General features: G+C 44.6%; 1 protein-coding gene across 1 annotated transcript; it reads left to right on the top strand.

Annotated features, from left to right (window-relative positions):
* The first annotated feature begins 29,376 nt into the window (after positions 1–29,376).
* SMIM34 (small integral membrane protein 34) lies at positions 29,377–55,820 on the top strand. The gene is made up of 2 exons (XM_069202498.1): positions 29,377–29,568; positions 52,118–55,820. Exon 2 carries the CDS (start codon positions 52,137–52,139, stop codon positions 52,671–52,673), a length of 537 nt encoding a protein of 178 aa, XP_069058599.1. The 5' UTR covers positions 29,377–29,568; positions 52,118–52,136; the 3' UTR covers positions 52,674–55,820.
* Positions 55,821–72,089: the final 16,269 nt, after the last annotated feature.

Below are 72,089 nucleotides of genomic sequence, written 5' to 3'. Positions count from 1 at the left end.
AAGAAGACACTCCAGAAATGTAATATGGTTACAAAGAGTGTCGTCTCATTAGCTCTTTGTGAAATTATGTCAAGAACTCGTCACTGAAGAACTGCAGTGTACGTGAGCAGGAGAAAATGCCCTGCAGTACAGCGGCAGGGCCCTGCACCCCATAAATGAAAAAGAGAGGTTTCAGAGGTACCGAAAAGACTTCAGCTCAGGTAAACAAGATCTCCTCAGTAGGAACTGCACTGCCACACTCACGAGCCACAAGGAAACAAAGCTCCGAAATTCCTTTACAGCTTCAAATATACGATGAATGAATAAAAACGAACTGTGATAAATTCCTCACTATAGGAGAATGTGGGTGCCAAACTACTGTTTTTCAAACAAACGACTGTCAGAACTTTAACGTCCTAAACACTCTATACACAATAAGGTATACCTTGTGACCACCACCACAGTTATGGCACTAATTGATCTCTACCTAGCTGCAACAGGTTCATGTTCTTGATACAAGCTAGCTCTAGCTTGTATTACTGATTTTGTGAGAGCTGCATGCACCAGAAGGGCACTGTAGATCAGCAGTTGAGCATATAGTAAGACTGTAGGAAGATCGGTGCTTTGACCAGCTTGCAAACTTTTGTGGCAGAGAACCCCACGTGGATTGCATGGGAGTGGGGCAAGAGTTCTTTAGTGAGGAAGCCAGTACTCTAAAGTCCTTTCACCAGCTCTTCTGAAAGAATATTCAGACAGTTAAAGAGCAGAAAGTACAAGGGTGAAGATAAACCACAAAAAGCATTGGCTTTGTCAATGTCTTTTAGCCATAGTGTACAGCAACATGGCTGCTGTGCAGCATGACTGAAAGTTAGAAAAAAATGCAGCATGGTGATTATTTTCTTGGTGGGAGGGGAGGTGCAAGCAACACAATGTGGGAGGATGCGGTAGGTGAGACAGATGAGAGCAAGCGAAAATAGGATGCAGGAAGGTTGGGAGGGACGGGGCAAGAAAAATAACTGAATGCAGGAGAGAGTAAGAGGGATGGGACAAGCAACCACAAAATGCAGAAGGGTTGAGAGGGACGAGGCAGGCAACAACAGAATGCAGGGAGTAGAAGGGATGGGGAAAGCATAACAGCTGAATGCAGAAGGGTGTGGGAGGCATGGGGCGAGCAACAGCAGAATACAAGACAGAGTGGAACCTCCGGGGCAAGCCAAATAACATAAAGCAAGAGCGGGTAGGAGGGGAGGATGAGCAGAATATGAGAGGGGTGGAAGGGGGATGCAGGCAACACTGCAGATGGAGGTGGGGGAGAAACAGCCTGCAAACACATGCACTCTTATGGAGTGCTGTCGCTAAAAGCAAAATATAGAACCTCCAAAAGCACGCAAATAGTGCAAGTATACTGGGCACCTCAAGGAAATAGTACTTGGGCCATGCTCCATGGGAAGGACAAACACACTTAGACCCTCATTATGACCCTGGCGGTCTTCTGACTGCCAGGGCCACCGTGGCGGTTTCACCATCAACAGGCTGGTGGTGAAGACCGCCACATTATGAGTGTGGCGGGTTGACCTCTGCCAACCTGCTACATCCCCACTCATGCCGCCAGGGTGGTTGAACCCGCCGGGCCGGAGATGAACATCTCCAACCCGGCAGTCCTATGACAACCGCTGGTGGTATTTTGAGCCGGCTTTGCACCAGGGTTTCCACGGCGGTAGCACGCCACAAAAAACCTGGTGGAAAGGCTACTGGTGACAGGGAATATCTTCCCTGTCACCGGCAGGCGACTTCCCCGTCCCCGCCAGCAAGCACAATACCCCCCCACCCCCCTAGCCTCACACCCCCTTCTGGTAAAGTGCCCCCCTCCCCCATCCCCGCTTCAGGTACAGCGTCCTCCTCCCCCCACCCCACCTTCAGGTACAGCACCCCACTCCCCCTACCCGCATACATGTACACGCACACAGACACCCACACGCACCCCGCATACATTCATTCACCAAGACTAACATACATGCATTCACTCACATGCATCCATACACACATCCACTGCAACACTCATACACGCATTCACTCACATGCATCCATGCATGCATTCACTGCAACACTCATACACGCATTCACTCACATGCATCCACACATGCATTCACTTCAACATTCATACATGCACTCACTTCAACACTCATACATGCATTTACTTTAATATACATACTGGCATACACACACGCAGACACACACGCAGACACACGCAGGCAAACACTCCCTCACACACGCACACACAATACCCCCACCCTCCCCTGTCGGACGCCCGATTTACCTTATCCGGCAAGGAGGTCGTCAGGCAGGGAACGGTCGCTTCCACTGCCGGCAGCGCCCCGCCATCAGGACACCTCCAGGCCGTATTACCGCTCGTAATACGGCAGGTGGAGTACTTTTGTGGAACTGCCCATGTGCCTCCGCCTGCCAGCACGATTACTGCTGGATTTCCGCCCAAAATGTGGTGGAAATCTTGCAGTACCCGTAATATGGTGGGTGGAAGACCGCCAGCACTGGTGGCCTTCTGGCACCCGCTGTTTTGGCGGTCTTTGAAAAAGACCTCCAAATTCAAAATAAGGGCCTTAGTGCAGTTTCTATATTAATTATTTTGCTGTCTCCCCCCTCGTTTCCTTTCTCTCTCACACACTCCTCCTGGCCACGCTCTGCACACCCGTCTCCATTTTAAAGAAAACCGAGCCCTTCAAGAGCTCCAGGAAGGCCACCCTCTCCCTCCTAACCGCTGCCCCCTCTCACCCACCCACATCAATGCACATTCTCCATGATCTGGCTGGACAGACTCACTCTACCAACCTCAGGAGGATAAAAAGCTCAATACCATAAACTGAGAAAAAGTAATTTCACTTACACAGCTCCTAGAAAAGGCACAAGTGTGGTATGAAGCGCTATATAAAGAAGTTGCCATTATAGTCCTTGTTTTATCCTCTATTTTCGTCCGTTATCCATGGGTCCTTCTTGGTAGTTTCTCTCTCATTATTTTAAGTATCCTGATTTTAAGGTTTGACAGCAGTCACACTCTGACTTTATTTTCCCTTTAGCAGCCGGCAGATGTTTTCCACATACCTTTTTCTCACACTCGCCTCCATCCCTAAGCTGAGTCAGAAAACACCGACTTAATGTCCCTACTTAAAATCCATAATTTTCCTCTTGTATGTGGGCAAAACGTGGAAGCTTTATAAGACTGACCAATTTAATGACCTCTTGTAACTAGAATGGCTACGACCTTCATTAGACCCCTGGATCCTGACCTCCCAGCATGCCACACATGTGGGCACTTATGTGCTCTATGTATCTCCTGACTTGCGTTAGGCGGTGTCCCCTCCCAAGACAGACTGATTCTGCCCGGCGTGTTTGGCCCGCATCCCTGTGCCCCTCTGGGTGCTTGGTCCCATCACGCGCCAGGTCATATGACTCTGTCCTCACCAAGAACACAAGTTGGTGCATCTTTGAGCGGATGAGAATTAGCAGATGGCCTTCAAAAGTCACAAAAATGTAAAGTTCGGTTGAGCAAGCTGGTTTGCAAATGTCACTTCTCGTGTGCTAAGGTGTAACCAGCCTTAACCTCAGAAATAGACACTTCCTGTAGGCAGCATTAGCGTGAGCAAAAAACATGCACCCTTTAGTAAATCGAGCAAATGTATTTTACATTTCACAGTCCATCCCCTTTGCTGCGTTTTATTGTACAACAGACATCATTTTAAAAACAATTTCAGTATTCATCAAATGAAACACTTGCCCTTCGCATTGTCCTTGACTTCTACTATACCATCATAATCATCCCGGTTGTCAACACCCATCCCTCAAAACTCCTCCCATCCTACACTTCCACCCCAGAAGTATCTTCTTTTCCCCATTGACATTATTTGCTACCGAGGACACAGCTGAACCCAGTCCCAAGTACAAAGTTCCACCCCACAACAATCGTGTCTTCCATACAACTTCACGTCCTGTATATGTAACCTCTCAAGCTCCTCAACATGAGTGAATGGATAAACGAAATATAACTTTTAGACGCACAATCTGACTGATCTACCCTGATCCTAAAACGTAAGAATATAAAAGGCTTGCAATACTAGCAGCCCTCCTCGAACAGCTAGGTTTTCACGGCTTTGCAAAATGCAATATGTGAGGATAAACACCTCGGACGGTTGAGCAATCTGTCCCACCTCTTTTACGTAGTGACGGAGAAGGACTGGCTGTCCAGTGTGAGTCTCCAAATTTGCTCAACTGCATGCAAATTGACTAAGCCGGATTTGAGAGTGAGGTGGAATGTAGCAATGAGAGCCTGAAATATGGGATCCAACGTTGTGTACTTCCCTACAGCACTGGGGGAGAGCGCCTAAACAAAATGTATTTAGGGACAATGCAAAGACCTAAGAAGTGTGTTTTGTCTGTAGAAGCCCAGTACATGCCAAGCTGGGCTCTGCAAACAAAGGTAGATCATTGTGAGGAAGACATGGGTGCACAGGCAGCAACATGTGCCATTGAAGAATGTGGTCTCATCTCCATAATCTCCATTCCCCCTCTGCAAACTCCCTTGGCCCATCACTGGCTCGCTTGTTGGATGGTGGCAGCGGATCCTTGCCGGAGTTGTTGCTGAATGTTCCAGTCTATGCTATTGCTATGTCGTTACTATTTTGTCACTATGTCGTCACGATGGGGTTGAATCCAGGGACTACTTTGAGGCCAGCGGCCAGGTACGGCTCCTCTGCTAAGGCGGAGGAGCGTCGCCCTCTCCACCAGCAGCAGCAGCTGCAAAACTTTTACAAGAAAACGATAATAAACTATGTTTATTATCGTTTTCTTGTAAAAGAGGGGAGGCACAGGCAATGACAGCGACTGAGGGGGAGTGCACAGCACTCAGTGCACATGTATGTTTGGCCGGCTGTCTTGGGCCGCCAAACACGTATGCGCACTAGGCTCTCTTCAACACGGCACTGTGTTGCTGGGTCGGCGACAGCAAGCAGAAGCTCCCACTCTGCCTTGGAATGCCCTGGCTTGGCACTCCAACCAATCCGAACGCTGCTGTCATGCTGCCAGCAGCATGACAGAAGCGTACAAGATTGGCCGCAGGGCAGGTTGGCTGCCTGGGCCTGCAGTGAAGGCAAGAGGAGTGGCTCAGTGGTGGCGGCGGCAATGATTCAGGTAAGTGTTTCTTGTTTTTTATTAAATTAATTTTTCTCCCCCCTCCAACCGCCTCACTTCGCCCGCCCCCTAAATGCGCCGCAAGGCACTCCTCCCACCGGGGTTGGGCACAGTGCCGGGTCACAGGCAAGGTCCTGCTGTCCTGTACACAGTAACAGTTATTGGATATGATTTAAAAAAACTGAAATTCACTGAACAAACCAAAGATTAAAGTGGCATTACAGTTGCTATGTTAACAAGATCTTAACTTATGTTAAAACAAACTGAAATTCACTGAAAAATACAAATAACAAATGTTAAAATGACATTATAGTTGGGTGTTGAATTGAGATAAAAACTAATGTTTAAAAGACAAAAGCTGAAATTCATGTTAGTTCACTGAGCTAAATATAACTTTATATTAAGTTTCTTTCTGAAATGCAATAATTTTGCTTCTGAAATTTCTGCTTTCCCTAATGATTTTCGGGTCTGTGTTCCATATCTGGGGATTAATAATTGTGCAATGTTTTGTAGAAAATACATGCTATTTACTAGATGCTGTCAGTTTCCATTAGGAAGCCATTTCATAAAGGCAATAACTAGGGGGCACATTTAAGAGCCCCTATTGCCATTTTAATGCCACATTAGCGTTGTTTTCTGCCGCTAATGTAGCATGAGAAGGTCAAAAACGCTGTGCCACATTTACAAAGTGATGCAGTACATGCATTGCGCCACTTTTTAACCCTTTGCGCTAGATTATGCCTGTGTGAAGCATAATGTATGCAAAGGGGCGTTTCCCTGTTAGCGAGCTGAAAAAATGGCACAAGGAAATCTAACAGTCTGATATCTATCATTTTTCGGCATTTTTAATGCCTGCTCAGCGCCGGCATTGAAAGGGGGCATGCCATTGAATACAATGGGCCCATAGGTACTCTGCAGGAGTTGCAGCCACATTTTGGATTTACTCCTTCAAAGTACATCAATAGCGTAAAAAATAATTGCGCTATTGCCCCCTACTCTGTGCCATGGCGCACCGTATTTTAAATACGGTGTACACATGGTGGCGGTAGGGGGGTGCCAAAGGGCGAAAGAAAAGTGGTGCTGCACTGTCTCAGCCAAGACCTAACAAGGCCTTATATTTTATAAGTTATTTATTTCAGATTAGCACTGATCTATTGTGGTCATGATGTAAGGAGTCTCACAGCTGAGGTTTGACCTAAATGCAGTCCTCCTGTGATAGACATTTCAGGAGGACTAAATAGACTGAATTTTAATGGGACACAGAAATGTATACAAACTGTGGTCCTACTTTGTTGGAAAGGAGATGATTTTAGGAGGTGCCGCAACGACTGGAGCTGGCAAAGCCAATAGGGCTGGTCTTGGCAGGCTGGGTGATGGTTAATTTCTTAAACATTTTTATTTCAAGCATATCCTACAAAAATAAAAAGAGAATATATGCTACAACATGGCCACTATATACGCGCCATAAAAATGTTAAATTAAAAAAAAGTGATGTAGCTGTTTTATTGTTAGGGATGAGTTCAAATACCAAGTCTTCTAGAGGCTTAATGCATTTTTTAGTATTATACTTTGTGACAGAGACAAATGTAAATCACAACCTAACCAAATACTCAAATCACAAGCAGCTACAATGGTACAATGTCACTTAAAAATAGATGGAAAAAAATCCCCGACTAACTGGGCACCCAATGTTCAGGTAAAATAACTAACCAACATTTTACGTTAAAAGAAATTTTTTAAAAATCATGCTTTGAACTAGCTTTGTCACTAAAGAGAAAGGGACTATTTTTGGTTGGATGTGCACCTGCTTTGTGCAGACAGTTGAAGTGAAGGGATTCGGGGAAAATATGATGACCAGTTGCCCCATGATGTTTAAAAGGCCTGTCCTTTGCTTGCAGTGGTGGTGTGGATGACATTTTAACCAATCAATGGATGCTGACCAAAATCCCCTCTATCTGTATGTATATTATGTATCATATATCTGTATGTATACTAGGTATTGTATTTTTGGAGAAACAGTAGTCTGGAGGGATAGTAAAAGCTGTCACCAGACCTAAAAAGCAGCATTTAGACGTTTGTTCAATGCGAGATTCAGAGTCAGTTTGTGTCTAACCTGTCATAGAAAATGCTCAACAGTGCTTGATGTTGCTGTCAGACTCCACAGTATGACGTTGGCTCACCAGGTGCTCATGAAGGATGAGTCCGACATGGGAGTGATGTCAAAGATGAATGAAATGCTTGGTGATTGATTTAGCGATGGAATGAAAAGATTCCTCACCCTGGAGAATACACCTATATAGCCGAAGTCAGATCAGGGATCAGGGGTCAGATCTGCTGATCAAACAGGAAGTAGCAATCAGAGTCGTCTCAACAAGGAGGTCATGAATTGAAGGGATCAGCTTAGTTGACAGGGATGGTCAGCAGTGGGAGCAAAAGATAAAAAAGCCAAACTTTATAGGTACATAGACCAATGGAAAAACAGCTACCAAGGAAGAGAGTGTGCGAGGATCAGGCAATTCGCTAACGACAGTGGATCTCTACAGAGGATTTTGATTTGTTTCCTCTCACCTCATGGTGCAGTTGCAGCATTGCTGGACTAAAAGAAGTAGAGAATGGAAATATCAGTATTGGGTTGATGCTTCTTGGGTTGGGCTAGACGGTAGTGGCAGTAGTTATCTGATTATGGTCAGGGTTCTTACCCAGGCACCAGCTGGCTGGGTTTTAGTAGTTCCTATGATAAGGTAAGGTCACAATATTCAAGGCAATTCAACTCTTTCTGCTCTGGTCCTAAAAACATTGAGCTTCTTTTTATTTCCTGGAATCTATTCAAGACTCCTAAGTGATTGCAACCAAAGATATCTGCCCCCGATCCAGTAAATTTCTAGTGCACAAAGGTATGCTTGTCATAAAAGGTGAGCACTGTTCTTGACTCACAGGACCTGCTTGAATTCTATAGCAGTTGCAGTGGGATAAACTGGCTACTTAGGGTAGTTGCAGCACGTTAGCAATCAAGTCCATGTGCATCATCCTTAGTGCACAGTCTTGACCCATGGTAGCCAGCATCCATAATGCTAACATTCACCCTGTTGTAATGATACAAATCCCTCAATGTGGTTAATAATTATCTCTTCCAGATGGTTCTCTTGCCAATGAAGTGCTGCTATCTGAGTCCAAATATCTTACTAGAGTTGAAGATTTGGGGCCCCAATCACAAAGGTAAAGTTAGTCCAAAATACTAGCTTAAACCAAAAGTCTAACTTTACTACTATTTTTCGGTATTCACAAAGGTAAAGTTAGACCAAAAGTCTAACTTTACTACTTTTTGGTATTCACAAAGGCAAAGTTAGGCCAAAAGTCTAACTTAGACCAAAAGTCTAACATTGCTACCTTTTGGTATTCACAAAGGTGAAGTTAGACCAAAAGTCTAACTATACTAGTAGTAAAGTTACTAGTAGTAATTTACCGTTGTCAATACCAAAAGTAGTAAAGTTAGACTTTTGGTCTAGGTTAGACTTTTGCTTTAACTTTACCTTTGTGAATAGTGAAAAGTAGTAAAGTTAGGCTTTTGGTCACAAATATAATAGCTTAGTCACAAATGGTGAAATTATGTACAGGGAGCCACAGGATAATGGACTAAACACTTTCAAATGTACACCATAGATTGAAAAAACATCAGTGTGTAAATATCTTGATTACTAAACATTTTGAAGAAACTGAGGATAGAGAATCGTTTTCTCTCTCTTGTGCCTTCCTTAGTAATAGAACATCGGGATGAAAGGCCTTTTCGATTGCCTGCTACCTGTGTTATTTTTAGAAATTACTATTTTTCATTTTTCATTCCTGACAAAAGACAGTTTTAGCTGTGTGTTGTCAAAGGCCTATTGCATTAAATATAATACATATAGGCCCTGATTCTGACCTGCGCCAAGGTACCGCCGCCAAATGACCGCACCGCGGTCAGAAGACCGTGGCGGCCATTCAAACATTTCCTCTGGGCCGGCGGGCGCTCTCCAAAAGAGCGCCCGCCGGCCCAGAGGAAATGCCCCTGCAACGAGGACGCCGGCTCAGAATTGAGCCGGCGTAGTTGCAGCGGTGCGACGGGTGCAGTTGCACCCGTCGCGTATTTCAGTGTCTGCAAAGCAGACACTGAAATACTTTGCGGGGCCCTCTTACGGGGGCCCCTGCAGTGCCCATGCCATTGGCATGGGCACTGCAGGGGCCACCAGGGGCCCCGCGGCACCCCCTACCGCCATCCTGTTCATGGCGGGTTTCCCGCCATGAACAGGATGGCGGTAGGGGGTTTCAGAATCCCCATGGCGGCGGAGCGCGCTCCGCCGCCATGGAGGATTCCCCCGAGCAGCGGAAAGTCGGCGGGGGACCGCCGACTTTCCGCTTCTGACCGCGGCTGAACCGCCACGGTCAGAATGCTCGTGGAAGCACCGCCAGCCTGTTGGCGGTGCTCCCGTGGTCGGTGGCCCTGGCGGCCACCGGCAGCCAGGGTCAGAATGACCCCCATAGTAGGCTTTGGGTCAGCTCCTTGCTCATGAGTGCATGGATTTCAAGTCTATCTTGAGTCTCTGTTCGCTGTTTAATGGCTTTCCTTTTCTTGTGCTTGTCCCACACTTGGGGCATTTTTGATTTACATTGCTTCTTATCCGATGAGCTTCTACTCCTTAGGAGGATTATTTTTTCTTTTTAATTCCACACTCCATGGGGGTGCATGTTTCCATTTCTAACTCTTCACACCCACCTCTTCTCCTTCTAACCACCACTTTGCCACTCTCTCTACTTATGGTTCACCTCTCATCTACTGCTCCTATATTTTCCTTCCTGGTTTTTAAATGTATTTCTTTAACATCCTCTTCCTGCCTCCTATGCTTTCTCTGATGTTTGTCCATTGATATCCCCTGATCTACCATCCTGCTTTCTCATCCACTCCTTTTTTCTTTTTTTTCCAAGAGTCCAATAGCTACAAATCACAACCAGGGTGAGCTCTTAAAAAAAGAAAATAAATAAATATTTAAAAAAATTAAAAATACACTAAACTATACAATATTTCACAAATTTAGCTTACGATAGTGTATTTTCAATTTTTTACATATTTAATTCTTTACAAAAAAACCTATGGGTTACCGTGGTAATACCTACAAATGACTGCGCTACATAAAATGTGTTTGAAAATCTTCTATTTGTTAAAAGCTTAAAAATACACTCTACTACAATACACCCTACTACAAATTATTTCACTAATATACTGCATTGCAGTGTATTTTAGATTTTTTGGCGTTTTTTTTTTATTCTGTAACTACGCCTGAACTTTCTATGTACTAGCACAGTACTCCATAAACTTTTTGATAAATATATAAAAACATAAATACATTTTTCTACCTATCACCACTTCAACAAAGTGGTAATAGGTAGGGAACCCTAACATAACCTACTACTTACCTGTATCTAAGGCCCTTAACACTACTTAACCATTTAAGAACCACTAAAAATAACTATCCTTTCCTCTCAACATTCTACATTCCTGCCAAATTGTATCTACATCCAGTCAACCATTTTCACACAACATCTGTTTAAACTAGATTCTTTGACATGACACGCCACTCCGCACCAATGTACCATATGACACACCACTCTATGACCTATCAATCCACTCTACGAAATGCCACTCCACTCAACGACAGTCCATTCCACTTTATGATACTCTACACCATTCGACTCAATGACATGCCACTCCACTCTACAACACACCACTCCACTCTAACACACACCACTCTACTCTATAACACTCCATGCCACTCTACCACATGCCACAACACTCTACGAGATGACACTCCTCTGTACGCCACTCCACTCTGACATCCCAGTTCACTCTACGCCACTCCACTTTACAACAATCCATTCTAAGACACTGTATTACATGCAACTCTATGACATGCCACTCTACTCTACTGTATGACACACCACTCAACTCTATGTCACTCTACCGTACAACATGCCACTCAACTCTGACAGTCCACCCCACTGTACACCACTCCACTCACTGCACACTATTCCAATCTAAACCACTCAACTCTACCCCACACCAGTCTACACCACTCCACTGTACGCTATTCCACACTATGCTATTCCACTGTGTGCCACTTCATTCTACACTATGCACCTCCACTTTATGCCATTCCACTATACAGCACTCCAATCTGTGCCTTTCTACTGTATACCACTCCAGTCTACACCACTCCATTCTACTCTACTCCTCTGTGCACTATTGCACTCTATGGCACTCCATAGCATCTAATGACAAACCACTGTATGCCGCTCCACTCTACGCTATTCCACTGTACACAACTTCACTCTATGCCACTCTCTTCTATGCCAGTGCACTCTCCGCCAGTCCACTTTATGCTATTCCACTGTATGCCACTCCACTCTACACCACTTCACTGTATGCTATTCCACTGTAAGTCACTCCACTCTTCGCCACTCCACTCTACAACACTCCACTCAATGCTCTTCCACTTTGCACCACTCCAATCTACGCAACTCCACTGTACAGATTTCAAATCCTACAGCACTCCACATGCACCTCAACTCCACGGCACTCCAGTCTATGCCACTCCATTATACTGTACAACATGCTTATCCACTCTATACCAATCCAATCCACTCTACACCACTCCACTCTATGCTGTTTCACAGTATGGTACTCCATTCTACACCACCCCAGTGTATGCCACTCCACTGTACACTATTGCACTCCATGCTAATACACTTTATGCCACTACACTGTACTTCCCTCCACTCTTTGTATTTCAGCTGTACACCACTCCACTGTACACCACTCCATTATATTCCACTCCACTGTGCACTATTCCACTCTACACTACTCTACTCTACCCTGCTCCACGTTATGCTATTCCACTGTATAGAACTCCACTCTACGCCACTTCACTCTATGCTATTCCAATCTGTGCCCGGGCATTCTCTGCCAATCCATTGTACACCACTCCACTGTATGCTATTCCACTGTATGCCTCAATCTCAACAGTGCAGCACTCCAGGCTATACCACTTCACTGTTCTCTATGATATGCTACTCCATTCTACACCAATCCACTCTACGTACTCCACTGTACAGTATTCCACTCTATGGTGCTGCACTCTAGGCCAATCCACTCCACCGTACTCCGTTCTATGGCACGCCACTGCACGCCATTCCACTGTATGCTATTCCAGTCTTTGCCACTGCAATCTACTCCACTCCAGTCTATGTCACTTCACTCTATGCTATTCACTGTTTGTCACTCCACTCTATGCCACTCAAGTGTATGCCACTCCACTTTACACTATTCTACTGTATGGCACTCCACTCTATGACACTCCACTCTATGTCACTTCACTCTATGCTATTCCACTGAATGCCATTCCACTCTATGCCACTCTACTCTATGCTATCCCACTCTATGGCAGTCCACTCTACTGTACAACACACTATTCAACTCTGCGCCACTCCAGTTTACCCTACTCAAGTGTATGTCACATCACTCTACTGCACAACATGCTAACCCACTCTATGCCACTCTCCAGTACTGAATGACATGCAACTGCACTGTATCCCACTTCAGTGTACGCCTCTCCACTATATGCTATTCAACTGTATGCCACTCCACTCTATACCACTCTAGTGTACGCCACTCCACTTTCTGGTATACACCATATGCCACTCATCTACAACACTCCATTGTACACCACTGCCCTCTATGTTATTCCACTGTGCTCAGCTCCGCTCTACGCCACTCCACTCTATGCTATTCAACTCTATTCCACTCCACTCTCCACCACTCCACAGTGCGCCACTCCACTGTATGCTATTCCACTCTATGTCACTCCACTCTACACCACGCCACTCTATACTACTCCACTCTACAACACTCCTCTGTACACAATTCCACACCACACTGCTCCACTCTTCACCTTCAATCCACTCTATGCTAGTTCACTGTATATCACTCTACTCTACGCACTCCTTTGTATGGTATTCCACTCCACTCCAATCCACTATATGCTATTCCATTGTATTCCACCCATCCCTACACAATTCCAGTCTACACTACTCCTCTGTACGCCACTCCACTCTACGCTATTCCATTGTACGCCACTCCACTCTACAGGAATCCACTGTAAGCTATTCAACTAATGCCACTCTACTCTATGCTACTTCACTGTATGCCACTCCACTATACAATATTGCAATGCATGTCACTCCACTCAATGGGCCCCACTCTAATCCACTCCAACCTACTCTATTCCACTGTTTGCCGCTCGCTGCATACCACTTCACTCTGCACTATCCCATCCCACTGTACACTATTCCACTACACCACTCCACTCCATGCCACTCCACTCTATGCCACTTCACTCTATGCCACTCCATTCTAAGCTATTCCACAATAGACCACTCCACTCTACACATTCAACTGCATGGTTTTCTACTCTAGGGCACTCTGCTCTATGCCAGTCCACTCCATGCCACTCCACTCACTATACTCCACTCCTGTGTACACCACTCCACTCTACACTATTCCACTCATTGCCACTCCACTGTAAGCCACTCTGGTCTAAGCCACTCCACTCTATGTGATTCCATTATACACACTCCGCTCTATGGCACTCCAGTCTATGCCACTCTACTGCATGCTATTCTACTGTAAACCACTCCACTCTACGCTATTCCAAAGCATAGCAATCCACTCTGCTCCTTGACATGTTACTCAACTCTACGCCACTCCAATCTATGCCACTCCACTGAACATAATTCCACTATACTCTATGACCCTCCACTCTGTGCCATGCCACTCTAATCTAGGGCACGCTACTCCATAGATACCACTCCACTCTACTCTATGCTACTCCACTCTACGGTATTCCACTGTAATCACCGAAACTCCAATGTTCGCAACTCGAATGCACACCACTCCATTTTCCAGTATTCTACTGTACGCCACTCGACTGTACGCCACTCCACGCCATGCTATTCCACTCTATACCACTCCACTCTACGCCACTCCACTGTACACCACTGCACTCTACACTATTCCACTGTGCACAACTCCACTTTATGCCACTCTACTCTATGCTATTCTACTCTTTTCCACACCTTTCTCTGCCACTCCACTGTATTCTATTTCATTGTATGCCACTCCACTCTATGCCATTCTACTCAATGCCACTCTGCTCTATAACACTCCATTGTACGCTATTCCACTCGACGCTACTCCACTCTGTGCTCTGCACTCAATTCTATTCCACTGTACGCCACTCCACTCTACACGCTCCACGGTATGGTATTCCACTCTACGACACTCCATTCTAACCAATCTACTCCATGCCACTCCACTATGTGGTATTCCACGCTATGCCACTGCATTCTACGCCACGCCAGTCTATGGCACTCCGATGTATGCCACTCCACTCTATGCTATTCCATTGCATGCCACTCCACTCTATGCCATTTCACTCTATACTATTCAACAGTATGTCACTCCACTCTACGCCAGTCCACTGTACGCAAGTCCATTGTATGCCACTCCACTCTATGGCACACCACTCAATGCCACACCACTCCATGCTATTCCAATGTATGCCAGTCCACTGTACGCCTCTCAACTCTATGCTATTCCACTCTACGGCACTCCACTCTGTGCCACTCTAGTCTATACCACTCTACTGTATGCCACTCCACTCTACTCTATGACATGTCACTCTACTCTACCACACTCCAATGTACGTCATTCGACTATATGCTATTCCACTTGATGCCACTCCACTATATGCCACTACAGTCTATGCCACTCCACTCTATGCTATTCCACTCTATGCCATTCCAATGTATGGTATTCCACTGTACGCAACCCCACTCTACGCTATTCCACTCTACGCCACTCCACTCTACACTAATGTGGTCTATGTCACTCCGCTGTACTCCAGTCCACTCTATGCTACTACACTCTATGCCATTCCACTCTACACCACTCCATTGTACCCTATTCCACTCTATGCCATGCCACTCTATGCCACTCCACTCTTTGCCACTCTGCTCTATGTTATTCCACTGTATGGCACTCCACTCTATGCCACTCCACTGTGTGATATTCCACTCTATGGTACTCCACTCTACTATACGACATGCTACTCGACTCTATGCCTCTTCAGTCTACTCTACAACAGACTACTCCAAATTATGAGACTTTACTTGACTCTACGCTAAACCACTCCACTCAACTGCACACTCCACGCTCCTCTGCTCTATGACATGCCACTCCACTCTATGCCATTTTTCCACTCTACACTACCCTACTCCACTCTACTCCGTTCCACTCAACTGTTCGACACTTCACCCCACTCTGCAACTGGATGACACTCCTATCCACAACACACCACTCCATTCTATGACATGCCACTCCATTATACAACAGACCACTCCACTCTGACACTTTGGGGGTTATTCTAACTTTGGAGGAGGTGTTAATCCGTCCCAAAAGTGACGGAAAAGTGACGGATTTACCACCAGCCGTATTACGAGTCCATTATATCCTATGGAACTCGTAATACGGCTGGTGGTATATCCGTCACTTTACCGTCACTTTTGGGACGGATTAACACTCCTCCAAAGTTAGAATAACCCCCTTTATTGTTCACTACGCCACTCCACTCTCATCCACTCCAATCCACTCTACAACACTACACTCTGTGACACTTCAATGTAAAACACTCTCCTCCACTATACTGTATGACTTTCTACCTAATGACAATATACTCAAAGGCACTGGACTCTATGGTTTAGATACATTTTTTTTTTTTTATTAAATCAAATGAAAAAATCAAAGGTTAAAGTTGTAGTTGGGAAATCTTTATTTAATCTTTCTATACAAACCAAACTTAAACTGCACAAACATTAGACATTCTAAAGTTGTAGTTATACCTTAAATTTATAATTTATGCACCACCTTTAGATTGCCATACCTTTATTTATTCTTTCTCAAGAAACCACACTTTAATGATACAAACATTAGAAATTCTAAAATTATAGTTATATATTACATTTCTAATTTACAAACTACCTTCAAATTATTATAACTTGCGCACCTCGATTAACAGTGTAGTGAACTTGGTGGCCATACTAAATTAACTATAACTTCCACCTTCTCCATGCACTGCTTATACCCTTTCATATAACATCAGTTATACCATCTGAAATAATAGCATTCATAACAACATTTATGACATCGTAAATCACACAATTTGTAGTGGGTAATAGTTCATGTATTGTGGCTACTGAGTTTACTACACTGTGTATTGAGGTGTGCGAGTTAATATAATTTGAAGATGGTGCGCAAATTATAAATTTAAGGTATAACTATAACTTTAGATTTTCTAATGTTTGTGTAGTTAAAGTTAAGATGGATATCTTATTCTGCGTTTGTGTCAATCTTGAAGAACGATCCAGTAGAACGTTAGAAGCATATGGGAAGCTAAATTGGCGGTACAATTTAAAGGCATTAGTCATACTGAGCTCAAACGTTGTATAGTTTTGTCTCTTGCTTATGTCACTGTGCCGATCTTCAAAGAGCCTTTGGTATTTGACATCGTAGATTTCATGGTAGTTAGATGTCAGACACATTCCCAGGTATCATATGGCTTTAAGAGACATCCTGAAAGGGCAATAACCTGATACTTTCTGCCCCTCTTTTCTGGTAAGTTCTGATGGTGTAGTACCAGAATATCACTGTTAGAATATCATCTGACAAATATTCCTAAATATCAGCTAAAAAATATTTCCCCACTTGTGTTAATAATGGAAAATCTTTACCCAACCAGATGATATTTTGGTATACAAGATTTAAGACACAATAGCTATTTCATGCTTTATTTATGTCTAAGACATTTTGATATATCATATTGATGGCTTCTCCATATAAACATTATCTTGAATTGTTCTACTGGTTGTTGGTCTGTAGTTCCTCAATCAAGGACCTGAAGGATCTAACAAGATTCTTCAGAGTAATCAGTACATCAGTGAGCAAGAATACTTGTATAAATTCTCTCCTGGCTTATATTTCCCTACCCCTATTAGGTTTGGTGCCAAAGAATTAAAAGAGGGAACGTGCGGAAAGACATGGGAAATTGCTGAATAGTGTTGTGTGGCTGATGGATCTTCCCTGATGTTCCCCTATCCATAAGCCCTCATGAAGATGGAATTGTGTGCATCTCCATCACACAGTTTCTGAAGGTGTCCTCAAATCTATTATTTCCCATATTTTTCCACAACTGAGCTTTTTCAATGATCAGCAGCATTGCTACTCCGTCCCTATTCTGTCTGAATGAGTTGAATATCAAAGCAAGAAGGACAGAGGTATTGTCATGCAAAAACATCATGGCCTTCCTATAGAGAAATAAAATATCAGGAAGGTAAGTCTAGATTTACCATTGTTAACTTCACATAGAGCCACCTTGAAGATATACATATATTAGCAATGTACATATATGTGGAGTTAAGTGTGAACTCCACTGTATAGAATAGAATAGAAAATCAATTGAATAAGGAACAGTGGGTCGAGATAGACAGGAAAGCTACCCTATCATGAACAAGGACCCAAAGACTACTTTATGTATTATATTGCATACAATAGGTCTTTGACAACACACAGCTAAAACTGTAGGCAAGAAGTTAAAATAGCAAAATGTAATTTCTGAAAAGAATGACAGGCAGTGAACAGCCGATAAGGTCTTCCTTTCCGATGCTCAATTAATGAAGAAGGCACTAGCAAGAGAAAACAATTTTCCATCATAAGTTTCTTCAAAAAGATGGGTAATCAAGTTCATGATATTTTTGGGCAACAATATTTTGTCTGCAATATTCAGGTAGTCTTCCTTCTGAGTATGGTCTGTTTGGTTGGCAGTCTTTTGGCTAGCCCTCTGGTATTGCCATTCTCCAGTGAAAATTGATTGGTCATTGGTCACAGTAGCTCACATGTGCAATAGGCACATCAATGTCGGTGACCAGAATCTTGGTAGAAAAGTGTACATTATGGTAATCAATGGTTCACATGATGCGAGCTACACAATGTAGGGACTTTACCTGTCTTAGGAATGATGGGAAGCATTGTTTAGAGCACAGTTGGCATGACTAAAACTGCAGACTTGAAGTGGTTAAACAGATCATACAAAAAGCCATTGTTTTGTAAAGGGTGACAGTGAACCTGTCTGAGTCCGGGCTCTTATTATTCAAGTCTTTTAATCTCCAACACCATTTTGTTAATGAGATGTTTAACTAACAGTTTGTTGCTTGCTTAATGCAGTTAATTCCAATCTTTTAAGGGAGTCACTCTTTTGTGTGGTTGATGATCCCAATCTTACAACTGTTAGTAGTTTTATCGGAAGACCCATGTGATTGAAACCTCAATGAGCTCCTGATCCTCTCAATGTATTAGAATATTTACCTGCACCATTGGTTGCTTAGCCCAACATTTTCCTTTGTTGTGCCCGACCATGAGAAGTGATTATTTCTCATTGTTCCTCAATACTGAGTTGACCTCTGACCCTAAGGATTTTTATTCCTACCTTTTGTATGACTTTATTCTATTTTCACAAATTTGCCTTTAAATAAATATTTTCGGAGTGTCTAACTTGTATTTTCAGATCTGGCTTGACAGTGCAACTGTCAACAAGAGGTATGGTTGCTAGTTTTTTTAAATATATACAATAGAGGGCTCTGGCTCCATCTGGGGGAGTACTGCTCCATCTCAAAGAGTACTATTCTCTCACCCTGTGCTATTGGCTAATTAGTGTATCATTCCGCCTCCCAAAGAGTACCTGCATGGCAACGCCTGTTCAACTATTTTACATTGGAACAATACACTTAATCATCAGACATTCAATTCAGTATCTCATGCATACACTATGAACAGAGAGAACCTTTTTTTGTATTATTTTTACTGGAGGCATTTTTTACAGTTTTTCTCACAACTCAAATATGAACCAATACAGTAACCACCTTCTCGGCACCACCAGTCCCACCATCATCATTACCAACACCACCATTACCATCAACACTTATATTACCATCATTACCACCACCATTACTAAACACCACTGTCACCATCACCACTACAATGACACCACCATTATCACCACCAAAGCTTTTGTGCATGTGTGAGTTTACATGCCTTACCACATAAAAGTCCGACCTGTTGGATGTGTGAATGCTTATTTGAATTGGCCTCACACTGAGTCAACACTAGTGATAAAGAAGTATGGTAAGACACAGTAACTGAGGCGTAAGGCGACTTCACTGACCTTTCTGGCCAGTGTCCATCGCTCCCTCTTGCATGGCCACTGCTGCTGCTGCAACTGCTGCTGTCTCTCTGTTTGAGCCCGCCTCCACCCGTAGGCACCCACCTGTGCCTCATCCGCGGTGGCCCAGTGGCCAGCTGTGCCAGGTCTGTTTGCCTTTTTGTCTTTACATCCTTGTTTTCTGTACTTTGACTGTTTTCTCTCTTTTTCTCTCCTTTCACTCTGATAGACACCAGTCGCCCGGATATCACCTTCTTCACCAAGACATGGACAAACACGTCATCCGGACTGGACATCGCCATCGCCATCCCCAGCGACTAAAAGTGGCTCTGAAAAGACTGTCCATCCAGACCAGGATGCGGCATAGCCATCGCCCACAAGACCACCCTCCATTTGACGATCAACACACAGGATGTCACCCCCTCATGGAGCACCTCCACTTCCAAGTGCACACCATTTTTAAGACCACCAACTGTGGCACCCTCCTCTCCAGATGACCCAGACCATGCCCAGCATTCAGCGACCCCATCGTCGACATCATAGACCCCCACACACTCACCTCCAGCAACTACATTTTCCTTGGTGACCTCAACTTCCATTTCAACAATCTCAGCGACCCCAAACCACATCACTACTCGAGAACCTGGACACAATTGGCATCAAGCAACTGGTCACCTCACCAACGCACACCGTCGGACACACTCTCGACCCCATTTTCTCCTCCAGCAGCAACGTCATCATCGTTGACTCACCCCGCTACACTGGACCAACCACCACTGCATCCACTTTTCCATCTCCATGTCTACAGCGCACACTCAAACGATGCACCCCTTCTACAGGAAATGGAACCAGAACTTAGAGGAGCAACTCATCAACACCCTCAGCAAATCACCACCCCAACACAACAGATGCCAACACCTCAGCAAGCAACCTCCACAAATGATTCACCGACTGCACCGACACCCTAGCTCAACAAACAACAAATCCCTGGAAGACCTTGCAACCTTCAAATCCACCACAAGATCCCACCATGGCCTCATCAGGTCCACCAGGAAATCCGCCCAACAGGACCACATTTACTCCACAACACACAACAATAAAGAACTCTTCAGCGCCATAAAAGAATTTGCCAAATCACAAGCCGAGACCATTAACATCCCTCCATCTCAGAAACTCTGTGACAGACTGGCCACCTTCTTCCATGGGAGGATCAAAGACATATAGGACAGCTTTGGACCCCAAGAATTTCTGAACACACCAACAACACCCCTGCCAGGATCCTCTGAACCCTCACGACTCCTGAATGACTGGACCCCCTCACGATGGATGAGACCCACTCCATAATGAGCAGCATCTACTCTGGAGCCCCTACTAACCCCTGCCCCCACTACATCTGCAACAAGGCCAGCGCCTCCATCGCGCCTTAACTCTGCAAGTCCATCAACTGCTCCCTAGAGTCAACAACCTACCCCGAAGATTGGAATCATGCTGAGATCCCCCAACTTCTGAACAAAGCCACAGCCGACCCAACGGTTCTCAAGAACTACTATCTTGTCTCGCTGCTGCCTTTACAAACTAAGGTTTCCCAGAAAGCAACCAACACTGCTACGCCAACACATCGAGGACAACAATATCCTGAACATCTCCCAATCAGGATTCAGAACTAACCACAGCACCGAAACGGCCCTGCTCGCCACCACAGATGACATCCGCTCCCTCCTCGACTGCAGACAAACAGCAGCACTCATCCTGCTTGATCTTTCAACCAACTTCAATACAGTATCTCACCGCACCCTCTGCGCCAGACTCCACACAGTAGGTATATGCGGCAAGGCCCTTCGATGGATACACTCCATCCTGACAGGCAGAACATATAAAGTCAGGCTTCAACCACACCTGTCATAACCTACAGCTGTGGAGTACCCAGGGATCATCGCTGACCCCCACGCTGTTCAACATCTACATGATCCCACTCGCCCCTATCATCAGGAACTACGGTATGAACATTGTCTCCTATGCTGATGACACCCAGCTGATCATCTCCCCGACGAGAACCTCTCAACAGCCAGGAAGAACTTCAGGGACGGAAAGGAAGCAGTCGCCACCTGGATGAGGGAGAGCTGCCTTAAGCTGAACTCCAACAAAACCGAGATCCTCATCCTGGAATCTTCCTACTCAGCCTGGGATGACTCATGATGGCCCTCAACACTCAGCAGGCACCTCCCCCCACATACCATGCACAAAACCTCGGCTTCATCCTTGACTCAGCGCTCACCCTGACCAGCAAGGTCAACTCCGTCGCTTCAACCTGCTTCCACACCCTCTGACTCCTATGGAAGAGCTTTAGATGGATACCAACAAACTGCCGAAAAACTGTGACACACACCCTAATCACGAGCAGATTTGACTACAGCAATGCCCTCTATGCCGGAACCTCCAAGAAGAACCTGAGCAAGCTGCAACTGTTTCAGAATGCCGCTGCCAGACTCGTCTTAAATATCGACCGTCGAGAACACATCTCAGAACACCTGAAAAACTTCTACTGGCTCACCGTCGAGAAAGGGATCAACTTCAAACTCCTCAAACACACCTACAGAGCGCTCCACAACAGCTAACTCAACCACTAAATCACCTGGTACACCCCTTCCAGACATCTCTGCTCATCCCAGCAGTCACTTGCCGACGTACCCTGCATAAAGAAGTCCTCAGCTGGAGGAATATCTTTCACATACCTGGCAGCAAAAGCTTAGAACATCTTACCTCCCCACCTCAGACAGTCGCCATCACTGTCTCAGTTCAGGAAGGACCTTAAGACCTGGCTCTTCAACTGATCTCTGAGGACACACCCCTCAGTGCCTTGAGACCCTATGGGTGAGCAGTATACTCGAAAAATATATGATGGATATGTTTGATTGGCATTTCTCATTGAGACATATATAATATAGCCATTTAACCAGCTATAATGGTTGCTAAAGCCCCTGAACCCGAGTTATATGCCCAAGCTGTGGCAGGTATAAACTGAGACAAAAGGGCTCTACGTTTATTAGAGCATTCCATCTGAGGGTAGGAAGGCAATGATTGGAATGTTAGAACAGAAGGTTTTTACCAGGCATTATAAGCCCTAAGCCACTTCATTGTTTTAATGGAGGACCCAACGTTCCAATATTGGGTTGAAGTTTCTGCCTTACATGTATATGATCTTTGCATAACATGTGAGTGACAATGAATACTCTCAAGCAGTATTTCTACTAAACCAGTCTAGCCTGCATGTTCTCCGCATAGCTTTAGTTCTGCCCTCACTTGTAAATATCCAGCATTGCATCCAGATCACAGTCTATGATTGGATTAAAATTACCACTATGATTTATTTCTCCCGCTCAAAACCCAGAGATCACATTTAGAACTTTGTCAGATAAACTCTCCTGTTCCACATTTGTTCAGTCGGTCACAGCTTTTACCATCATGCAGCTCCTTCTGTACCTATTTTTGCCTCAGATTGGGCAAAGGGAAATTTGCCACTTACTGGGTAACCTATATTCAACTGAAGGCAATCGTTTGTTGCAGAAATGCTTTATGTCTTCTTCACATCTGATCTCTCTTAACCATGTGCATCTCAGGTCACAGTTCAGAGGTGTAAGCCTACGAGATAAGTGCCACAATCCTTTTATTCTGGATGTTACCACTGCAGTTGTGGCCATGCCTCCTCGATCCAATTTTCCTGAAAAACAGCAAGGCAGGTCAACAGCTTTCAAGGCAAGTCTTTTATTTTCACTTCTATTCACATGCCAGATTATTGTTAAACTGTCCAGTACTGTCAACGGACAGAAGTGCCATCCTCAGGATCTTTCGGGGCAGTGGGCAGAAAATATTTTGTGACCACCTGTCAGGCACAGCTTTGAATATTGTACTCATTTTCAGCTAATTCAAGCCATCGTGGTGTCAAACAATGTTGAATTATATGTCAATCTTTTCTAAACATGGGATGTACATGATCAACCAAAAAGCATATACTGTTAGGGTCTGAAAGCCAAATATGAAAAAAAAAGCATGAACAACCCCCGGTGAATACATTTCTCTTTATGTTTGCATATAATCTTGCTAAACAACATTTTATATATTGAATTCAGTGCCTAACCATTCTGCTGCAATAATTGCATCAAAGGCACAAGAAGGGCGAATGTTTGTGTTAATTGCCTCAGTCCCCCTTTGCAACTGGCATCGTTGCCTCAACAGTAAAAATCAATATGCTGCTCTGAAGATTGTTTTTTTACTGTTCATGGGGAAAAATCTCACAAGTTTCTCCTTAATTCTCTTCCCATACCTTGACTGTCCTCTCTTCTTTCCACTTCTCTGGATACACAAGGAACTCCTACTATACTGAGTACAAGGAATGGGAGGGGTGGAAGACAGTTAAAGTGAACTGTAAAGTGTGAGGCACAGTAGAGGGAGAAGGAAAGTGTAGATGGAGATCAGGTAGGGGCACTGGTGAGGAAGGAAGATGCATAAAGTAAAATGAAATAGGTAAGGTAGCCAGGAAGAAAGATGCAAAGAGGTAGAATGAGGAAGAGGTAGGTAGATAAAACAAAAACAGAGAGATAGGTCAAATCTTAAAGTAAGGTAGAGATAGTTAGAGATAGGAGGAGGGAATGTATAGGGAAGGAAAGTGATGAGGTATTCTGAAGTGTGCGGGTAGAGAGAGAAATAAAGTAGAACATGAAGTGAGTAGGAGAGAAGTAAAGACAGAAGAATGTAAGGAGAGATGCTAGGTAGAGAGAGAGTGGTGACAGAGAGAGGGACAAAATGTGAAGAGATATAGAAAGACAAGCTACATAGAATAGAGGCAGAGAAAATTAGAGAGATAGAGAGATAAAGATTAAAAAGAGATTGAGGGCATATTTAAGAGCCCCTAGCTCCATTCCAACACCAAAAACGCTGCGTCATATTTACAAAGTGGCGCAATGTATACATTGCACCACTTTGTAACCATTTGAGCTGCATTATGCCGGCACCAGGCATAATGTATGCAAAAGGAGTGTTACCCCATTGAGGGGGGCAAAAAACGGGCGCAAAGAAATCTAAGAGATTTCCTGGCGCCATTTTTTTGGGCACTTTTAATGCCTGCTCAGGTGGTGCGAGCGGTGCGACGGCACCGGGCACTGACCTCTTGGGTGCGCTGTGTTTAGCAATAACTTCCAAAACTTGTGATTTAAAAGCACCTGCTGAAAAGTTCCTTCTGCGTTTAGCCTTCAAGAAACAATTAAAATGTCAAGATACCTCTTGTGATTGATGTTACTGCTAGAGAGAAGAGATGGGAGTTTTTCCTAGTGGCTGCTTTGACTCAACATAAAGTAGCATAGAGGGTTAATATGCCTGCTGCAAAAAACTGAACTTTGGGCCATATTTAAGAAAAGTGGCGCTGCACACAGTGCAGTGCCACTTTTCTTGCACCCCTTAGTGTCCCTCCTAGTGCCCCCCTAATGCCACCATTTGTGCATCATATTTAAAATACGGTGCACCATGGCAGTAGTTAGGGGACTAGCGTCAGAATTTTTTACACTAGTCCAGCGCTTTGCAGGATTAGCGTCAAACATTTTGACGCTGATCTTGCAAAGCACCCAGAGGCCCATTGTAACCAATGGAAGCCTCCTTTTAATGTGTGCTCTGAGCAGGCATTAAAAGTGCAGGAAAAAAATTACGCAAATAAATCTGTCAGATTTCTTTGCACCATTTTTTTGGCACCTCTAACGGGGATGCCCCCTTTGCATACATTATGCCTGGCGCAGGCGTAATGTAGCGCAAAGGGTTACAAAGTGGCGCAATGCATGCATTACGCCACTTTATAAATATGGTGCAGCATTTTTGGCCTTCTAACGCCACATTAACTCAAAAGAAATTACACTAATGTGGCGGTAGAATGGCACTAGGGGATCTTAAATATATATTTGAAAAAAGTGGTGCTGCACACAGTGCTGTACCACTTTTCTTGCGCCCCTTAGCGATTCCCTAGCACCACCATGTGTGCGCTGTATTTAAAATACGGCGCAACATGGCGGTAGTTAGATGACTAGTGTCCAAATTTTTTACGCTAGTCTGGCGCTTTGCAGGATTAGCGTAAAAACTGTTGATGCTAATCCTGCAAAGCACCCAGAGACCCATTGTAACCAACAGATGTCTCCTTTTAACGCCTGCTCTGAGCAGGCGTTAAAAGTGCCAGAAATAAATGACGCAAAGAAATCTGTCCGATTTCTTTGCGCCATTTTTTTGGCCCCACCTAACGGGGGAATGCCACCTTTGCATACATTATACCTGGTGCAGGCATAATGTAGCGCAAAGGGATACAAAGTGGCGCAATACATGCATTGTGCCACTTTGTAAATATGGCACTGCGTTTTTGGCCTTCTAATGCCACATTAGCGTAAAAAATAAATTACGCTAATGTGACATTAGAATGACGCTAGGGGCTCTTAAATATGCCCCTATATTTTAAGTGGCTAGCTGAGTGGATTAGTAAAGCCAGCCTTTAGAAGTGCTTTATAACATATGTATGTATGTGAAAGGGGAGTGATGGAGAGATGAGGGGCACATTTGCCGGGTGGTAGTGAGTAAAACCGAGGAGGAGGTCATGGTGTGGGGGCACCACAGTAAACTGTTGCACAGGGCGCCACAAGTTCTGAAGCCGGCCCTGTGTCCATGTTCTGTTGCTACTGGTCAGCTGGGCAGTTCTAGGAAAATGTCTTTTGCACCTTGTTGTGTCCATGTAGCCATACAGGAGGTGATGAGAAATGTTTCATATTGGGTTGTACAGTTACAGTCAGTATAGTACAGTTGCTGAGGAACATTTGGAAATTTTCTCTTAATTAAAAAAATGGGTTAGTGTTAAGAACCTTTCAGATTTATGAAATTGTTTTTGGTTTGACAACACAACCATAACCATTACTGTATCATGCTTCATTTGCAACAAGAAAACTGTTTTTCGGATGTGCGAAGCCCAAATTGCAGACTGTCTGCACTTGCGCTGTGCAGCCCATACTGGGCTGTAGCGTGCACTGGGTGAGCTCCGCTCCGCTGGCGGAGCTAGCAGAGTTTTTGGACTTACTCTGCGCTCCAGGTGGAGCGTGGAGTTCCAAAGACTCACTCCCTGCACGGGCCTAGTAGGGATGTAGAGCTAGGCACAGAGAATGGTGGAGAGGTGTGTATTGAGAGACTTGAGGGAGATAGAGATGAGGTAGAGGGAATTGAGCTACATGCACATAAATTACATATGTATAGATAGGTAGAGCAATGGTAGAGGTAAAAAAAGAGAGGAGGTGAGGTAGAAGAGGTGAGGTGAAGTAAAATCGTAGACTTAAGTAGGAAAGAATCATTTTTTTAAAACAAAGGGCCAGATGTACCAAAGGATTTTACCCATTCTGTGCCTATGGGAAAAAGCTTTCATACATATGGCCTAAAGTTACTACCGCCATCAACTGCCTGAAAGCCCAATCATTAAGGTTGGTTAATGCATGCTAAAGGCTGTGTGAAGTGTGCATGTCTCAATGTCCAATTTGAAAAATGAATATATTTTATACACACCATTTTTATCGTGGGTCTGACGTTATCACCTCACAAGGGGGTCTCTTGAGAGATGGGGCCCTGGTCAATTGGTTATTTTGCCCATGCTGTAAAATGACTAAGGGCAGACAAAAAATATCTCTTGCCAACAAATCCATTTGATTTATTTCTTGGACCTACCCTCTTACCCTTTAAAATGTTTGACACCTTGGTGAACCATCACCAGACTCCAGATACCCATTCAAACAGGAGTGACATATGATTTGCAAAATGTTTCGTGCATATTGGTTCAAGTTGGCCAAAATTAAACGCCACCAGGAATGTGCATTTTTAACATAACTACATATTGAGCTTGGCTAGTGAGATGTTAATGCTCACTCTTTAAACCTGCCGGAATGTAACAGGAGAAAAGTGTACTGATATTTACCTTACCAGGGCCGGCTTCAGGGCAGTGCGACTGGTGCAGCTGCACCTGGGGCTGACTGGGGGTGGAGGGCTGTGTTTAAAAATAATACTTAGGTTTAAAAGCACTTGAACTTTCTTGTTCCTCAAGCAGTTTTCAGGCAGCAATAAATATGTCAAGGTAACTCTGGTGATTGACGTTCCTACTGGTGAGAGATCCAGTTTTTCTAGTACCAGTTTTGACTCATCATAAAGTAGAGCTGAAGAGTTAATGTGCTGTTGCAAAGAAAGTGTGCCATGCAGATCACAAAACTGGGAGGCAGATTTTAGAAAAGTGGCGCTGCACCCAGTGCAGCGCCACGTTTCTTGCGCCCCCTTAGCGCCCCCCTACCGCAATCAAGTGTGCTCCGTATTTAAAATACGCCACACCATGGCGCAGGGTAGGGCGGCAATGACCTTAACATTTTTTAGCAAAAGATTTGCAGCTGCTGGTGGGGGGGGGACGATCCTCCACCCTAGCGGAGGAGCCACGCCTGGACTGAGTGTAAGTGAACTAAGAGTAGCGCTATAAAAAATTGAAATGGATGTCAGAGAGGAGCTATGGAAAGATGAGGGGCACACTTGGACAGTGGTAGTGAGGGAATGCATGTAGATGGAAGTGGGGGGGTGGGCCTCCCAAAAAGACTGTCACACGTGGCGCCACCAGCGCTGTGTATCATACCATGCAGATTTTGGTGTGGTAAATTCCAAAATCTGCATCTTCTCCCCAAAACCCCGTGAAAGGAGTTATTTATGCATCCGATAAATAACCAAGGGCCATATGTACCAACGCATTTTCCCATAGACACAGAATGGGTAAAACCCTTTGATACATCTGGCCCTAACTCTGCAGTATCGTTGTTTATGTAGTGCATGCAATAAGGGGAATCTCCATTCCTACGAACTCAGAATCAGGGCCTTAGTGATCTAGGAGCACTCGGAATAGTAGTACGGGTAACACTAGTGTTTATTGGTTTTGTAGTACTGTCACGATGAGAGGTTTGTCACCGCTTTGTGACGAAAACGTTTCCTTAGCCACTGAAGAGAACTACTGGCGAGAGAATCTAGGAGCAGGAGTTTTAAAATTGTCATATATATTTTTCCGAACACTTTTCTTTTTTTCCGCACAATTAAACACTCGTTCAGCATTCAAGCCCAGTGTCTTGAAAGTCCGGGTTAGTTCCTTACCTGCGTTTTACCCACGCGCGCTCCTTCTTTGTACTTTTCTGTACAAACTGGTGTTATCGTGTCCCCAGCACTAATTAGCTGATGCTGAAATTTATGCGCCGTTTTCTTATGAGTTCACTTTTTAACTGTTTTCGGAACAACTATAAAACTGGGTAGATATCGGTCTTCTTTTTTTATAAAAAAATAATGCAAATAAAAAGGGACACGAAAAGTACCCCGGGTTCAGCGAACAATTGATGGATTCATTGTAGCACGCATGAGAACTGCGGAAAGTGCACTTGATACAAACTTTCCACAGCCCTTCTTCAAATGCACCTGCGGCTCTCGATTCCAACCCAAACCGCAGCAGTGCTGCGTGAAGTGTGTCACACCAGCACTGCTTATTTCAGTCAACGACCCATGAACAGACTCCACCTGTCCGCTCCTGCTCTTTCCTAAACACCTGTTTCTTGACATTCTGTACAACATAATCTTCTGGTGGCATCATGTTACCACCGTGCCTTGAGGTCTATGACAGCGGAGACGTGCCCCGTGGCTGGAAGCCAGATAGACATCTCCGCCACCTCACTGTCTCACAGAGGCTCAGTGCACTGCCTGCCTGGCGTCCTCTGCCCCGAGATGTGCTGCAGTCAACGGGACTTTGTCTTTTGAAATAGTTTGTGGTCAACAGACTCTGCAAGCAGCTACTGTCCACAGTCAAGTGTTGGGAATGTTTTATATTTTGGTGCTGTCCAAGTGGCCTGCGAGGTCCATCTTCTAACAAATTCCTAGCTGTTCCAGTAGTAACGCTGCCTGAGACATTGCATCGGCGCCATAGTTACAGAAGAAGCTCAGTGTTGCCAACCAGGAATTGGTAAGTCTATTTTTTTTGTACATGTCATTGTTTAGAAAGTGAACTAGCCTCTTAAGGGCGTCCAAGTGCTGTGCAGAGTCACAATGAGAGAGACATTCTAACACAGCACTGGAAAGGAAGTACCACTATATGAAACATTCCTATTTACAAATGACTCAGTTGGCTAGCAGATGAAATAATCTTTCTACCAAGTTACGCAGAATTTTAAATTAAAGTAAAAAACTACAAGCAACTTTGTGATAACGTGGCCCACTATGTAGGTACAGAGCAGGCTGCTGTCCCAGGCGAATGAATAATTAGGGGAAGTTTCACTTGCAATTTGCATTGGCTTTGCATCACAAAAGTGATGTACACCAGAGCAAACTGCTGATTTAGAGTTTACTTTTCAAAATGTATTTGCACTTGAAAGTAGCCCTAAAATAATACAAATTAGTGAAAAGTGCTGCTTCACAAAAGTGATGTACACCAGAGCAAACTGCTGATTTAGGGTTTACTTTCCAAACTTTATTTGCGCTGGAAAGTAGCCCTAAAATAATGCAAATTAGTGAAAAGAGCTGCTTTGCATCAAGGGGGCGTTCTATGGGGGCACATTGGCGTTCGATGCAACCACTCAAAGGGTTTGATGCAAAGACATGTCTACAAAAAATTGTAGCTAGGGCTTTGCACCAAAAATATTGCCTCTGTGGACAGCCGTTACAAAGGAGAAATGTTTTAATTTCTCTGAACTTTTCCAACATTGCATGAGAGCTGTACTGTACAGCAGGCCCCCATGTCCAAGCATAGCATTTGGTAATGGAAGCGTACCCTTCAGTACAAAACCTACACTAGACATTATGGGGCATATTTATTTTGCACCGCCTTTGCTCCATACAGTGGGATGCAAGGTTGACGCTCCTCTTTCTATGTGTGCTGAGGTCTGCAGCACACATAAAAAGAGGAAAATGGCTGTGGGGATCGTTTTTGTGCAGGAAGGTATGTCTTCCTGCACAAAAACAATCCTGTCTGCAGCTCAGGCACCCTTGCTCCACGGTGCAAGGGTGCCTGCCTTGGTGCTAGGCAGCCATAACTGTGGCAGGGCAAGGAAAGGACTGGAATGCGCCATATAATGTTAAATGTGGTGCATTTCAGGCCTTTCATGCAGCACAGTAAGGTTGCTTGCTGCGCTGCTCAAAAGTTTGGTAAATCTGCCCCTATGCACACACCCTTGCTCCATGGTGCAAGGCGTTGTGTGTGACACAAGGCAGTTTCAAAGAGTTCTGGCACAGGGGGACAGAAGAACAGGGCTGTTCTGCTATCAACTTTCACGTATCACAGCGCAGCAACTTTAGTAAATCTACCCCTTGGCAAATATGTATGTGTCCATTACAATTTCTGAAGCGCTGATCAGCAGCAATCGACAGAGTAGAACAATAAAAAAGACCATCTAAGAGGTAGATCTTCAAATGTTCCGAAAGGTGGGACATAGAGGATGGAGTCTGGGAGAGTTCAACATCCTGGAATAATAGAATGCTTAGCACAAGGTGGTTTATGACTTGATGAAGGTCACAGGCACAAGAGGCACACAGGATTCCGCACAGTAAGGAACAGTAGACAGTGTAGTATACAGACCCTGCTCAAAAGTCAAATTGGATATGAATGAATTCTGGGAGAAAGTTCAACACTCTGGGAGGACATCACGATTATTCTTGGTTTATGCTTTTCCTGGATACAAGAACGTGCAGAACCATGCCTGATTTGTTTTAGGCCAAGTGGGAAAGCTCTTGCAATAGAGATTTCATTTAGGATTTACAAGGTTGCTGCATGACTGGAATCGTAGAGGGCCCTGAATACAATAAGTTACATGTTCTTGTAAGGTTATATTGAGGCACTCGAGCTATGTGGATATTCCCTCATCAATGTGTGAAATCACACGGGAACCATAGTGGTTTGCAGCACTGACCTAGTCTTCCAGTGAGATGAGTGGGCTTATCTTTTATAGAGCAACAATTTAGTAATTGGTTTGTTTCATTTGGTTAGTGATGTAGTAACTGAGTCCAAGAAACATTTCAGAGACCTTGCCAACGGCACAACAAAGGTGGGTAATAGTCTAAGATCGTAGAGTTCCAACAGCCTGGCTTGAACTTGTAGGAGACATTCGCCTCAACAGAAAAAGAAGGGTTCTGTTAGGGAGGGGATGATTTTCACAGAAGATTTGGCCACCCAGTTCTCACGGAACTCCAGGATAGACAGCAGATTTGAGCTGTCAGCAACAGAAAAATCTAACTGAAGCTGTATTTTCATTTCCATACTGATTCTGTTGCTCATTATTTAATTTACATATTGATCAGTACCAATTTTCTAGGACTCTAAAACACAATATAATGGATCCAAGTGGATGTTAAGCAGTCCCATTTATATTGTGTATCTGGGTTTCAATTCAGATTGGCTCTGTAACTGTGTGTAGTAACTGTTAACTAATAATTCCCTAAGGATATTTATTTATGGAATGTGATAAATATTAGCTAATGTAATTTCTTAAAATGGGGCACAAAATTAAAATGTTGGTGCATACCACCAAAATTTGTATTTCCTGGTATATAATGGGCTACTTTCATCTGGTAAATTTCTTCAGGTTCGAGAAAAATTGATGAGGTGAAAAATCTGGCTGACAAAAATCAAAAATTCTTATAATACAGACACTTGTGGAAACAGTGGTTTGCATGAATGATAGAATTGTATTAGCTGCTCGTAATACAGGCCGTAGGGGCTCATTATGACATTGGCGGTCCCACCACAGGACTCCCAATGCCGCGGGGAGGATGCCACCGCCATTCCGGCAGCATCCGCCCCAGCTGTATTACATGGGACATTGTATTATCACGTTTACGCTGGTCAGCCCGGTGGAAACAGTGCTATGGTATTGGTCTTGGCCAATACCGCAGCACTACAGCACCCTGGGAATGAGCACTTCCGATGGTGCTGGGCAGGGGCCCCCAGTCACTGCCCATGCCATAGACAGTGATATTTTAAGTCTTTTAACTACTGCAGGATGATTGCTTTATTGTTTTTTGTTTTGTTAGCACTATTGCATCTGTTTTAATAGTATCTGCTGTGCATGCCAAATGATAAAGCAAACAGAGGGTGTTTGAGTGTAGAGCCTTAAGGTTCCCCACATTTCTGTACATGGAGAGTGGGGGCTTTGAATGTTTCACTCTTCACAAACCTGCCAGACCAGAAGAGGCTTGCCTACCCCAGTTCCCAATGTGTTCAGAAAAGCATCAAAGTTCACTGTAACACAAACAGCCAGCGGGACAAGAAGAACCAGCAGGCAGGGCTCAGTCTCATGAAAGATACGCAGAGCATCACGCAGCACCCACAGGGTCTCTGCCTCTGTGTTGCACCATGGCCTGAATGTGCATTGATTTAAGCAGTGGTTCTCAACCTGTGATCTGAGGACCCGTGGGGGTCCGCGAAGCCTCCTCAGGGGTCCGTGACTGCTTAGAAAATTAAATAATATTAACAAATTTAGGTGGTCATTATGAACATGGTGGGATTTCCCGCCATGTTCATGCTGGCGGCCTAAACACAGACTGCCAGCCCGTTGAAGACTCCGCCAGCCCAATAAAGAACATTCCACTGGGCTGGCGGGCGAAAATAGTGTTTCCGCCAGCCGGCCCAGTGGAATGCTGGGCCTGGACATTGCCGACGGCTCCATATGGTGTCAATTTTACAGTGCAGCGGGTGCAGCGGGTGCAGGAGCACCTGTCGCTCCTATCACTGCCCGTAAATCGGGCAGTGACATGCACAACGGGGCTGTGCACGGGGGGCCTGCACTGCCCTTGCCAATATCATGGGCAGTGCAGGGGCCCCCAGGAGGGCCCCGGAGCACCTCTTCCACCAGCCTTTCCCTGGTGGGGGAAACTGCCATGGAAAGGCTGGGTGAACACAGTTTCTTTATCCGGCAGGCAGCGCTGCTTGCAGCGCTGCCCTGTCGGATAAGGAACTCCACCATCGTCAGGCTGTCTGGTGGCGGTAGCCTGGTGGTGACGGAGGTCCGCCTGTGGTGATCTCCTGTGTGAAGGATATATGGCAGTCCAGACTGCAATGCTGGTGGCGGTAATTTCCGCCACCGCCGGCATGGCTGTCTGGACCGCCATGTTCATAATGACCCCCTAAGTCCCCAGATTTCAGTAATGACTCAGTAGCAGGTCCCAAGATTCAAATTATGATTTAGTGGGGGTCCCCAGGTTCCAGTAATGATAAAGTGGGGGTCCACAGAAGTCAAAAGTTTGGGAACCACTGGATTAGAGGCTAGCACTTTGTTAGGTGATGTTAAGCAACTGGAGGGTAATGCTCTTTCTACACCTTTCTCCAGGAGAGTGTATTTGTTCTTTGGTCTCATGTTGTGAAAGTGGGATGGGTGATGAGAAGAGTGACATATGAAGGGTAAGGTTGTAGTATGTGGGAATACAGACTGGAAACATCGTTTTCAAAAAGCATAGACTCCAATCCACAGAGTCACAAAATCTCGACCATGCATGCAAATCTCCTTAAAAAATGACTTGAACCTAATCCCATTAGCAAGCACTTGAGAACAAATATGTTGGTCTGCAATTAGGCTATTAAAGTAACTCTAATGAATGACAGAAGTTACGTTGGATGAAGTTAGGAATAAGGTATAAGGCAAATTCTTGTAGGCAGATATTTATGCACAGTGGATATGTGGGCTTCCTATACTAGGGAATCATGTTTTTTTGTGACAGATGATTCAGCAGTCTGCGTTGTCACCTGGCAGGTTTAAGTGATTTCTGTAAGGTAACAAAAAGGATTTCGTGGTTTTGTGGAAGACTACTGCAGCAGAGAGGACAAAATCTATGATAAACATTGCTGGAATGGGATCACTGCAATGTAATTTTCAACACAATAACATTAAAGAGTAAAGCATATTTAGCACTTAATAAGAGAAGAGGATTTTTTGTAGGTGTTTCCTTGGCACTCTCTAAAATGTCAAATACCGATGTCTGATCAGCGCCGAGTTAGGATCATTTACATAATAAACCATAGACGTAGTCCACTTAAAACGTGTGTTTTACATCGTAAATTAACAACCGAATTGTTTTGCAGCCTGCAACATTTGCTCCTACTGTCCGACCTGTCTCGCATCTTGAGAAAGCCAGCACAGCACATACCATCATCACCCAGTCACACAGGCTTCCAGGTAAACAAAACATAACAATAATGATGCGTGTGGCTTCTAAGGACAGCAGACGATAATAGCTATTAACCTCTACAACCGGGTGACAGATTAACTAGCAATTCCCACAAAGCACATTTTTAATTGGTGAGACAAAACCAGTGCCTAATTTGCAAATAAAAAGGCGCCGGCGCCCAAAGCTCTCCTCTGAAACACGCGGCTGCTGCATTTAAATATGCGAGCACAGAATACCGAGGCAGCGTAATCCTGAAGCCATCTCGGGTCTCTTTAATCCATTTACAGCCACTTCCTGCCCCCTCAGCTCACTCTTGCACCCTTCTTGCTTTTTCCCTTTATGACCGTTTTTAGTCTTTCTCATCCTCCGTCTTTCAATATTTGTCTTTTGCTCTCAGTAAATACCTGATGGGGAAAATAAGTGCTGGTGCCCCCCACCGGAAATCACCGGCTCAAATTAAGCACTGGACAGAACCCGCTGTTCATTTCGTCTTATCATTTTTCCTGGTTACACTACTCCAGTTGCTTGCATACTTCCACTCAGTCTAGCAACTTAACTGTGTTGCAATTCAGCATAGAATGCCTGGAGACTGATTATGAGTGAAGGTGTTATTTATCGCACCTAATAAATAACGATACCCTGAGGTATGTTATTTATCCAATGCGATAAATAGTGCATGGTGTTTAATGCAACAAAATCGACATAGCACGGTAAATACCATACACATTTCACCTGTTATTTTTCAGCAGGTTACCAAAGTTAATAAAGGTTGAGGCATTTAACGCATTTGATAACAGGGATTTGTTTTTTCTAACTCAATGCATGGGGATTTATTGTTTGCAAACTCAATGCACACTCGTCAAGGATCTGCGCTCATGAATTTCCTGTCCTCAGAAAAGGTGGTATGTGTCCAGGGAATGGAATACACCTCCCTGTAGCTTCTTGTAGGAAACAATTTTGATCTTAAGTGAGATGCGCTTATAAACACAATGCCATCACCTCTCAATAGAAATGTAACCCCTGTTGCAAATTCTGTCACAAATTATTTCAACCAGGGCCACTCGAAAGACAATTGATTTTGGACATTTAATGAACATTAGCGATGAAAATTCCTGTTGATTCAAGTTGCATCTTCTAAGTAGCTATAGACTTTTTTTTTATAGTAGTTGGTATTTTCTAAATAATTAGGAGTTATTTCTTTTTAATTTTTACTGCTGGACCAATAGTTCAATTTCCAAAAATGACAAAAAACTCATATGCAACAGCAAGATCCAGTAGAAAGCATTTGTAACTAGTCAACTTGATTTTCCGCCTGGATACCTACTAAAGGATCAACTGAAAACTGATGTGTTTAATGCTGCATTGCTAGTAATCACTTTGCAGAAAAGCAGTTATGAGTAGACCTATAATGCATTTAATTGGATAACACAAACATGTTGTGTGCCAGTATGGTCCTTTTATTATGACAAAGCCTGAAGATCTCTCCTGAACTGGACTGAACTTTGTGCAGACTTGTGGCATACTTGCTGCCTCATTACGTGTAAGACATACTTAGGGCTCAGTACAGGTAACCCACTATCCCAGTGCTTCCCACCTGTTGTCTGGGGACCCCTGGGGGTCCACGAAGCCTCCTCCGGGGGTCCATGACTGCTTAGAAAATGTAATAATATTAACAGATTAGGTCCCCAGCTTTCTGTAATGACTCATTGGGTGGGGGGGTCCCCGGATTCCAATAATGATTCAGCGGGGGTCCCCGGGTTCTAGTACTGATAAAGTGGGGGTCCACAGAAGTCAAAAGGTTGGGAACCACTGCACTATGCCATACAATGAGTGGCTTGGGGTTTCTGAATACCAAATATGACAACACTAGACCCAGTTTACCAGGTGCTGATCTGCACCAGGGAAATCCAAACCTGGCGAGGGACATGAACTGCAGGCAGAAGAGAATATTTCTCATTCCCATCCACCTCCAAAACCACAGGGGGGAGGCAGACACTGCTTCTCTGAGCCCGGCCACAGCCTTCCCTGGCCCTGGCCATTCTTCCAGCCACCCGGGAGCTCACCCCTGATCTGCACTGGCCTCTCTGCACCTATGTACCTCCTGCTTAGAGCAGTTGGTAATTGTCAGCAGGTTGGTCCTCGGAATCAGGGATAGCCATGGGAAAGGGGCCCAGTAATTCAAGTCCCCGTTGTGTTTTTTTCCATTCTGAAAACAAAATATAATAATGGGTGGTTGTAGGTAGAGATACTGTCTTCAATCAGAGATTTTGGGCACCTAATATCCCTGCACGTATATCAACCAATTCGTAAGGAGGGCCTTGAGTGGAAAAAAACTACCAATAGACTTTGAAGGTGGTTATACAGATAGTGTGAGCAGTCGGCAGATCTCATGCACTTCATCGGTAAATATTGATATTAATGAATGTCACCCAATGCTTTTCAGCAGTAGCCCTTGAATCCTTTCAAAAAAGATACTAATACCAAATACATTAACATGTGGTTCCAGTTCATCCCAGTCCCCAGGCTATACAACATGGCCGGTCCAAAACATAGACCCTCAATATGAGTCTGGCAGTCCTAAGACCGCCAGACTCGCAGTTGTAACCCGCCAGGGCAGCGTTGAAAGCAGTGCTGCCCTGGGGATTACAAGTCCCCATCCAAATAACGGACACTGAAATGCGCAACGGGTGCTGTCGCACCCGACGCACCACACTATTGCCGCCGGCTCAATTACGACCCGAACTCAATCTTGTGGTGAGGGTTCCGCAGGGCCAGCAAGCGAAAACGCTGTTTTTGCCTGCTGGGCCAGCGGAATACTCCTAATATGAGGGGGGCAAAAGACCTTTATTACTGGCGGTCTTTTGCCTGCAGCGGCTTCAGCAGTCCTGTGAAAGGACCGTCGTGGTCGTAATGAGGCCCATAGCTTCAGTTTATTAATTTCCAGCCATGTCCAATGACCATAGAGGATAATTAAGGGAATCTAAGTTGAAAAGAGTGACCTATCCTCTCTTATTCGTTTTGCTTCCTGGCTCTACGTTTTTGGTTAAAGCTACCGGCAGTACACATAAGTAAGGATGGATGTTGGCAAAGCATTGATCGATCAGAGAGATTCTGAAATAGATGTTGAACAAAAATATTCTGTAATCATTGTCAAGACAGTATTTCCAGACAGTTTGCATAGACAACCAAATGGCAGCTCTGCAGATTTCCATTATAGAAAAATATTTTAAAGTTGCAACTGTTGTGACACTGACCGATCCCATTAGTATGAACCATAAACACCTTAATAACTGCTAACATATACAGTTTTACATGCAATTTACTGGTCTGACACAGAATTAGGAGTGCAGGTTCTCGCCTTGAAACATCAGAAACAATTGTCAAGTCTTCCTTGCATGCTTTTTCAGAGACACACACTCTATGAGCTCTCGATATAAAGTTAACTTGTATAACTATGTAGATGATATGCAGCTGCATTTTAGCATTGATGACACCTCAGAAGCTATGGAGTAATTCCAAATTACTATGTTATAAATCTGTGATTGGATGAATAGCCATCAGTTGAAATTACATTCTGGCAAAACAGAAATTGTTACCACAAAAAAGAAACTTAATTATTGGAATCCCTCCTTTTGGGCCCCTTGAGATGGGATCTCTTCTGTCACTTAAAAAAGTGGTTAAAAGCCTTGGGAATCTCGTTGACAAGCACCTCTCCATGAAATCACAAATAGGAGCTGTGATTTCTTCATGTTTTTTCCAACTCCAGAAAATTAAGAAAATAAGGAAAACGTTACTTTTGAAGCAATCATACAGATTATAATTGCTCTAGTTATGTCCTAGATAGATTATGCAAATTCTGTCTACCTTGGACTTCCAAAAGGACTAAATCATATGTTACAAATAGTACAAAATCAAGTAGTTAGGTTGGTCTGACGATAACCAAGATATTACCATATTAGGCCACTGATGAAAAAGCTACATTGGCTTCTAGTAGCTCTGGGACCATCTTCAAAACCGGCTGCACCAATTTTAAACCCCTCCATGGTAAAAGTCCAGGTTTCGTGTCCTCCAGAACTCTGAGCTACACTCCCAAGCATAATCTTAGATCGGCCCATTTCAATCTACTAACCGTACCCAAAGTCAATAGAAAGAGATTGGGTGGTGCCAGATTTTCAGTGATTGCTCTGCGCACATGGAACTCTCTCCTTCTGGTATTAGAGCTGCAACCAATTATGTGGGATTTAGGATGCTTTTAAAAATCTGGCTACTTAAACAAGTATATGGCTAAGTCTTGATAGTGTGTTGCCCTCCTTTTTACCTTGGCACCATGAAACCTTTTAAGTGTACATGCGCTTTATAAATTCTCTGTAACATAACATAAATGTTAGAAATGGGGTCTTTGGTTGGCAGTCAGGTTACCCCCTGTCCAAGCAAGGACCCTCACTCTAGTCAGGGTAAGTCACACACAATCCAAATTATCCTGTGCCCACCCTCTGGTAGCTTGCAATGAGCAGTCAGGATTAACTTAGAAGGCAATGTGTAAAGTATTTGTGCAATAAATCATACAATAACACAATATAGCACCACCAAAAGTACACCAAACAGTGTTTAGAAAAATATATAATATTTATCTGGATATTTGCAGGTCAAAACGATCAAAGATGCAATAGGTAAATGTAGAGATATCACTGAAAAGTGATATAAAGTGTCTTAAGTCTTTTTAAAGCAAACAAAGTCTCTTTCAAGCGCAAAGTACCTGGTCCATGTGAACAATCTCTGCAAAGGACCGCAGAGGACGAGAAGCGTGGAAACAAAGGGGTGTGCGTCGATTTCTCGGGCCGCACACGGTGATGAGTCGTTAAGTTTCCACGCAGGGACAGCTGTGCGTCGATTTCCGGCGCTCGGTCGTGGATCCTCTTCGGGTTGCGGGGTTTTCAGAGTCCCCGGGGTATGTGCGTGAAATCCTGGGCTTGCGGAGCGAAGTCACAAGCGCTGCGTCGATCTCGTGGGCGCTGCGTGGAATTTTCTTCAGCATGGCAGGCGCTGTGCCGATTTCTGGAAGTCGGGCTGCGTCGTCCCAGGTCGGCTGTGCATCGATCCGGTGGGCCATGCATCGAAGTTCCAGTCGCAACGCAGGCGCCACATCGATCTTCTCCTTGCGAAGTCGTGCTGCGTCATTCCGGTTCAGCGTGCAGTGAATTTCTCACCGCGGGACAGGCTGTACGGCGGTTTTTGCAAGCTGTGTGTCACATTTTCGCCGGCAGGATGCAGGTTCTGGTTCCAATTTTCTTCTCCAGGAAGTGTCTGAGTTTGAAGGGGCAGAAGCCCTGTTTATATACCCAAATGTGCCTTTGATGTGGGGGAGACTTCAAAGAGTGGCTTAGAAGTGCACCAGGTCCCCTTTCAGTTCAATCCTGTCTACCAGGGTCCCAGTAGGGGGTGTGACAGTCCTTTGTGTGAGAGCAGGACCTCCACCCTCCCAGCCCAGGAAGACCCACTCAAAATGCAGATGTATGCAAGTGAGGCTGAGTATCCTGTGTTTGGGGTGTGTCTGAGTAAATGCACAAGGAGCTGTCAACTAAACCCAGCCAGACGTGGATCGTAAGGCACAGAAAGATTTAAGTGCAGAGAAATGCTCACTTTCTAAAAGCGGCATTTCTAAAGTAGTAATATTAAATCCAACTTCACCAGTCAGCAGGGTTTTATATCACCATTATGGCCATACTAAATATGACCTCCCTACTCCTCTCAGCAGCTACCACTCAAACAATGTATGAGGGCAGCCCCAATGTTAGTCTATGAAGGGAGCAGGCCTCACAGCAGTGTAAAAACGAATTTGGGAGTTTTACACTACCAGGACATGTAAACTACATAGATACATGTCCAGCCTTTTACCTACACAGCACCCTGCCCTGTGGGTTACCTAGGGCATACCTTGGGGGTATCTTATATGTAGAAAAAGGGGACTTTTAGGCTTGGCAAGTACTTTTAAATGCCAAGTTGAATTGGCAGTGAAACTGCACACACAGGCCTTGCAATGGCAGGCCTGAGATAAGGTAAACTTAAGTGGGTGGCACAATCAGTGCTGCAGGCCAACTAGTAGCATTTAATCTACAAGCTGTGGGCACACATAGTGCACTCTGCTAGGGACTTATAAGTAAATTAAATAGTCCAATTGGGTAAGATCCAATGTTATCATGTTTAAAGAGAGAGAGCATATGCACTTTAGCACTGGTTAGCAGTGGTAAAGTGCGCAGAGTCTAAAAACAAGCAAAAACAGTGTCCAAAAAGTGGAGAGAGGCAGGCAAAAAGTTAGGGGTGACCACCCTAAGGCTGTCAAGTCTAACAATAACATAACATAACGTAGCATAACGTAACTTAACATAACATAACGTAACATAACATAACCTAACATAACATAACGTATCGGAACTTAACATAACAGAACATAACATAACATAACATAACATAACATAACATAACATAACATAATGGTTATATGTTGAAACCAAGCACCCATGGCTCAACAACGAGTTCGGAACAACAAACTCGTTGGTATCACTAATGCCTTTACCACGAATCCCTTTACAATGATTTTCCGTTGTAAAGGCATTCCTGGTAAAGGCATTATTGATCAGCATGCACGGTTCCAGCATGCTTCCTCCAACCCCCACCCCTAAAAATGACCGCGACCCCCCCACCCCCACAAACACCCCAACCCCACCACCCCAAAAATTACCACAACCCCAACCCCCTCCCCTAAAACCTAAAGCACCCCAACCCACCCCTTAAACCTAAACCCTGACCCCTCAAACCCTAATCACCCCAAACCCCCACCCCACCCCCAAAAACTAAAAAAATGCTGAGTCCCACCCCAACCCCTAAAACCTAAAGCACCGTAACCCACCCCTAAAACCTAAACCCTGACCCATCTCTCCCCCCAAACCCTAATCACCCGAGCCCCCCACCCCAACCCCAAAAAACAGCCCCAGTCCCAGCCCAACTTACCTCCTCCTTCACCGTGTCGACTCCCTTCTTCTGTGCCTTAACCATGCATGTATGTGGGTCACACATGCGTGGTTAAGGCCCAAAAACCAGGAAGTCGTGGAAAACGAAACCGTTGTTTCGCTTTCTTTTTCTATGTCTTCGTGGTTTAGGAATCATTGTTCCGGGTGTTTCCCCAACATAACGTGAGTAATTGGGGAGGAAGCTGAGTTGTGAACGGTTTAATGCAGGGTGATGTAGTGTTCTTTAAAGAAGTGAGTCTTTAACTTTTTCTTTATTCAAATTGGAGCAGTGTTGGGGTGGTCCTGGTTGATATCAGGGTGTTGTTCCAGATCCTGAGTACATAGATGGAAAAGACCTGCTTGTTTCTTTTTTCTTTTTATACTCCTTAGTCTGCAGTCTCATGGTGTCCTAGCTACAGGTGTGCAAGATAAGAGGAGGTGCTGGTCATGATTGCTTTGTAAATGAGGCAGCTGGGTTAGAAGATTATGTTGGCTGACAAGGAGAGCCCATAGAGTTTCATCGGAATTGTGGTGATGTGATCATTTTTCTTCAGGCTCAGCATGGAATGTGCTGCAGCATGTAGGATGCTCTGAAGTGGTGCCAATGGGGAGTTTGGAAGGCCATGGAGAAGGGCAATACCACTATCGATATATATGAGGAATTTAAGTTGTTTTCTGGAACAAACAGTTCGACTTACTTTACCAGGAAGAGCTAGTAGTTGGCTGTGATTGTGTTTTTCAGCAATGTTGTTCTTGAGTGTGATGTTGGTGGCCCAGTTGAATTCAAGGGGGTTGGCATTTGATTAAAGCTGGGGTTCAAAGCCGTAAAGGTTCATGTAATTGAACAAAGTTTGTACTGTAGCTTGTTTGTTGTTCTTGGCAAATAACAGGTAAGTCTGGCTGGGTTGAGCATCAGGTTGTTGTCCAAAGAGATATAGTAGCATGATGAACACTGTCCACTTTAATCCACTAAGCACAGAAAATAAGCTTTTCAGAATAAAAAGACAGCATGGCCTTAAAAGCAAAACCCCCTCCGTGCATATAAAGCAGGGTAAGTTTTCTTACCTAATTAGACCTGCATATTACACACCAATAAAACTCAATGAACATAATTTGTCAAACACATCGGAACGGCTTTGATCTATTTCACACTGTACTCGCCCTGCTTATCCTGTCTTACTAAATTATATTTGAAAGGATGTACTCAAGCAACAGGTCCACCAAGTACTTGATTCGCTGATCCAAAAGAGCATAAATACTATTTTGACAAGTGACACTTCCTTATCAAGTTACTGCAGATGACTGGAAACAACAAAACAGTTACTTTGGCTTTGTTTCTTTGCCCGGGGCTTGTTGGCAGCTTGCAGTTTGACAGGAAACAATGTACTATTATTTTCCAAGAATTTATAAATAGGCACCTTAACCGCTTAGTCATTAGAAATGTGCAAAATAAACTTTCTATTGAATGTAAAAGAGATTGTTAGGTGCTCCGAGTTGCAACAATGAGACAGGATATCATTGGTGGTATCAAGTATCCATTACTTTGTGTCACCCCATTTCTTTGTTGAGTGTTCCCATCTAGAGGAGAGGAAAACCCATCTTTGAATGGGCCGGAGCCTTAACAGCATGTACACATTCAGGATTACCAAGGTGTCCTTCCCTGATACCAAGGGGCATATTTAAGAGCCCCTAGTGCCATTCCAACACCTCATTAGCGCCAATTTTATGACGGTATTGTGGCGTTAGAAGGCCAAAACCGCAGCAGCATGTTCACAAAGTGGCACAATGGATGCATTGCGCCACTTTGTAGCCCTTTGAGCTACATTATGTCTGCTTCAGGCATAACGAATGCAAAGGGGGGGTTCCCCCAATTGGGGGGCCACAAAATGACAATAGATTTCTTTGCCTCATTTTTTTGGCATTTTTAATGCCTACTCAGAGCAGACATTAAAATGAGGCACACCATTGATTACAATGGGCCACAATGAGCTTTGAGGGATTACCGTCAACATTTTTGATGCTAATCCTGCAAACCTCCAGACTAGCGTCAAAAAGTCTGACACTAGTCCGATAACTACAGTCATGGTGCGCCGTATTTTAAATACAGCACACAAATGGTGGCATTAGGGGTGCACTAAGGGGCGCAAGAAACTTTTCTTAAATGTGCCACCACATGTGCCAGGTACACATAATATCACATGCACTTCCAGTGCATTGTTATACATTATGACCCCAAATTGGACTGCAGTGTCATTGGCACGGTATGGCAAGGACAACACAATTCAGTTCTCTACACATTGCTGCCTGTTATATGCTGTTCCCTCATGTTCAATTCCAGTAGTAAATATTCTCTTCCTTTGAAGCCAACTATTTGTAGTGGTGGTACTGCTCCACCATGCAGGAACTTGGGTTTGATATTTTCTATTGCCCAACGGTATACATCCTGTATCATCGACCACTATTGGTTCCATAAAGTTGTTATTACACTGCTAATGAGATAAATCAGACCTTCTGTTCAAAGGCTCTCAATAGATACTCCAGCAGGGAAGGAGGAAACTTTCTTTGCTGAATGCTTAACTATTGAAATGACAATATCTTGGAATGCTATACCTCTCTAGCTGGATTTCAGTTTACCACTTAGCCTGCTGCAGGAAGTACCTTATTACTGGAAGTCCGATTGATGAATACTCCTCTACAGACAATTTCTGAGCAAAGGTCATGATTTATCGATTACTGCCAAAGCAAGAACACAAGCATAGGGAGACTTTCTTTTACCTAAATAAAGGTCAAGTCACGTTTCCTCCACCATACAAATGAATACAAGTTAGAACCCATCAAATGGACACATAAACACAAATAAATATAAGCCAAACATTTGGTGACTCATACATGTGCCTTCAAGCACAGTCTCTGGTCAAGGAAATGAACCAGAGAGAAGCCATTCATTGAGATAGAAAAGTGATTTTTCAAGGTATCAAGCACATCACATACGTAGAAAAATCCACTGCTAATACTCCTTAAGAGAAAAACAGAGAGATAACTTTGTAGGTAGTCCTCCAAGTAGATCAATTCAAAACTGAATAAAACCACAAGCTAAAGTCTACAGCCAAGCAACCAAAGAGATGTTAGGAGATCATATTATGTCTCAGATCAATAAAGCATTCCATAATGGTAAGTACACGCACACACGCTTCTATACTGTACTCTATGAGTCATCATCTCCTCACTTACTTACAGTACCCGAGTGCCTGGTTCCTTAAGTTACCCCTTTTAATGTGTATGCATGTAAACCACAATGCTGAGTAAATTACAACTGAATCGTACTTCCTGGAAAGTGTGCTACCTCTTATCAAAATACATAAATATCAGAATAGTATATGAAACAAACATACTTTGAAAAAAGGCCAACTTTAGAATGTAGCAAATTCTTCTCATCTGAATCAGACAGAAGCTATCCCCCTACTACCAGGGAATATCCTAATCATCCAGTACCAACACCTGCATACCGACACATAACAATATTTGAGGAAATAAGGTAAATGGGGTTGTGTCAATCACCGTCATTGATCTTTCTCACTGCTGAGATTCCAATGTGATCCATGTTTGATTTCCAGCTCCTTTAAAAGGTTGCTCCAGACAGCATCTACTTTCATCTGAACTTAGTTATGGGAGGTTGAGCCCTTCATCCCTGTACCCAAAGAAATGTCTGTCACCACAGAACTCGACAGAGCCTGCTTGTGACCACTCTAAATCACATTAAATCCTTCTTACCACAGTAAATGACATTTGTGCCAGTGATATCCTGTCACGTTTTGAAATTTCAGTACAATGAGGCAGTCCTGACGGAATCTGTCTACACCACAAATACCAAAAAGCAAACTAAACTTAAGAAATATTGGGTACCATCGTAGCTTAGAAATGTGGCATTTGACACAAATCTCTAGGCAAACCTTAACCAAGCTTCAACCATCACCTTCTCTGCCAGATAATGGACCTGGTCATTATCATTCAGCTGGGGAACGTTGACCTCAAACCACTGCAGATTAAATGTTTCCCTTTGTTGGTTCTAAAACTGAATGGCATCAGCACTTCAAGATGAATGTGATATGACAGGCAAAGAAAATGTGCCATTTTAAGGTTTAGGACAAATTTATGGTCATTGATATTCTGGAAAAGAAACAGTCCAATAGATGAAACAAGTTGTCCCTTGCTTTAGGTCTTGTTTAGCACTTTCTGAATGACACAAACTTTAGAAACACACAGAACAAATTTAATGCCCGTACCCTTCGAAGAGCTACTGATTTTTACGGGATTTGTGTGATTACTAATCTACTGTTTTGTCTGCATGTCTATCAAAAATGTTTTCTTCTCAGTGGGTCTGGGATCATTGACCCATATTCACAATTAACATTTATGAGGCGATTTTAGCTACAATGATTTTGAAAGAAAATTAATAGCATTATCAAACCAGCTTGCTTTTCCTATTCGGTGACTTGACTAGCACAGTTCTTCTCCTTAGATCCCCAAGATGCCATGTTTTTCATTCTGACTCTGGCCAGCTTGGCCTCTGGTGCATAGTCATGACAAATAAAAACAAAACATAGGTACTAAACATACATGATGTAACAAAAGACAAGAGACATATCAAAGACCAAGCTGCACCACAGGCACACCCACAGATGTGCATGCATACCTATGTTGCAATCACTTCACAGTTGCTTTCTAAACATCTCCAGCTATAGTGTGGGCTTTTGTGGACATGATAAAGGCACTCAGCAGTAATCCTTTGAATGACTGAAAAATAAGGACCAAAATACTATGGGTCACTATCCGAGAGCAAATTGTATCACTATCAGGACATGGATGATGTATATAAGCAATTTGTTTTACTCCAACAGCAAGAAGTTTGCACCATTCCTAATTAAAAAGTCAACGAATTTTGGCTGCCAATTTCCTTGCCTCTCAGTCTCAATAGTCAGCGATCGTCTGTGTATTGCTTATTCTTACAAAAATCATCAGAATTAAATGATACCTCTGTTACTTGAATATGTGCAGAGCAGCCTTGCTGTTTGTTTTAGGTAAACTGTGCTACTCTGGCTGTGGCATTATATAGTTATGCACTTGCATATAAAACTGTTATGGCCCACAATATTACTAAAGCCATAATCTGCATCTGTCAGCAACAAATTGTAACTTATGCCTATTAAATTCACATAATACATATCTACTATAAGGGTTGTCTATCACCAGAACTGTACAGCCAAAAAACAATCCACAAAATGAACACGCATTTTATGACTGAAGAGATTTATAAAGCATTACTGGACACATTTGGAGGACTTTAAAATAGTCTATTTACTGCAGGTCCCAAATATCTAAACACTTTGATCTCTTCTTTACATATCACATAAACACTGAAATATTGGATGGTAATAAAAATGCCCATCCCAACAGATCTATCCACATCTTTCTCCCTCCAACCATGCCAGATCAGGATCACCAATATAAACAAAACCTCAGATTGGACAACCCAGTTGTAGGAAAGTATATATGTTGTTTTAGTTGTATGTGTCACTGGGACCCTGCCAGCCAGGGCCCCAGTGCTCATAAGTGTGCCTGAATGTGTTACCTGTGTTATGACTAACTGTCTCACTGAGGCTCTGCTAATCAGAACCTCAGTGGTTATGCTCTCTCATTTCTTTCAAATTGTCACTAACAGGCTAGTGACCAATTTTACCAATTTACATTGGCATACTGGAACACCCTTATAATTCCCTAGTATATGGTACTGAGGTACCCAGGGTATTGGGGTTCCAGGAGATCCCTATGGGCTGCAGCATTTCTTTTGCCACCCATAGGGAGCTCTAACAATTCTTACACAGGCCTGCTACTGCAGCCTGAGTGAAATAACGTCCACGTTATTTCACAGCCATTTTACACTGCACTTAAGTAACTTATAAGTCACCTATATGTCTAACCTTTACCTGGTAAAGGTTGGGTGCTAAGTTACTTAGTGTGTGGGCACCCTGGCACTAGCCAAGGTGCCCCCACATTGTTCAGGGCCAATTCCCCGGACTTTGTGAGTGCGGGGACACCATTACACGCGTGCACTACATATAGGTCACTACCTATATGTAGCTTCACAATGGTAACTCCGAATATGGCCATGTAACATGTCTATGATCATGGAATTGCCCCCTCTATACCATCCTGGCATAGTTGGCACAATCCCATGATCCCACGGGTCTCTAGCACAGACCCTGGCACTGCCAAACTGCCTTTCCCGGGGTTTCACTGCAGCTGCTGCTGCTGCCAACCCCTCAGATAGGTTTCTGCCCTCCTGGGGTCCAGCCAGGCCTGGCCCAGGAAGGCAGAACAAAGGACTTCCTCAGAGAGAGGGTGTTACACCCTCTCCCTTTGGAAAATGGTGTTAGGGCTGGGGAGGAGTAGCCTCCCCCAGCCTCTGGAAATGCTTTCATGGGCACAGATGGTGCCCATTTCTGCATAAGCCAGTCTACACCAGTTCAGGGACCCCTCAGCCCTGCTCTGGCGCGAAACTGGACAAAGGAAAGGGGAGTGACCACTCCCCTGACCTGCACCTCCCCTGGGAGGTGCCCAGAGCTCCTCCAGTGTGCTCCAGACCTCTGCCATCTTGGAAACAGAGGTGCTGCTGGCACACTGGACTGCTCTGAGTGGCCAGTGCCAGCAGGTGACGTCAGAGACTCCTTCTGATAGGCTCCTTCAGGTGTTGCTAGCCTATCCTCTCTCCTAGGTAGCCAAACCCTCTTTTCTGGCTATTTAGGGTCTCTGTCTTTGGGGATTCCTTAGATAACGAATGCAAGAGCTCATCCGAGTTCCTCTGCATCTCTCTCTTCACCTTTCTGCCAAGGAATCGACTGCTGACCGCGCTGGAAGCCTGCAAAACTGCAACAAAGTAGCGAAGACGACTACTGCAACTCTGTAACGCTGATCCTGCCGCCTTCTCGACTGCTTTCCTGGTGGTGCATGCTGTGGGGGTAGTCTGCCTCCTCTCTGCACTAGAAGCTCCAAAGAAATCTCCCGTGGGTCGACGGAATCGTCCCCCTGCAACCGCAGGCACCAAAGAACTGCATCACCGGTACCCTGGGTCTCCTCTCAGCACGACGAGCGAGGTCCCTTGAATCCAGCAACTCTGTCCAAGTGACTCCCACAGTCCAGTGACTCTTCAGTCCAAGTTTGGTGGAGGTAAGTCCTTGCCTCCCCACGCCAGACTGCATTGGTGGGAACCGTGACTTTTGCAGCTACTCCGGCCTCTGTGCACTTCCGGTGGAAATCATTTGTGCACAGCCAAGCCTGGGTCCACGGCACTCTAACCTGTATTGCACGACCTTCTAAGTTGTCCTCCGGCAACGTGGGACTCCTTTGTGCGACTTCGGGTGAGCACCGTTTCCCTCCACTTTGTAGTGCCTGTTCCGGCACTTCTGCGGGTGCTGCCTGCTTCTGAGAGGGCTCCTTGTCTTGCTCGATGCCCCCTCTGTCCCCAGACGCAACTGGCGACATCCTGGTCCCTCCTGGACCACAGCAGCATCCAAAAACCCTAACCGCATGACTTGCAGCTAACAAGGCTTGTTTGTGGTCTTTCTTCAGGAAAACACTTCTGCACGACTCTCCACGGCGTGAGGGATATGTCCTCCAAAGGGGAAGTCTCTAGCCCTTGTCGTTCCTGCAGAATCTTCAGCTTCTACTGTCCAGAAGCAGCTTCTTTGCACCCACAGCTGGCATTTCCTGGGCATCTGCCCATCTCCGACTTGCTTGTGACTTTTGGACTTGGTCCCCTTGTTCCACAGGTACCCTCATTTGGAAATCCATCGTTGTTGCATTGCTGATTTGTGTCTTTCCTGCAGAATTCCCCTATCACGACTTCTGTGCTCTTTGGGGAACATCAGTGCACTTTGCACTCACTTTTCAGGGTCTTGGGGTGGGCTATTTTTCTAACCCTAACTGTTTTCTTACAGTCCCAGCGACCCTCTACAGGTCACATAGGTTTGGGGTCCATTCGTGGTTCGCATTCCACTTTTGGAGTATATGGTTTGTGTTGCCCCTATCCCTATGTGTCCCCATTGCATCCTAATGTAACTATACATTGTTTGCACTGTTTTCTAATACTATACTGCATATTTTTGGTATTGTGTACATATATCTTGTGTATATTGGCTATCCTCATACTGAGGGTACTCACTGAGATACTTTTGGCATATTGTCATAAAAATAAAGTACCTTTATTTTTAGTATATCTGTGTATTGTGTTTTCTTATGATATTGTGCATATGACACTAGTGGTACTGTAGGAGCTTCACTCGTCTCCTAGTTCAGCCTAAGCTGCTCTGCTAAGCTACCATTATCTATCAGCCTAAGCTGCTAGACACCCTATACACTAATAAGGGATAACTGGGCCTGGTGCAAGATGGAAGTACCCCTTGGTACTCACTACAAGCCAGTCCAGCCTCCTACACCAGTGCAGTAACCAGCTAAGCTGAATATATAATGTGAAATACCTTAAAGGGACCTGCAGCACTATTGAAAGCTAATGACATACTGAAAACCATAAAACTGTGTGTCTGTCTCTTACAGTTCATTATCCAACACACTGCTACGCACTGCATCCGATAACACAATAACTACACCTCAGTGGTCTTCATTGAAGACATGGAAAAGCTTACCAAATAGGATCAAAACAAAACAACATCGTTCCAGCCACACACCCTACATGGTGCAGCATGCTCCTCATAGAGGCAAGCACTTCAGCACCCCACATGGGGGTAGTAAGCACTATTTAAGTACTGCAATACAATACAATACTCTAATACTAAAAGCACAAAGAAAATGTTTAACACCAGAAATCTATGTGCAACTGGGAATGATGTTCAGGTGTGTTACTCCTAGACTGCACCTACACCTTTATTTTTGTCTGTACAAAATGTGTGAACTGTTGGTTTTCAATGAGTAGATCAGATGACTCAGCCAGTGATATCATAGTAGAATATTCAGGCTGGTTTGAATTGGTGTAGTCAATCAAATCAATCAATAAAAAAAAAATGATTGAGTAGTGTAGTGACAGTAAAGCCATAGAGATAATTGGAGGAAGGAGCTCAAGGAGGTAGGATTGAAATATCAGGGATGGTCTGTCCTGTCAGAGGTGCCAGTGAGGGTCTTCAAAAATCCTGTCTGTGATACCATTTGTTTAAGCATTATCTAGAGGTCTTCTCATGACACTCATGGGAGAGTCTGAAAACTCCTCCAGTCATGCCCCATTAGTTGAGCCTTTCACACTGCTGGTGAGAGGGGAACTGCATGGACATAGGCAGTTTGTGGGATTCCATGAAATCCTTCTAGACATTACTAGTTCAATGGGATTCCGCTTGCCGACTGGACACTGGCTGAAAGTAGGGTAGTAGAATGAAGGTTGAATCAAATCTGAGCATGCCTGGAAAGATCCATGGCAATGCTGTTCGAACATTCTATAGAAAAGAGGCAAGGGTAATCCCAAGGAACTCAAAAAGTTGAAGACAGGTTTTCTCACCAGAAGACTAAATGTTACTTATAAATAGACCTGGAAATGAGGGAGGTCGTCCCAAGAACTGTATACCACCTTGGAGCCACAGGGCTCCACATGACCTCCCAGTCACTCTGACTCAAGTGCGAAGGAATTAATATGAGACAGATGTGTCCACCTTAGAGGGTGCGTAAAATAATTTTCACAAGAGGAAGAATATGAGGCTCAACCACTGGTATGGCCCAGGATCATGCTTAAACTAGGCAACAAAGAGAATAGAAGCTATATGTGTTAGAGTGATGCCAGATGCTAAATAAGCATGTCTCACTTAAAGGGGCACATGGAAGGTCTTTGGGATGGGAGAGACTCCTCTTTAGAATAGAAATGTGGGTTACTGTAGGTATCTCGCCCAAAGAAAACCGTCCTACACCAGCAGGAAACTGAAGGACGGAAAAGGTTACACATTTTGATACACTAAATGGATGGGGAGAAGAGTCTAGGTATCCTCTGGTCATGTTCACAAAAGGATGTGAGCACCCAAAAACATGTTATTTCCATCTGCAGATTGACAACTTTAGTCACCTAACCAATAAAATGCAATATACAATCTAGTTACTGAATGATTTCAAGACAAGAGGGCTTTCAAAACTAGCTTAAAGGTGCCTCCATAACAAATTATGACCATTTGTTTTATATTGCAAGAAGCTGACCGTTACACAAATAAACATTTATTTTTTCCTTGTCAGCTGTGATAGACTGCTTTGACTATGCTTATGGAGTACATATCAACTTCAATAAATGTTTTATGGCTTGTTTTTCAGTGACACAACCACTACCAAGATGGGGGAGGTGAATGTAACATTTGTGACTACATTGGGAGCACGTAATGTCAGCTACAGCACCATTCTCACCTCCAACAGCACTGCTCCAGCAGGCTCCGATGAGACCAGTGCTGCCTGGTACATCTTCACTGTCATTGGATTCTTTGGAATTGTGATGTTCAGCCTTATGGTCAGCAACCTCCTTGTCAACAAAGCTGCAGAAGAGGCAGACCCTTATTTTCAGTACATTGAAAAACAGACGAAGAAGAAAGAGACCATAAAAAAGCTAGCTACAAACAAATTCCTCGGCTTTGCAAACAAAAGCAAAGAGGACCACTCCAAGATCAATAAAGATGAAGACAAGATGTGCAGTGGAGAAGTTGAAAAACAGCATGAAGAAGGGCCTAAAAAACAGCAAGAGGAAGGGTCCAAAGAGCAGCAAGGGGCGCAACCCCAAGTACAACAAGGAGGACCTAATGAGGAGCAACATAAGGAGCTACCCCAAGAACAGGTTGTAGATCAAGACTCCTTATTCATGGTTGCAACAAAATGCTGATTTTCTGGGAGCACTTACCAGTGATTTAGGATGGTTGAGCAGTAAAGAACATACTTGCATGTTTTTTATATTTATAAAGCATAATCTATGCAGAAGAACAACGGGGTGCTGTACATTGAAGGGGTTTGCGTCACTAGACCAGACTGTGTGCAATAAATGACAATCCAGAGCATTCAAAAGAAGATGACATTCATTGTTAAAGTAAGAGTACCACTTTGTCTGTGAACCAAGGTGCCATCTTTGAACTGTCACTCAACAAAAACACTGCTTTCATTCCCAAGACTGGGAGGGGAATCCAAACCATCTAAGAAGGAATCATTGGAAGGCTGAATATGCTCACCAGCTGGTGCCGATGTATGCAGTGGTCTCCTATTCACTATCCTGTCTGGAACTAGTTCTCACTCATCAAAGAGACTGTATGTAGCTTACCATGCGTAATCAAGAGTGTCCATATAAGTTTTATTGTATGATTAATCAAACCCTTTACAAAGGGAAATCGTCCCCCATAAAACCGTGTTTACATTAAATTATGTAAAATCCGTACAATAAGTAAAATATGACTAAAACTAGAGTGATAAAAAGGAACGAAAGACAGCAATGCTCATCATTAGTATGTCATTGTCTTTCCAAGAGAAAGTAGAGTGCAAAAGAGACAGGTCAAATGAGCAGATTTCATTTATTAAGGTAGTTACTACGGAAGGCCTTTATTGTGGTCACTGACCAGTAGGCGCTCTAGAAAATCCCTCAAACATTTACATAAGTTCTGGGTAGTTATAGACAGAATATAGTCTAGGACAAGAAAAAGGAGAACTTGAGCGAAAGTAATAATACAAAACATCAAAAAATAATTGTTTTTCTAAGAAAAAAAGAAAAACAAGGTGCAAACAAGCAGGTCAAGCGAGCAGGGTCTCATACATTAAAGTGGAGCGTGCTAAGGGGCTCTGTTTTAGCAACAGTCACTTATTTCCTCTAAAAAGACTATAACAAAGGCAGTATGAACTTGGTTAGTCCAAAGTCTGGCCATTCTTAATGCTATCATTCAGTAGGTTTTGCAGTTGGTAGGTAAATTTTCCAAATGTAGGTAGGTCAGTTGATTCATTCAATGTAAAAATCAAGTTCCTCGCTTGGAGGCAGGTTCTTATGCCATGGCTTAAAAAGAGAAGTTTGAGCAAAGTGTGACGTGCATTCCTCAGTGCCGGGCAGCAACAGAGTAAATAGCTAAATGTTTCAGTGGTATAGCCACAGAGCCTGCAGTTAGTAATCATGGAAAGGGCGAGCCATTTTGGATTCATCATTTTAATTTTAGAGGCCGTCAACCTTGCAGCCATGACGTGGGACAGGCAGGCTTCCCCAATCGCACACTTTAAGTATGGTTGCTCAGTCAACGGATCAGGATATATATCATAAGATGGCACCACGGCCCCTACCACTGGTGTGCTGTTGAGTTTAGGCAAGTCTGTTGCCGTAGAAATGGATCTGGTCTGCTTTTTTTAGAACCACTTTAAAGGCCGACTGTGTGAGGAACAGCGTAACTAAGGCTGTCTGACCAATTTGAAGAGACTGAAATGCAGTGGCTTAAAAATTCGAGCAGGGATTCATTTTTAGGTTGAAAAACGAGTAAATTACCAATTTCATTGTATTAGATTGGTCCTTGGCAGCCCTGTTGTACTATTTAAAAAAGGAGCCCATGTGGACCCACTTCTGGCTTTCTAGACCCACTTCAAGTCTTACTAAGCAGCCTCTGATGTACTGAGGCAACTTGAACACACTCTTATAGGTTTTGACCTGCTCTGGAAAGGCTTCATGGGTGTAATTTAACGCTGGCAGAAGAGCGACTTTAAGCACGTGTTAGATGGGAACTGAGGAGGGACTCTCCATCAGGTTGTTAAGATGGCATACTCTTGCGATCATCAGTTCAGACTTGGTTTTAAGATGGCAGAGGTGGGCTTTAGCACTCCCGTTCACTGTAAGGCAGACCCCTAAATAGTTGGATGATTTTGCAAAATTATTTTTGGGGGTCCCATAGTCCAGTAGTGGCTCAAATTCTTGGAGGCTTTCCCGAGGGTCACTACCTTTGTCTTTGAGACGTTCACCCTCAGAGTTTGCCTTGTTGTAATTATGGAGAGGGGATAATGCTTTTTGATGTACCGTTCTGGAATGATCTAACAGGACAATGTTGTCGGCTTGTTGAGCAGTGTAATTTTAGAATTCCTAAGTTTCGGGGGAATCAGGTCAGCACTTTTTAAGGCTGACGACATGTCTGCTGTAAACAAATTGAAGAGGAGCGTGGCAAGGGCACAGCCTTGCTTCAGCCTGTTGTCGTTGGGAAGCTTCCTGCTTAGTGCTGTTGCGGACAGCTTAACTCTCGCCCAAGTTGGTGTATAGAGTAAAGCTATAGACCTCAGCAAATGACTAAGGATGCCCCAGCCTTGGAGTTTCTTCCACAGATACTTCTGACCAGGGAATCAAGTGCTGCGGAATAGTCCACAAAACAAGCATAAAGAGGGGGAGTCTTTTTGCTAGAGGCGACAGTTGCAGAATTCCATGATGTAACCAAGTGAAAATAATGTGTAAAAGACTGTCCCCTATCCAAGAGAGACCCCTAAAAGTTCTTGTCAGGTCATTCACGGTATTCTTGTCTTCGGTTGTTTATTAAAATAAAATTGTTACTGGCATTGTTATTTATGTTACTGTATTGAACCTTAAGTCAAAAAAGAAGATCAATCATGAGCCGAAATACACATACTGCACTGGTATCTCTGCAATTTTGTGCCAACATTTCTAGATTTGAAAGATTGAACAGGTGGTACTTTCCACTGACATTTGCACAGACATCCGATCCAATCAACTTGTGTAAAATGTACCTTTTGCATTGGTCGGTCGGCACAAATATCACCTTAGCATTTGTTGCTGAAACTGGCGTCAGTCCAATATGAATAATTCCAAAACCTTCATGCAATTTTTAGTGCAATGTATGTAATCCGACCCCCTGTGAAATGAGGTGTTTCTTTAAGCATTTGCAAGTGCACTGGTGTCACAGTAATAATAGGAAACACTTCTGCATGAAAATCTACTTAATTAATAAAACCAAATAACAGCCCACAGCCCAAAGATATGTACAATTTCATCACATAATAAACTTTTATTAGCTCCTAGGTTTGATTTCAGTGCAGCATAAAGTATCCTCTTCAACGCCGAAAAGCACGGGTGTGTGTGTGTGTGTAGGTCCGAGCATAAACGGATATAGTTGTATATAATGGCATATTATGACATTTTTAGAATTCAAATTTCAGGTAAACATTCAGAAAATAACAACACCGGTAACATCAAAGTGTTATCGTACAGACACAGTCATTAGTAAAATAATTACAGCAGCTTAGCAAATACAAAAGAATGTTCGTAGTCAATAACAACGAGCGACCCACCAAAGAACAGGAAACAATTGGAAATTGAGATCCCAAGTCCACTGTGATGTCTTTCCAGACCTCATTATTTCATTATCTAATCTTCACATTTGTAATCTTCATTACGCCAGAATATCATATTTTAGATATCATTCTGCAAAAACAATGTAGCCAGGACATCTACTGCCAAAATATTGTGAATGTAAGTATATAGAGGTAAGTATAGATTTAATATTAATAACTCTACAGCTACTTAACTGGAGTTAAGAACAGACATTTCGGGGCATATTTATACTCCGTTTGCGCCGGAATTGCGTCGTTTTTTTTTTACGCAATTCCGACGCAAAACTAACTCCATATTTATACTTTGGCGTTAGACGCGTCTAGCGCCAAAGTACATGGAGTTTGCGTCATTTTTTAGCGTGGACACCTACTTTGCGTTAATGAGATGCAAGGTAGGCGTTCCCGTCTAAAAAATTTACTCTGAGGCATGTGCGCCGTATTTACACTCCCGGGCAAAATTCACGCCCGGGAGTGGGCGGGTCAAAAAAAATGACGTACGGCCGCTTTTGCGCCGTTTTTTAGCGCCTGGAAAAGGCAGGCATTAAGGGATCTGTGGGCTCTGAAGGAGCCCAGAGTTGCCCTCCCATGCCCCCAGGGACACCCCCTGTCACCCTTGCCCACCCCAGGAGGACACCCAAGGCTGGAGGGACCCATCCCAGGGACATTAAGGTAAGTTCAGGTAAGTCATTTTTTTTTTGTAGCATAGGGGGGCCTGATTTGTGCCCCCCTACATGCCACTATGCCCAGACAGAAGTCCCCTGGGCATGGCCATTGGGCAATGGGGCATGACTCCTGTCTTTGCTAAGACAGGAGTCATTTCTATGGGGGTTGGGAGTCGAAAAAAATGGCGCAAATCGGGTTGAGGCGAAAAATTTGCCTCAACCTGACTTGCCCCATTTTTTGGCGCCCAAGCTCCATATCCCCCTACGCCGGCGCTGCCTGGTGTACGTCGTTTTTTTCAACGCACACCAGGCAGCGCCGGCGGCTAACGCCGGCTAACGTCATTGATTAAATACGGCGCCCGCATGGCGCTTCAGAATGGCGTTAGCCGGCGCGAATTTTTTGGACGCAAAACTGCGTTAGCGCAGTTTTGCGTCAAAAAGTATAAATATGGCCCTTCGTTCTAACCTTTGTATAATTATCTTCACTTTTTTTTAATAGTCGATATTCTAGCCAGGACATTTTTGTATGACTATATTTTAGTCCAGGATATACTGACTTGCAACCTTTGAAAATAACAAACCAGCCCAGGATCCAGTGGTCAAGAAGATTGTACCAAATGAAAGCATCATAGCTTCAGCAGGAATCCCACATGTTGCACATTTTATTTAATGTAGGGCATTTACAGAGTACAAACCTAGACTCAGGGACAATCAACAGTAACTGAACACATAGTGGGGAGAAAGGAGGCACACCCACGGAAAGGTACATAAATGAACAGATAAGTCTATGCTTTACACCAGGAGCTTTGGGAGGTCAAAACATTGAGGTTCATTGGGAATTCATGTGAGTTCAGGTAGGTTCAGATGAGTTGAGAATGGAAGGGTTCAACCATAAAGGTTTTAAGATTCTTACAGAAGTGCCAAATGGATCATCTGAAAGAAAAATAAGTTAACCAATCATATAGCTTTTTAAATAAATTAATGGTTTGTATGGTTTTGCTGTGCATGTGGGCAGCGACAGATGAATCTTGAGTTCACACCTCAAACTGCATGTAGGAGAATAAAGGTGGTCATCATTTCATCACAAGTAGTCGAGCTCTATCTAGTGAATCATGCCCCACAGCAGGAATCTCCCAAAATCATCTCTCAGAGGTATCTCAGGAGGACGACATGGGATTCATCACAGGTCATAGTATAATGCACAAATCTTTTTTAACTTGTTTATTTATGCATAGAAAGGGACACATATAACTATGCACTACATCATAGCATATTACAATGAAGGAAAAATACAGTCAGTCGACCATCCAATAACTGTACCCGTTCGGGGTCCCCACCCAAGGTTCACGTATTGTGCACTGACCTAGTGGGCATAAAGAAATAAACATTTATAGTATCAGACGAGGTCGAACCAACCATCATAAACGTAATGGGTACACCGATTAGTGGCGCCAACCACTATACAGCTTGTGCAGTGCATTTCAGTCCCACAACTATCAAACAGAAAAAACACTGCGATTATGATGCGCACTGACAGAACAGATAGAATGTGCAACAACGCCCATATGACATCGAAGGAATCACGCACATGCAGCCACGGAGGGGAGGAGGGGAAATGCCCGGGGGGGGCGAGGGGGGGGCAACCACAAAACAGTCCATATATAAATCAAGGACCAGGATGAGGAGGAGTTCCACTCGTGACGACCCCCACATCAATAGCCAACCCTGGAGTCACACCCACCATGAGATCTCAAAAACTTGTAGCATAATGCTCAACGTTAATGGACTCAGCAGTCAAAGGCCAACCATTCATTATGTCAGTCCAGAAGAACCGTGTTTTTTTCTTTCTCACCTTTTCACCATAGAGGTCAAATTCAAGGTTATAAGGAGTCTTCAGAGCAAAACGTATTAAATATTTTCAGTCCGTGAGTGTCTCCCACAGAGTTAATGGACATGCATTGTGCTGCTATGTAGAAATATATAGTTGTACCATTGCTTCCACCCAAGTTTCACTAAGTCATATGACCTACGACTAAAACTGACCAATGCCTCCCTATTCCAGACTGCAAAGGACATTGATGGATAATCAAAAGCGTTAATATCACATTGAGTTCATGATGGCTCATACCAGCAGACCCTTCCGCTAGACTAGTTTGACTGATCTCTTCCTCCTTCAAAACGTGTATTTTCCTCTCTTTTGCCACTCACAAAATTGGTCTGAAATTATTGCATGGAGGAATACAGAGATTTAAAAAACATCCAAAATACTTTAAAAAAATATATAAATTCCATTAAATATGCTCACGAGCTACTGGACGCTATATTTCATTTCAATCACATGCTTTCAATGTGTGGGTTTTATGCAACCAAAACTATGACCGAGCTCTGCTTACTTAGTTACAACAAAAAGTTTGTTTCATGCAATATCATGAGGAAGGTTTCTATGGACCTATAGCATAGGACTGCCTTGAAGAACTTGATGGTGAAAGCAAAGGTAGATAAAGAAGAGACTAAGCAGAGATTACGGTCTGCACTATGGTGATGGTCAAGCAATTAAACAATAATGCTGTAATATCGAAGTATGCCTAAAACACAATAAGTGTCTGATGGTGTACCCTTCAGGCAAAACATTGCAGCAGAATGGACGTGTGGACATTGCAGCAGAATAGACCAGCTGATGGTCTCGCTCTTTCAAAGCATATAGGGGTGTTAGACCTGACAGCCTTAGGGTAGTCACCCCTAACTTTTTGCCTGCCTCCCTCCATTTTTTTGGACACTGTTTTTGCTGGTTTATAGACTCTGCGCACTTTACCACTGCTAACCAGTGCTAAAGTGCATATGCTCTCTCCCTTAAAACATGGTAACCTGGAATCATACCTGATTGGAGTATTAATTTACTTATAAGTCCCTAGTAAGGTGCACTTTATGTGCATAGGGCTGGTAAATTAAATGCTACTAGTGGGCCTGCAGCACTGGTTGTGCCACCCACTTAAGTAGCCCCTTTTTCCTTGTCTCAGGCCTGCCATTGCAAGGCCTGTGTGTGCAGTTTCACTGCCACCTCGACTTGGCATTTAAAAGTACTTGCCAAGCCTAGAACTCCCCTTTCTCTACATATAAGTCACCCTTAAGGTGTGCCCTAGGTAACCCCTAGGGCAGGGTGCTGTGTAGGTAAAAGGCAGGACATGTACCTGTGTAGTTATATGTCCTGGTAGTGTAAAACTCCTAAATTCGTTTTCACACTACTGAGAGGCCTGCTCCCTTCATAGGCTAACATTAGGGCTGCCCTCATACACTGTTGAAGTGGCAGCTGCTGATCTGAAAGGAGCAGGGAGGTCATATTTAGTATGGCCAGAATGGTAATACAAGGTCCTACTGACTGGTGAAGTCGGATTTAATATTACTATTCTAGAAATACCACTTTTAGAAAGTGAGCATTTCTTTGCACTTAAATCCTTCTGTGCCTTACAATCCATGTCTGGCTGGGCTTGGTTGACAGCTCCTTGTGCATTCACTCAGACACACCCCAAACACAGGGTACTCAGCCTCACTTGCATACATCTGCATTTTGAATGGGTCTTCCTGGGCTGGGAGGGTGGAGGGTCTGCTCTCACACAAAGGACTGCCACACCCCCTACTGGGACCCTGGCAGACAGGAGTAAACTGAAAGGGGACCTAGTGCACTTCTTAGCCACTCTTTGAAGTCTCACCCACTTCAAAGGCACATTTGGGTATAAAACAGGGCCTCTGCCCTACCTCATCAGACACTTGCTGGAGAAGAAACCTGAACCAGAAACTACATCCTGCCAAGAAGAACTGCCTGGCTGCTCAAAGGACTCACCTGTCTGCTTTCTACAAAGGACTGCTGCCTTGCTGTTGCCCTGCTGTCTTGCTGAACTCTTGTCTGGCTGTGAAAGTGCTCTCCAAGGGCTTGGATAGAGCTTGCCTCCTGTTCCTTGAAGTCTCAGGACCAAAAAGACTTCTTCCTTTCACTTGGACGCTCCGTGCGCCGAAAATTTCGACGCACAGCTTGTTTCGCGGCGAGAAAAACGCCGCACACCGACGCTGATCGACGCGACGCCCTCGGGACGATCGAGACTTCGACGCACAACCTCGCAAGGACAAAGCCGCCCGACTTTCCAGGAGAAATCGACGCGACGCCTACCGTGAGCGCGAAACTTTGACGCACGGCCTCGCAAGGACCACGCCGCCCGACTTCCAAGGAGAAATCGACGTGACGCCTGCCGTGAGACCAAAATTTCGACGCACGGCCTCGCAAGGACAACGCCGCCCGACTTCCAAGGAGAAATCGACGCAACGCCTACCGTGAGATCGAAACTTCGACGCGCAGCCCCGCAGAACGACGCGCAGCCGGAAAACAAGCAGGAGAATCCACGCACAGACCCGGGACATCTGGTAATCCCCGCGACCCACAAAAAGAGACTGTCTGCGCGCCGGAAAACGACGCCCGACTTCCCCGCGTGGAAAAGAACGACGCAAGTCTGTGTGTGCTGAGGAGAAATCGACGCACACACCCCTTTTTCCGCGCATCTCTTCTCCTGTGGCCCTCTGAGGAGATTTCCCACCAGAAACCAGGTACTCTGTGCTTGAAAGACACTTTATTGCTTTTTAAAGACTTAAGACACTTTATATCACTTCCCTGTGATATTTCTACAATTTTCCATCGCAACTTTATTCTTTTTGACCTACAATTATCCTGATAAATATTATATATTTTTCTAAACACTGTGTGGTGTATTTTTGTGGTGCTATATGGTGGTATTGTATGATTTATTGCACAAATACTTTACACATTGCCTTCTAAGTTAAGCCTGACTGCTCGTGCCAAGCTACCAGAGGGTGGGCACAGGATGATCTTGGATAGTGTGTGACTTACCCTGACTAGAGTGAGGGCTTTTGCTTGGACAGAGGGTAACCTGACTGCCAACCAAAAACCCCATTTCTAACAAGGGGCATATTTAAGAGCCCCCAGAGCCACTTTAGCATCGCCATAGTGTCATTTTTTTTAATGCTCAGGAGGCGCTAAAGTGGCTTTTTCCACATGCCGTATTTACAAAGTGGCATAATGCATGTATTGTGCCACTTTGTAACCCCTTTTGCCACATTATGCCTGCGCCAGGCATAATGTCTGCAGGGGGGACGTTCCCCTGTTAGGGGGGCCAAAAAAAAGGTGCAGAGAAATCTAAGAGATTTCTTTGCGCCATTTTTCTCTGCAGTTGTAATGCCTGCATGGAGCAGGCGTTAAAATTAGGCTCCCATTGTTTTCAATGGGCTTCTAGGTGCTTTGCAGGATTAGCATCAAAAAAATGTATGATAATCCGGCAAAGTGCCAAAGCAGCATGAACAATGTGGATGCTAGTTCCCTAACTATCGCCATAGTGTGCAATACGTTAAATACGGCGCACACATGGTGATGTTAGGGGAGTGCTAAGGGCCACAAGGAAAGTGGAGCTGCACTGTATGAAGCTCCACATTTCTTAAATATACCCCAAAGTTGGCAAGCACTGAAATAATTAGTCCAGCATGTACAGTTCACCTGGAAGACAGAGGGTGATTCCTCACATGAGGATGGATAATGGTTGCATGATGAAATTAATTTTTGCATGAGTATTGGTTTAATTACTTATGTCGCCTTAGTATAACCCGTGTGTTGAACCTTTTCAGATGGTGAGTTCAAACCTGATGGATGCTGCAAATGGTGTAAAATTTACAATTTGCCACTGATGTTTATTTCATTATGTTCGCTGGACGAGTACCATGTGACCCCTCTTAGTGAAAGCTTCTCTCCCCCAAAGCAGTTTGAGGCAAGTATTTAGACCTCAGGTCTTTGAAAGTTCACCAGGTGCCACTGGTCTTAATGCTGCAGCTTTTGCTGTATATTTGTGGTAAATAGTGGTGGCGAGGAGGGAGCTGTGGTTAAGAAAGCATTCTTCCAGGGGTTGTGGCTTGGCTGCCCAATATGGTGGTGGCAAAGTGCTGAGCTTTTGACGGCCTTCTTCCATAATCAGACATATCGACCATTACACCTGCCCATTTGTCCTACCTGTTAGAAATGGGGTCCTTGGTTGGCAGTCAGATTACCCCCTGTTAAGGCACGCACCCTCACTCTAGTCAGGGTAAAAGAGAATTACCCTCAGCTAACCCCTGCTCACCCCCTTGGTAGCTTGGCACGAGCAGTAGGCTTAACTTCAGAGTGCTAGGTGTAAAGTATTTGTACCAAAACACACATTAACTTAATGAAAACACTACAAAATGACACAACACCAGTTTAGAAAAATAGGAAATATTTATCTATACAACACAAGACCAAAATGACAAAAATCCACAATACACAGTCAAGTTATCAATTAAAAAGCAAAAAGAGTCTTCATGTAGTTTTAAACACACACTAAAACAGTTAGCATGAAAATGTACCTTGGGTGCATCAAAAATAACCCTGCAGGGGCGTGTGCGAATCAAAAAGGGCTTGCGATGCGTCGATATCACCCACTAGCGAAACCTTGAGTCATTTCTTCTCTCCGCAGGAGAGCAATGCGTCAATTCGGTCCGCACACTCGGGTCCGGGCAGGCCTTGCGTTGTTTTTACATGCCCAGCGGTGTTTGCGTCGGAAATCCAGCCGCACGATGATCCGAAAACCACGCAGCGCGGGTTGCGATCTCACCAGCCTCCATCAGCAATGCTGTGCATCGTTTCCCCAGCTCTGGGCATCGATCTTCCGGTCGCGTTGCAGACCAGCGTCGATTTTCAGCCGTGAAGCCGGCGGCGCATCGATTTTTCAGCCACAGATTGGATTTGCGTCGATCTTTTCCCTACACGCATTCTGTGTGTGGATTTCTTCCTCTTAGGCTGCCAGCTTCTCGTTTCAGGGTCCCAGGAACTGGATGGGCACCACTTGGCAGAGTAGGAGTCTCTCCAGAGACTTCAGTTGCTGGCAGAGAGAAGTCTAAGCTGTCCCTGAGACTTCAAAAAACAGGAGGCAAGCTCTAAATCAAGCCGTTGGAGAGTTCTTCACAAGAAGGAAGGCAACACAAAGTCCAGTCTTTGTCCTCTAGCATAGGCAGAAGCAGCAACTGCAGGATAGCTCCACAAAGCACAGTCACAGGCAGGGCAGCTCTTCTTCCTCAGCTCTTCAGCTCTTCTCCAGGCATGGGTTCCTCTTGGTTTCCAGAAGTGTTCTAAAGTCTGTGGTTTTGGGTGCCCTTCTTATACCCATTTTCTCCTTTGAAGTAGGCCTACTTCAAAGCAAAGTCTCTCTTGATTGTGAAATCCTGCCTTGCCCAGGCCAGGACCCAGACACTCACCAGGGGGTTGGAGACTGCATTGTGTGAGGGCAGGCACAGCCCTTTCAGGTGTGAGTGACCACTCCTCTCCTACCTCCTAGCACAGATGGCTCATCAGGAAATGCAGAGTACACCCCAGCTCCTTTTGTGTCACTGTCTAGCGTGAGGTGCAACCAGCCCAACTGTCAAACTGACCCAGACAGGGAACCCACAAACAGGCAGAGTCACAGAAATGGTTTAAGCAAGAAAATGCTCACTTTCTAAAAGTGGCATTTTCAAACACACAATCTTAAAATCAACTTTACTAAAAGATGTATTTTTAAATTGTGAGCTCAGAGACCCCAAACTCCACATGTCTATCCGCTCCCAAAGGGAATCTGCACTTTAATCATATTTAAAGGTAGCCCCCATGTTAACCTATGAGAGGGACAGGCCTTGCAACAGTGAGAAACTAATTTAAGAATATTTCGCCGGTTTTCCGCTGCCCATTAGAATCCTCCATGGCGGCGCAGCTCGCTGCGCCGCCATGGGGATTCTGACAGCCCATACCGCCATCCTGTTCCTGGCGGTTCTCCCGCCAGGAACAGGATGACGGTATGGGTTGTCGTGGGGCCCCTGGGGGCCAACGGCATGGGCACTGCAGGGGCCCCCGTAAGAGGGCCCCACTTTGTATTTCAGTGTCTGCTTTGCAGACACTGAAATACGCGACGGGTGCCACTGCACCCGTCGCACCTTCCCACTCCGCCGGCTCAATTCTGAGCCGGCGTCCTCGTGGGAAGGGTCTTTTGCACTGGGCTGGCGGGCGGCCTTTTGGCAGTCGCCCGCCAGCCCAGTGCAAAAGCCAAAATACCCTCAGCGGTCTTTCGACCGCGGAGCGGTATTTTGGAGGGGGGAAGTCTGCCGCCCGCCAGACTCAGAATGACCCCCAATATGTCCTACCTTAACCATACACTGCACCCTGCCCTTGGGGCTACCTAGGGCCTACCTTAGGGGTGTCTTACATGTAAGAAAAGGGAAGGTTTAGGCCTGGCAAGTGGGTACACTTGCCAAGTCGAATTTACAGTTAAAACTGCACACACAGACACTGCAGTGGCAGGTCTGAGACATGATTTCAGGGCTACTAATGTGGGTGGCACAACCAGTGCTGCAGGCCCACTAGCCTAGTAGCATTTGATTTACAGGCCCTAACACCTCTAGTGCACCTTACTTTGGACTTACAAGTAAATCAAATATGCCAATCATGGATAAACCAATCAACAATACAAGTTACACAGAGAGCATATGCACTTTAGCACTGGTTAGCAGTGGTAAAGTACTCAGAGTTCAAAAGCCAACAGCAACAGGTCAGAAAAAATAGGAGGCAGGAGGCAAAAAGAGTGGGGATGACCCTGCAAAAGGGCAAAATTCCAACACTACCAAAACCCAGAGGAGGTACGCTGAGTATTAGCTGGGCTTCCGCCATCACAATCTAAGGCAGTCAGGACCATGCCATGTCAGACACAGCATGGTGTGGTGCTAAATCTGGCTCTGGGCTCGAGCGCCTGCTTTCTTTGATTGGCAGGCATCACATCACTCACTCGTGATGTCTCTGTTGGATGGGTGTGGGGTGGGTTTACAGCCAGTCCACATGGCCGTGGAGACAACGGAGCTCTAAAGTCAGTCCAAATTTGGGCCTCCACACCTGAGGGACTACTCTGTAGCGAGGGGACTCACTTGAGGTCCTGCAACCTCCAGGATCAACAGGGGGTTAAATTTAAGTGCCCTCCACAACAAATACATATATGATGCCTAGACCTGGGATGGCCCCTTTGAAGTAGATGGCCTCTACTCCCACTGCTGCAGCAATTGAGGCAGTGTGGCTACGCACATCCCTCCGTGGGGATCACTAACTGAGAATTACTTTCTGGACCTCCCCTATCTTAGTGGTGAAAGCGTGCCTCTTCCGGGGAAATGGATGTTTGTTAGATCATGTGTTGCCCGAAGCCCCATACAAAGTAGGCAATATTGAGCTCACTTCTAGCATTCAGTCAGCCGAAGGACATGAACAGGAGCCAGATCATAGGACACAAAACAAATGCATGCCATAACAGACAGTGTACATTCCGACTGTGCTGTGTGCACTCTCTGAGAGCCGAGGCCAATGCTGTTGCCGGTTAGCCCGACAGAAACATTGTAATATGGCGGTGGGGAGGCCACAAGCTTAGTGGCCGCCTCCCCACCACTGTATTGGAGGTCTTGTGGTCAAACCGACTGCCATGATCATTAGGCCCTTAGTCTTTTTCTTGGAGCTTTTCTCTCAATGACAAGTCTTCAGGTTCTTTGGACCCAGAGTTCGATTTTACAATGGTGTCCTGCTGCAGCGCAATGTGTTAGTGAGCCTCAGCTTTCAGTGGGACAAATCTGTTTGATCAGGCCGATTTGTGAGTTGACAACGTCAAGCTGGTCTACTCCTGCAGCTTTCCTGCAAATCTTTACAGTAAGTTTCGAAACTTTGAGGTTTTGTTGGTTCAGAGTTTGTTTCAGGAAATTAAGTGTCCACTGGCTCAGGCTCAAGGTTCACAGAATCTGGATTGCCTCTTAGGGATAAGACTCAATTTCACACAATCACAGTCAAGGAAAAATCCAATAGCAACTGGGGTGATCCTCTCTTTGGTTTGGCAGGGGATTTCTTCCAGCTCTGTTGTGCATGTTGCTGAACAGGGGGTCCACTCCTTTTCCTTTGAGTCAGGCACAGTCCTTTTTGGGTGGAGCTTTGTGAGTAAAGCAGGTGCAGTCTTTCTGGTTGCAAGCCGGCTGTGGTGCAGTCCAAGGGTCCAGCAGGGAAATCCTTCTTCTTTTTGTGTTCCAGGGCAGTGTTCTGAAGAGCTTCTCCTCCTCTACCATATTTATCCTCCATTCTGGGCTTGCAAGTAGGGGGACCCCAACCAATGGGAGTAAAGATGCCTCCTTGTGCTATGACCAGTTCCTGCAAAGTTTGGCATATTTTTGACCCAAAATGCAATATTCACCCAAAAAACAAGATGGAGAAAATATTTCCTTTGTTTTTTTATCTGCGTAACCCAAACCAGAGGTATGGCTAACAAGTGACTACACTTCCCTTCCAGCTCCTCTCCTAATCTAATTACGGGGTTCCCATCTGGCTAGAGATCAAGGAATTGGGGGAGACATGGGTCAACTGACATCTGTTTTCTGCAGAGGCTCCTGCCTTGGAGGTACAGTTTATCTACCCAAGCCCCTTCCTCTCAGTGGCTTCTCCAGGAAGCAAATCTCCTCCCACCAAATGGTTGTATTGTTGTAGCCCCAGGCATTTTCACACCTACTCAGGGAGCAGCTTGGTTAAGGATATCAAAAAGCTGACCAATCAGAAGAGGCTGCTACAGGGCTGTAAGCTCTCAAACTATTTTCCTGTAATAGTCATAATTGGTCCAAGATTTGCAAGTTGTTGGATTTGTTGCAACTATTATTTTGATACTTTGAAAAGATATTGATTGTTAGCTCCAATCAATAGTTAGATTTGATTAAATTAAGTTTAATAAAGCCTTCCAATGTTAACTCATGGGGCTAGCAGCACTACATTAGGGAAAAGACTTTGGCTGTTTTTCCTTACCACAACACATCTTTTATATTTTCCTGCTTTTTATGACAATTCACCCTAACTTTGGGGCACCTAGACCTTAGGGGTGCCTTATAAGTTATAGAAAGGTAGTTTTGGACTTTTGAAGTATTTGTAACTCCAACGTCAAATTTATACATAGTTTTATTTTAAAACCAGCCTGCAAAGCAGGTGTGGCTTTAAACTGACACCAGACACCACAGCAGTGCACAAATGAGTGTATTAAGTGAAATGGGGTCTCTAATCCTACATGTCCTACCATATACTGGGACTTACGGATAGGTTGCATTTGCCAATTAGAATTACACCAATTATCATATACCTTTAGAGGATAGAGCACTGGCCCTTGGCCTGGTTAGCAGCGCCTGGGACACTTTCAGAGTTAGTGACCACCAGCATCATTCCAAAAAATCGGAGTGAGCAGGGAAAAAAGGATTACTTTCCTGCTAGCTGCCCCCCATACAAAAGGTGATGGGAAACTGACCTAAACACTGGTAGTCCTCATCATCTAAGTGGAAAAAACTGGATAGTCCATCTGCGTTGGCATGGGCAATCCTAGGCCTGTGTTCCATTGTGACGTCCATCCCCTGTAGAGAAAAGGACGGACCATCTCAACAATTTTGGGCTGCCCTCCGCTGCCCCCCCATCTGCATGAGCCATCGCAGAGGTCTGTGGTCAGTTTGAACATGAAAGTGAGTAACAAACAGATATGGGCTCAGCCTCTTCAGGGACCAGACCACAGCAAAGAAGTCCTTCTCAAGGGAACTCAATCTTTGCTCTCTGGGGAGTAGTTGTCTGCTAATGAAGGCAACTGGTTGATCTTGGCCCTCTTCATTTACCTGTGCCAGTACTGCCCCAATCCCTTGCTCTGAAGCATTTGTCTGGGCAATAGTTACTCACAAACCTTCTGTAGCACCCAGTCAGACCATGAAAGCCTCTGATCTGTGCCTGGGTCTGAGGAGCTTCCCAAACCAGGATGGTCTGGACCTTGGCTGGAGTGGTGGTACATGGCCTCTACCTATAAGGTGGCCCAGGGACACCACTGAACCTTGCCCTATCTGGCATTTGCTTGCCATGATAGTCAAGTCCACCTGCTGCGGGCCTGAAGCCTTTCCCTCAGGTGGACCAGGCGTTCCTCCCAGGTGGAACTGAATGAAGCTAAATGAACCAGATAAGATGCACTAAAAGTTTCCATCCCACACAGGACTCTTGTCACAACCTTTGGAAAGTGGTAGGGGCATTCTTCAAGGCAAAGGGCATAATTTGGAACTGAAAGTGGCCTTCTGCAGTGGAAAATGCGGACATCTCCCATGCTCCTGGACGTAGGTCAATCTGCTAATAATCTAAGGTCAAATCAAATGTACTCAGGTACTTTGCGGCTTCCAACCTGTCAATAAGCTCCTCAACTTTAGGGGTGGGATGAGCATCAGTCTTAGTTACTGCATTCAAACCTCTGTAGTCCACACAAAACCTCAATTCTTTCTTTCACCCTTGAGGATTAGGCTTGTGCACAAGTAACCCAGGATTGGTCCATGGACTGTTAGAGGGGTCAATTACCCCCAACTCAAGCATCTTGGCTAGGGCAGCCTTAATGTTGGCTTTGACCTGGTCAGACAACCTGCACAATTTGTTTTTGACAAGTGGGCTGTCACCAGTGTCAATTTCATGGACATGCCAAGGGGTGAGTCCATGGGTCAAAGAGAATTGCCCTGCAAACTGCTACCAGACTTTACTGTAGTCCTTCGCTGCTGGTCTGTCAACTTTGTAGAGAATACTACTCTCTCCAATAACCCATCTTGTTCATTGGTGGAGTGGAGTTCTGGCAGAGGCTTGCTGTCCTCATCTTCCCCTTCATCAGCATGGTCATGTGTGCGGTGTCATGGTGGTGTTTCAGTCTGTTGAAATGGAGTACCCAGTGGGGACCCTTTGGGGTGCCAAGGTGACTTCACCCTTTTTCTCCAGAATAGGGTGGGGCCAGTCCATTTGTCCTAGAGGGCCCTGGTAGCCACAGGCTCCAACACCTACAGCAACTGTCCTGGATGGTACTCATGCATAGTATAATTCTGGTCATACCAGAGCTTAATAAGCTCTTGGCTGGCACCCAACTTGCTGCTTGCTTTCTTCATGTACACTGTCATGTTGGACTGCAGGCCTAGAACATAATCCAGCCCATCGTGTTTTAGCTCTTTGAGAGGCTTCACTAACCAAACTAAATGGCCTCCTTACAGGTTGGCCAAACAGGAACTCAAAGGGTCTAAACATCCCCCCACCCCCCTTTCTGTGGCACATCTCTGTCAGTAAACAGCAGGGCTGGGAGGGGAACACACCATCTCCTTCTGAGCTTGTCAGATAAGCCCATGATCATGCCCTTCAGGCATAACCATTAGTCTGCTGGTTGATATGGGGTGGTGAACTTGTAGGTAACACCACATTCATCCCACATCACCTTCAGGTAAGCAGACACATCAAATCTGCCCCCCTACCTGAGACTACCTCCTTCAGAAAGTCTATTCTGGTAAAGATGCCAAGTAGGGCTCTGGCCACAGTGGGAGAAGTAACTGTCTTGATGGGCATGAATTCTGGGTATTTGGTGACATGGTTCACTGTCACCAAGATATAACTGTTTACAAAGGAAGTCGGTGGGTCTAGGGGACCAACAATGTCAATCCCCACCCTCTCAAAGGGCACCCTAACCACTGGCAGAAGAATGGATTTCAATACTCCCATGATCAATAAGTTGGGGGCTGGAGACAGACTCCTAAACCACCTCCTAAGTCACTCACCTTGATTTGGTAGATATCTGGCAGTAATTACACAGGGCCAAACACAACGTTACGTTTTATTCTAATGTTCAAAACACTTCCATGAGACAAGACATGATTTTTACATAAACACATTTGACATCCCAGTTTCTGGAGGGCACCATAGACACCCAGAGTTTATCTGATCATGCCACTGTTCTTGTTCAGTATGTGAAGACATTGCCTCGTCCTCCTCATACCAGGCACTGGCACATGAATGAAATAGTATTCTGAGACCCTCTTGTTTGGGACTCGATTCAAGTGGCCTTGGATAATTAGTTCCAGGACAACAATGCGAATGATACTTCCCTCGCAGTTCACTGGGATGCTGCCAAACTGTCAAAAGAGGGAAATTCCTCACTCATATTACAGTTTTTTTTCTGCTGAAACAGAGCTAATAAACATGTCTTAGAGACATAAATAATACAGTTAAAGGAAAAACATCAGGCTTCAGGATCTAAGCGGGTATGCCAATCACTGCAGAGAGTGAAGGGGGTGATTAAAAGATCTTCTAATGGGGAAAACAACCCAGAATTTGTTGTGAACATGGCAGAAATATTATGAGGGGGGATAAGGCAAGCCTTACACTCCTGTTTGGGAATCCCAACCATTCAACAAGAGAAATGCTCCAAGTCTTCCATGAATTATTCTCATGCTCATATGAGACCCCCTCAACGAGAACATACAAACGTGAGTTGTACTTAGCCTCCACTAACTTTCCAGCACTTCCCCATATTACACTTGAGGAGTTGGAGAGCCTTATATCTCTGCAGAAAGGTATAGATGCCATTAAACTGCTTCCATCTGGCAGGGCTCCTGGCCTGGATGGGTTCCCTTCCACTTTTTATAAAGCTTTCAAGGACCTCTTAGCAATCCCTCTTGCAAACCTATATAAATCTTTTCTCGACACAAGAGAATTATTAGACACCATGATGACTCAGAGATGGTTTTAATTCCCAAACCAAGCAAAGATCAGGTATTATGCTCCTGATATAGACCCACAGCCTTGTTAAATACAAATTAAAAAATATTCACAAAATCTCTGTAAACAGTTGGAGAAGGTCGGGCCGGTCTTAATACTACAGACTTTTCAACTGTCTTAATTTAAAAAAATCCACCATGGAAAGTCCACGGCGATGGAGGTTCTTAGTCTCCCACCACAGTGGAGGGACAACCTGGCTAAACATTCCATAGGCATAGAATCAGGCTCCCTCAGCATCTTTATCCCAGCCCACAGAAACATCTATACAAGGACGACAAAATCCACCCCACCCTCCCCCAAGCCCTTTTTGGGAACACTGTATAACGATTTATATAGCTGGAGTTGACTGGAGATCTCTTGGGGTGGATACATCTCCTGTATAAAAATGAATTTTGTACCCAGGCTCCTCTACGTCTCCCAGACCCTGCCTCTCCTGTTCCCACTTGAAATTATACGCACGATCCAAAGACGGCTTCCCGAATTTGTGTGGCGGGGTAAGACATGTAGAGTGGCCAAAACGACCCTGTACAGAAATAATTGTGAGGGGAGCTGGGGTTTCCACAGAGCGACACATATATTTGAGCAGTGCAGC

The sequence above is a fragment of the Pleurodeles waltl genome, chromosome 8, assembly GCF_031143425.1.
Source record: "Pleurodeles waltl isolate 20211129_DDA chromosome 8, aPleWal1.hap1.20221129, whole genome shotgun sequence".
NCBI classification, from domain to species: Eukaryota; Metazoa; Chordata; class Amphibia; order Caudata; family Salamandridae; genus Pleurodeles; species Pleurodeles waltl.
This window is presented reverse-complemented; position numbering and strand designations above follow the sequence as displayed.

Coding starts and splice junctions, on each gene's coding strand:
- SMIM34 (XM_069202498.1), top strand. CDS start 52,137: ATGGGGGAGGTGAATGTAACATTTGTGACTACATTGGGAGCACGTAAT.